Raw genomic sequence first — 72,089 nt, 5'->3', positions numbered from 1 at the left:
TTATTAGGCTGAGGGTCACAGTTATATGCCTAACCCTTCCCCCTTGGGGCTGCCCCCATTATGGGAATGGAGTGGATGGACTGCTACTCAGGGAGATAGACGAGTGCACCATAGCAGGGGCTGTGTCTAGGGGTGCCAGTATGCATGGCTTGACTCAGATGGGCCAAGCACAATGGTCCAACTCTGGCAGCTGTGCAAGTTTGCTTGAAGGCTTTGCTGTATCAGACTCAGGGCTATTCTAACCTGTGCAAAGCCAGGTCCATGTTCTACTTCTAAATTGAGAGCCATTAGAGCAAGTGGAATAGAGCAAAATGCTACTGCCCTAGCCGCTGGACTCTGGCGACATTTCAGCTTTGGCTGCTTCACTTGTGCTAGCATTAAATATGAGGAAAAATGAAAAACTTTAGAGCAGTAGACCGATGTCATATCTGACATGTATGATATATCTTGGAAGTCGAAGAGCCAGAGAACAAGTTACGCTTGCCACAGCTACTGCTGAAAACAGCATCCCTGTTGCAAGGGTAACATGTGCTCCATATCTAAATCAAACCCATGTAAAAGTCAGAAGCTTGATGCAATATGACTATTAGTGCCGATGTGCCAACTGAAGTTTTCTATCCAGAGGATGTTTTCTTCCTAAAACTGAATATTAATTGATGGATTTGATCCTCGCCAGATGGAAATAGAATGGTGTAGCTTTCACTGATTTCCACAGTGAAGGGTTAGGTTAGACTATTCAAGAACATCTGGATTTATTCATTCCATATTGGGTATGGGTATTTATTCATTCCATATTGGGTATTTATCTATGTACTATTTCTGGCATTGTGGAAAAGATTCTGCAAATAGTCCTACGTACTGGGGAATGTTCTCTCTGACTGTCAAGATCCCAATTTTTGCTGAAAATATTCAGTAGCAACCAGCCCTTGCCCCTAATCCCTCCAAACCACCTGTCTTAGATATTTGTTTGTTTGTTTGTTTATTTGTTTGTTTTTAATGAGTGCTTGCTTCAAGTTCCTGGGGCTGTTGAAATAGTCATGGATGGATTAGGAAAGGAAAAGTCAGATACGTTAGTTTTGTCTCACCATGATCCCTCTGCCCATTTTCTCCACAGAGGTTTGTCATCACCACTATTGCAGGACCAGTAAGACCTAGGATTCTCCAAGAGGAAGCAGTCTTGCTGTACCAGTGGCAGAAACTGCTGGATCTTTTCTCGACACAGGGGCCAGTATGCCCCCAGGATCCTTACTTAGAATGATCTCACAGTGAAGATGAAAGCTAGCTATATCTTAGTGCCTGCTGCTTTCCATAAAGTGGGTGAGCAGAATATGAAGGCACAAAGGAGAGAGGGGAATCAGAGAAAGCCAAGGCTACATGCCTGTCCAACAGGACGGGTTGAGGAAAGATGAGAAGTTTAGCATATTAATTTTGGGATGATAATGAAGCATCCAAGCAGATATATCTAGGGATGGCAGAGAATTCCGCCACGGATCTCGGTGAGGATCTCAGTGAGATTTCCCCCTGGAATCTGTGGCAGAACGGCCTGCCGCCCCCCTGCCCCCCTCCCATGGATCCCCCCCAGGACAAGACTTACCTGGGGCGGATCTTCCGGGCGGCGGCGGCTCCGGCGGTGGCTTCAGCCGCGGCAGCTGGTCTTCCGACCAGCTGCCGCCGCCTAGGTATGTACGAAAGTGACTTACCTTTCCGCAGATTATGTTGATGGTGAGGGAGAGGTGTTCCGTCCCTCCCCCCGGAATTGTGGCCAGAGGGGGAGGCGCTCCGTTCCTCCCCCCCCCCCCGCAATCCTGGCCGGCTGGCTGTGCTCCACAGCGATTCTGCAGAGCTGCCGGCCGGCTCCGCCAGCAGCCGGACATCCGGCCACTGGCTAGCAGGGACGCAAATGGCGGCGGCCATAGCCGCCGCCATTTGTGTCCCTGCAGTCAGCCATGATAGGCTACATAAATGTTTACGTAGCCTATCACAGCTGATTTTTTTTTTAAGTGCGTACGCAAATGGCGGCGCCCATGGCCGCCGCCATATGCGTTCTTTATTTTGGCATGCCTTAGTCTACGTAAACATTTACGTATACTAAGACGGTGAAAATAAGGGGAATGCAAATAGCGTAACGTCTGCGCTATTTGCATTCCCCTTATTTTCGCCGTCTTAGTCTATGTAAATGTTTACATAGACTAAGACGTGCCAAAATAAGGAACGCAAATGGCGGCGGCCATGGCCACCGCCATTTGCGTACACCCGTTTTTGTTTTGTTTTTTTTAAGTCAGCTGTGATAGGCTACGTAAAGATTTATGTAGCCTATCACGGTGTTTTTTTAAAATCTAGCCATGCCCCATGATAGGCTACGTAAATGTTTACGTAGCCTATCACGTTTTTTTGGTTTTGTTTTGTTTTTTAACCTGGAAATGGCAGCGGCGGCAGCCGGTCAGAAGACCCGCTGCCGCCGCCACCGAACCTCCGACGAACCTCCGCCGGAGCTGCCGCCGGAGGCACCGCTGCCAGGAAGATCCGCCCAAGGTAAGTCTCATCCCGGGGGGGGCAGGGGGGGCGGGCCGTTCTGCCACCAATTTCGGGGAGCCAAATGCACTGACATTCAGCTTCGCCGAGATCCATGGCGGAACTTTTGTACATCCCTACCGCCGCCGCCATTTGCAGTCTTGTCGGGGTTGTTTGTTTTTTTTTACAAGACGTGATAGGCTACATAAATACTTACGTAGCCCATCACGTCTGGCTTAAAAAAAAAAATGCGTACGCAAATGGTGGCGGCTATGGCCGCCGCCATTTGCATTCCTTATTTTTGGCTGTCTTAGTCTACGTAAATGTTTACGTAGACTAAGATGGCGAAAATAAGGGGAACGCAAATAACGTAGCGGACGCTATTTGCGTTCCCCCTTATTTTCGCCATCTTAGTCTACGTAAATATTTACATAGACTAAGACAGCCAAAAATAAGGAATGCAAATGGCAGCTGCTGTAGCCGCTGCCATTTGCATACGCGCATTTGTTGTTGTTTTTTTAAAGCTAGAGGCCATGTAAGTCTTTACATAGCCTATCACAGCTGACTACAGGGACGCAAACAGCGGCGGCTATGGCCGCTGCCATTTGCGTCCCTGCTAGCCAGCGGCTGGATGTCCGGCTGCTGGCGGAGCCAGCTGGCGGCTCCACGGAATCCCCGCAGAGGGAAGCCAGCCAGCGAGGATTCTGGGGGGAGGGACAGAGCGCCTCCCCCCCCCAGTGGAACCCAGCAGAGACAGGTAAGGGGAGTTTCATACATCCCTAGAGAGAGTCAGATGGAGATGTGGATCAGATCAGGAACAGAGAGTTAGAGCTGGGATCCCAGCTAACAGGGCTGGGAAAGTATGGCTGAGACCACATAGAGCTCCTCCAGTCAAGCTTGACAGTACTTGGCTAGACTGATACATGGTGTGGGTCACTATAAAGCAGCTTCATATGTTTGCATGAAGGAGAGACTGGGAGCTTTTCTATATGAGGCATTTATTGTGCACTGGTGATTCTTTACTCATGGTTATTTACAGGTTCTTTAGACAACACTGTGATCCTCAAGTTTTGCTTCTGCTTTTTAAGAGCGCTTTCCTGGGATGTTTTAGATTGGGGAAAATGGGGTATTATTTCTAATGGTGAAAGAAAAGGGATTTTCCTACTTGTGCATTTGCACTATTCCACTATAGCACAGCACCACCTGGAGATTATGTAGCAGAAAAGCAGGAAAGGAAAAGCTATTTGTGTAGAACTCAGACCTCAATTCTGCGATGAAACAAAAAGTAGATCCAGTGAGTAACAGCCTTGTGTAGAAAAGCTCTGCAATTTAGGGCCCAATCCTATGCATGTTTAGACAGAAACTAAGTCCTACAACTCCCACCATTCCCCAGCCAGCATGGGGAGTTGTAAGACTTTTTTCTCTCTAAACATGCATAGGATTCATTTCATTTCATTGATTACATTTGTATACCACCCAATATAGCCAAAGCTCTTAAGGATTGTGCCCTTACTGTAAATCCCCACTTGTGATAGGTTTATAATGCATTCACTGTAAGTTGCCTGTACACACATAAAGCTTTTTAAAGCTAAACATCATCCTGTGAAGTCAGAATTGTAGAAGTACAAGCAGCATGGAGAGGAAAGATATTTTTTCCTTCATTTTCAGCAATTGCCCATTTCAAACCCATGCTGAGAATTAAAATAAAAGAGTTGAGTACAAATTTAAATAAATTAGCACATTTGAGATTCAAACTAAAATGGAAGCTCAAGTGTCAGCAAACCACAAATGCTACTGGATAGATTCCAGGAAATAGAGCAGGGTGGGATTCCTACACCATTTTCAGCCAGGTTGCAAGAAAATCATGAAAGCAGCATTTTAATTGGCCCCATGAATAATGTGGCAATTCAATACCAAATCTCAAAATGGACCGAGAAATAGGAAATGCAACTCAATTTAGGCAGCTTTCTCTCTGAAGATAAACGCGCCTAATTAGTGGGTATGCCAGTATGACTCTGTGGCCCTTAAATAGGTCTAAACAGCGACATGCAATTGATTTCTAGATTTTACACAAGCCAGCAGACACTACAGTTGCCTTTAATTTGACAGGTAATAAATGACAATGCTGAGAAGCACACAAATGGAAGGGAAGGCAAGCGGGCAGATTCCATTTGCTGTTTGGGTGGGCTCTCTAGCTTCAAGCGCATTTCAGTTTGCTTTCTACTCTGCTCATGTCCCGTAGGAAGCGGCTTTATTTCAGGTCAGATTATTTGTCTGTTTCGTCTAGTGCTATGTACTCTGACTGGCAGTGGCTCTCTAGGTCAGGGGTGGGGAACTTCAGGCTCTCCACCCCCTTTCCCCCAACCATTGTTCATTCGGTGGCTTCCCGGCTTTTGTGCAGTTTTTCCTCCATTCTAGAAGGTTGAGATGCTTCTCTTAAGGCTTCATTACTGTCAGGAAGAGCTTTGATCTAAAATATGATGGCTTTTTTTTCTTTCTTTTTTTTTTTTGTATTTTGGCCCCACCATATGCATACAGCGTGGTATCCTACGCCATGGTTAGTTCCTACTTCGCCACTACCTTGGAGCTGGATGGCTGTCAGAGGCAGAGTGGTGGACCTAAGACCCAGATTTGGCTGTTTGCTGGAACAGACACATGCAGTCTCTGCAACTGAAGCTACCATTCCACGTTACCTAAGACCCAGATTCCTAAGACCCAGATTCATTCCTGAAGAAAAGATTCATTCCCAGATTGAATAAAGATTCATAAAGATTCATTCCCAGATTCATTCATTCATAAAGATTCACCCCCAGATTCCTAAGACCCAGATTCATTCCATGCTACCTAAGACCCAGATTCATTCCATGCTACCTAAGACCCAGATTCATTCCATGCTACCTAAGACCCAGATTTGTCTGTTTGCTGGAATGGAATGGACACATGGAGTCTCTGCAACTGAAGCTACCATTCTACATTACAATACCCAACTGGCAAGCAATACCATTCACATAGAATGATGGAATTGGAACGGACCTTGAGGGTCATCTAGTCCAACCCCCTGCCACAGGTAAAGTATTTTAAAGTATCTTTTCTTTTAGTCAAGGCTGCAATACTATACCCACATGCCTAAGCATAAACCATATTAAACTGAATGTGTCTCACTTCTGAGTAGATATGTATAGAGTTGCACTATCAGTGAGAGAATGGACAGGACTACTGCCATCACAGCATCATGCACGGAGGAAGTGTGATGTTGTGCATCATTGTGCACTCTAGATTTGGAGCAGTGTTGGAGCAATCAGTTTCTGTGCCAGGGCCCAGCTCTGTAATATGCAAAGACCTAAAAAAATAAACAGACAATTAACCTTTCTTAGTCCCCTCCCTAGACCATAATGAAGCTAAAGGATGTCTAAGGGGATTTCCATATATTCATCCCATAACCCCTGCTTCTCCCTTTCCTCCTTTCCTTTCCCTCTCTCTGTTATCTCTTTCACAGTCATGATTTAGACTGCAAGTTCCTTGGGGCAGGGACCCATCTCTTCTGCCCATGTTACTGTGTACATTGGTAATACTATGGAAATAATAACATTAAAATCATCATCAACAATAACAACCACACAAGCTGTCATGTTACTAAGGTAGGTATGTGTGCTACATGCATTGCCATTATATGTCCCAATGCATCTGTTCACGCCACTGGGCAAACAACTCCCAGTCTAGTGCTTCCCCAATGGAGAGGGTGATAAAGAAATTCACCACCAACCAGTCCCTCACTTCTCACAGGAGCAGAAAATCTACTGAACGCTCGACTAATTTGGCTGGGGGTGGGGGAGGATTCTGGCACCCAAAAGTGCTACAAAGGGACATTCTTACATCTCCAAGATGATGTTTACATAAAACTTCTTCTTCTTCTCATCTTGATATTTCTGCACCAGAGTTGTGCAGCAGTAGCCATGCTTATTCCTGACAAGGAGCCACCAGGAGTTAACTAACACTTTATTGCCCTAAACATAATGAACCAGGGCAGGGGTGGGAAACGTGTGGCCCTCCCGATGTTCTTGGACTGCAACTCCCATCAACTCTAGCTAGCATAGCAAATAGTGAGGGATGGTGGGAGTTGCAGTCCAAGAACATCTGGAGAGCCCCAAGTTGTCCACCCATGATTGGGGGTCTTTCGCACATAGTAGCTTGGAGCCTTCTGTTCCCTTTGGGTGATAACTGCTGTTTATGCTGCGGGTCAAGAGGAGTTCTTTGAGGCCTCTCATGTTTAATTGTAAGAGTGGTCTGAGGCAAGACTGAAGAAAGGAAGGTTCACATCACCCCTAAAAGAGCATTTGAGATAAAAAAATCTCAAATGCTCTTGCATGCTCATTTCCTACCTCTGTGATTTCTCATGGGGTGGGGCTTATTAAGCACACAAGCCAAAGTCCATAACAAAAGGAATATATAAAAATAGAAATAACTGGAAAATTAAAAAAAACAGAAGAAAAGCATACATACATACAATGTGGACCCTAAGCTTCAGGTTCCTCCAGCATACTAATAAAATTTCTCTGATTTTATTTGCTGATAGCACAAACATCTATACCGTATGCATAGTTGCCACATCTGACAGAAATAAGAGACCATTTCTACATCTGAAGCAAACTCATGAGATCCTAGGATACCAAATCCTGTATAAATTTAACCACTTAATGGGGGAAATTCAAAAGGTGGGGCCTATTGGAGAAAGGGCAGGGCCAGCCCTACCATTAAGCAGAATAAGGTGGCTGCCTCACGCAGCAAATTTTGAGGGTTATGAAAAGGCAGTAAATTATTTATTATTGGGGGGGTAATCATGGTGTTTTTACAAGCAGGCAGGGAGAGAGGTACTTCTGAGATTTTCTGCCTCAGATGCCCAAATAACTTGGCTGGCCTTGGTACCTTGTGGGTTGGGCCGGCCCTGACAAAGGGGGAAGAGCTGAATGAGCAGGTTGTCTCTCACTAGCAGAGTCAGCTTTGTGGAAAATGCAGCCTTACTGAAGAATCCAGTGAAGAGTCAACTATATTAATAGGGATATATATAGGAAGAACAGAAATCAAAGGTTTTAACCTTATTTCACTTGGCATGTAAAACTGAGGCATTTAGTAACGTTCATAATTTCCTACCAAGGAGCTGCTGTCTCATCCTTTCCACTTCTGGTAGAGGAGTAACTCATACAGCTAGAAAACGCCCTCTCTGGGCTGACTGATCAGTTTCCTGGGGTCACTAATGCAACCAGGCAGCTGTGCAACATGGTGTGCCCCACAAGCAGGGGTTCCCAGTAGTTCTTGTGGGAAGGACAACAAGAGGGATCTTAATATACCTGACTCTGTCAGGTCCTCCCTGTCTTTCATGGGTGTCTCTCTTATGCAAATCCATGGGTAGGCAATCCCTCCTCAGGAACTCTAAATCACTTTCTCCATTCCCAAAGTGAATTGTCCTAAGTTGGATACCTCTGAGGGAATATACCCTTCAGTCTTCCTATGACAGGATGAATGTAGCAGGCCTTCAAGTTTTATGTATGTATGTATGTATTACACTGTCAGAACAGCAAGTCCCTCACAGTGCAAACTGAAAGAGGAAACTCTGGACTGGAGTGCTTCTGCTATAAGGAATCCCAATACCCACCCTAGAGCAATTAGAAGTTGGCCACACTTCTCTTGGTTCTCTTACCTCCCACCTCAGATGTCCACATGCCCACAGCTAGGGATGGGCAGACTCACCTCTGTCCAGGTTCTCCAGGCACTCGCCAAGTTGCTGCCCCGCCGCACCTGCTCGTAAGCTCCTGCGCTCACCAGGACCCGGTCACCGAGCAGCCGCATGCCCAGCAAGCAGGTCCACCAGCAGTCCATTCCCTCAGTGAATCGCCATTTTATGGGGGGAAATGGCAACATGTTCTTTTCCATAAATCTAATCTTATGCAAATGGTGGCTGTAAGGGGGCCATCTATGCAACTTTACAGGCATAAATGGTCCATTTATGCTTGTCATGTTGCAAAAATGTCCCTTGTATGGCCGATGTTAGATTTATGGAAGAGAATGCATCACCATTTTTTTGTAAAATGGCGACTCACTAATGGAGTGGAATCCACTGGGCGCTCGCGGACAGGTCTGGTAAGTGCCAGGAGCTCGTGCGGCTTGGTGAGCAGGGCTGGCAGCTTGGCAGGCACAGTTCAGGAGGGTTGGGGGGGGTCCATCGGACTCCACCACCCCCCTTAAGCACCCGCAGCATCCCTATCCTCAGCCCTTTAGAGCCAAACCATATCAGCATGTGGCTACTTACATCAAAATCCAGCATCAGGACAGTCTAGAGTTGCAGGGAAGCACTGTTTTTGATGGCCTGGAATTCTCTCCATTATCTCCTTGGAATGTATCCAAAAACTGATCTGCTGTATGGGGAAGCAGCACCTCAGAAACATTGCGCTGGACTAACATATTGTACAGCCCTTTTGTCATGCTACTGGCAGTTGCGTGCCCCCAGATGAATGTGTTCCTCAGTCTACAGAGATATGTCTTAGTTGCTTATCCTCCCCCAAATCTAAACGAGCTCTGCTCTTGCTGAGGTACCGTTTGTGCCCTCATATCGCCCCATCAAGCTGAATATCCTGTCAGTCTGGTCCTGACCTCACTAAATCCTAGCATGTCTGCAAGGATAAAGACATGCTCTCTGTTCCTTGTCTTTAAAGGCTGGAACAACTCTGTGGGTTTTGCTCCCCACCTAGAACATGAGGTCCAATTTAAACACTTGGAAAAATCCATTTGAAAAATCCCATGATTGCACTCTTTCACCCTGCAGTTGGGGGGGCTGCGTGTGTGGATATATCCAAATGTGATGAGTGGTTTTATCTCCTCTTTTTTATTTGTGTTGACTTTTTTTTAAAAAAGGTTATTGTTACTGACTTCTAAAAATGTTTTATTCTATTGTTATTGTTGCTGTTAAATCACCATAGCTGCTATACACAGGGATATAAACTAAATAATTGCTCAATATATAAATGCATGCTCACATCAAGCACTTTTCAGGGTGATCAATGGGATGCTCAAACATCCATTTGCCAAAGAATTGAGTCATCACATTATCAATGTAGTGCTAGGATGGGGAACCCCCAAGCCTGTGGGCCACATCTGGCCTGCAGCATCAGCCCACTCTAGCCACCCTGCATTTCCATAGAACCATAGGGCTGGAAGGGGCCATTGAGTCCAACATCTTGCTCAATACACCAGCAAATGAGAACCACAAGGTGTGGGTCAACTCACAGGAGGATTCCTCTAGCCATACAGTAAGCCTCAGATGCTTCATAAGGTGATACAGAGCCAGAACCAGTGCTTTCACAGCCTTCCCAAACTGGTGCCCTCCAGATGTTTTGGAATACAACTCCCAGGATTCCTGACCATTGGCCATGCTGGCTGGGGCTGATGGAAATTGAAGTCCAAAACACCTGGAATGTACCAGGTTGGGGAAAGCAGGGGTCTGGTGTCTTCTTTGCCTGGATCACTTTCCTGTTTCTTCCCACAGCCGTTGGGGGACAGTTGGCAGTTGGGGGCAATAGATCTAGAAGTGGTATAGTAGCATAATAACCCTGTGCTTTTATAGTCTACTGCTGGTAAGGGTTTTTAACAAGCAAATGGAGAACAGCAGAGTAAACAATGGGGACAGGTAAGACATTAATTCAATTGAAGTTTTTGTTTACGGATTTACCCACTCTGCACTAGGGATGTCAGAGAATTCCGCCACGGATCTCAGTGAGGCTGAATGCCAGTGCATTCAGCCCCCTGAACTCCGTGGCAGAACAGCCTGCCCCCCCGGCCCCCCCCCACGGATCCCCCCTGGGACGAGACTTACTTGGGGCCGATCTTCCGGGTGGCGGCAGTTGCGGCGGTGGCGGCAGCTGGTCTTTCGACCGGCTGCCACCGCTGCCATTTGCAGTCTTGTGTAAAAAAAAAAATAACACGACATGATAGGCTACGTAAAGATTTACATAGCCTATCATGGCTGGGTTTTAAAAAAAACCCACACACGACGTGATAGGCTACGTAAAGATTTATGTAGCCTATCATGACTGGGTTTTAAAAAAAAAACACCCGCATACGCAAATGGCGGCGGCTACAGCTGCTGCCATTTGCATTCCTTATTTTTGGTCATCTTAGTCTACGTAAATATTTACGTAGACTAAAACGGTGCATCAAAAAGGGACACAAATAGCGCCCACTACGCTATTTGTGTTCCCCTTTATTTTCGCCGTCATAGTCTACGTAAATATTTGCTAGATTAAGATGGCCAAAAATAAGGAATGCAAATGGCGGCAGCCGTAGCCACCACCATTTGCGTACGCGGGTTTTTTGTGTTTTTTTCCCAGAGCCCTCCATGGCCGGAAATCTGGCTGTGGATGGCTCTGGCCTGGCTGGGCCTGGCCGGCTGCTCCGCGGAGCTGCCACGGAGCACAGCCAGCCATGGAGTATTCCGGGGGGGAGGAACGGATCGCCTCCCCCCCCCCACCATCAACATAATCTGTGGAAAAGTAAGTGACTTTCGTACATCCCTACTCTGCACCTCCTGGAACTGAACGCAGAAATGAATGCAATTTGTGGTCAGAAATCTGTACATTTCTGGGATTGTAATGTGTTCCATAAAAGAAAATACAACTGTGTTCAACAGCATGCACACATTTGAAGAATGGACAAAAAATACTGTGTACATTTCCAAAAAGTTCACAAACACGCTTTAGTCAATGGGTGGAATGCATTAATTAATCCATTTGAAAAATGTGCACAAAAATACTTATGGAGGTTTTCTGTAAAAAAAAAAAAAAAAACATAAAATCCACATGGAACAGACTTCAAGTGGGAAAAGGAGGAAGTCTGTGAAAATGGACATCACAGATTCACCCATCCCTAGTAAACAACAGAATTCAATTTAGGAATGAATGCAGAAATATACAGTCATATATCACATGTATTATCATTTCATTAAGAATCCAGTTTTGAAAATAGATTTCTGTTTTCAATATGATTAAATCAGATTAAGATATAGACTTATAAGAGTCACGTACTTTTTATTTTTTTAGAAGACTAGGGGGAAAACGTTCCCTTTTCCTTCTAATATTTAAGCAATTAAAAAAAGTGTTCTTTTAAGACTGAAGGTGCTTGTGTTGTGTAAGGGGTGCATTTCATCTTAAGGATGGAGAGAACTGTTATCAACAAAAGCAATGCATTTCTTAAGCAGAAAGCAGACTTTTCTGAAGAACGCTGATCCAAAGAAGGACTTAATTGGTTTCATGGTAATTCCTCTTATCTTTGCCAGCCATTAAAGTAGTCTGGATTGCACACAAATTCATTTTGGATCCCCATCACCACCCTTATTTTTTTGGTAAAGCAACAGAGTAAAACAATTTTATAGCACCGAAAGAGACAAAACTGGTTAGCTGTCAGAAACCATGTGTATCTCATAGCAAAATACTTGTAAAGTTATTTTCAAAAATTTATACCCTATCTATGGAAGTTATTTTGATATTCTCTTAATCTCCTGGAAATAAGATAATGATGATGACAGGCATACACTTATGAATTTCCAGGTGCCACTATTAATAAGACTATGAACATAAGAACATAAGAAGATTCATGCTGGACATGACCAAGGGTCCATCTAGTTCAGCATTCCATTCACACAGTGGCCAACCAGCTGTCAACCAGGAGCACACAAGCACAGCATGAGTGCAACAGCACTCCCACCCATGTTCCCCACCAACTGGTGTACATAGGCTCACTGGTTCTGGTACTGGAGGTAGCACATAGCCATCAGGACTAGTAGCTATTGATAGCCTTTTCTTCCAGGAATTTGTCCAACCCCCTTTTAAAGCTATCCAAATAGTGGCTATCAGTACATCCAGTGGTAGTGAATTCCATAGTTTCACTATGCACTGTGTGAAGCAGTCCTTCCTTTTATCTGTCCTGAATCCCCCACCCATCAGCTTCATAGGGTAACCGCAGGTTCTAGTATTTTGAGAGAGGGAGAAAAATGTCTCCCTATCCACATTCTCCACATCATGCATAATTTCGTAGACCTCTATCATGTCTCCCCTTACCCTCCTTCTTTCCAAGCTAAACAATCCCAGCTGTTGTCACCTTCTCTCATAGGGAAGATTCTCCAGCCGCTTGATCATTTTAGTTGCCCTTTTCTGCACTTTTTCCACCTCTACAATATCTTTTTTTAGGTATGGTGACCAGAACAGTACATAGTATTCCAAGTGTGGCTGCACTGTAGATTTTTAAAGGAGCAGTCAGGGATGTTGGAGAATTCTGCCACGGACACCCCTGGAGTCCGTGGCAGAATGGAGCAATCCCCACCACCACCCTGCGGAATCCCCCTGGGATGGAGCCTACCTGGCAGCAGCAGCAGCTCCGGCAGCAGCAGCAGCTCTGGCAGCAGCTCTGGGTCATCTTCTGGCCACTGCCGGGCTGCAGCCACAAATGGCAGCTGCTGTGCCGGCCACCATTTGCATCCCTGCCAAGCTGTGATAGGCTATGTATGGATCTACGTAGCCTATCATGGCAAAAGGCAGGGACGCAAATGGCGTAGCGGTACTTACGTAGCCTATCACGGCTTGGCAGGGATGCAAATGGCATAGCAGCCACCATTTGAGTCCCTGCGGAGGCCGTGTTAAGCTACTTATATATTTACATAGCCTATCATGGCCGCCATTTGCATCCCTGCCTTTTGCCGTGATAGGGTACATAAATGTATACGTAGCCTATCATGGCATCCACAGGGATGCAAATGGCGGCCGCTACGGTGATTTTTTTTTTCTAATTCAGGCATGATCTTCAAAGATTCGGAAATTCAAAGATTTGAAGCTTCAAATCTTCAAAGATTCGGAGATTCGAAGATTTGAAGATCATGTCGGAATTTGAGGGAAAAAATCATGGAAAAGGCACAATTCTTCAAAGATAATGCCTTAATTTAAAAAAAAAAAAAAAGCCAAAGGGGGTAAAACTTAGTCTCATTTGAAGGGATAGAACAACCCCCTCCTCAATGCAGGAAGCCTGATTCCCAGGCAGTCGCCCATCCCGCTAGTGACCGGGGCCGACCCTGCTTAGCTTCTGAGATCAGACAAGTGCGTGCACATCCAGCCCTTTGCTTGTTGCTAAGGAAACATTGAGTGCTGAGGAAGCTATGCGATCAGTAGCCGGAAGACAACATGGGGCCATCGAGAGCTGTGAGCATGGTGGGCATGGAATCAGAAGAAACAGGAAGAGTTTCTGATCCTCCAATGAGAGCCTCTGTCTTTAAGAGCAGGAAAACAGCACAGTGCTCGAGTGTGAACTGAGCTCGCACATTCGATGAAGCACTGCAATGGGGAAAATGGGTGAGTGTGGATAATCATGTTTTAATGCGAGAGCGTTTAACCCGACAGGACAATGAATTCATTGCGATGATGGGTGCAATGTAGATCGGCCCTCAGTTGTTTTCAGCCCAGCACTTCAGCCTATCAAGATCACTCTGAATTTTGTTTCTGTCTTCCAGGGCATTAGCTATTCCACCCAATGTTGTGTCATCTGCAAATTTGATAAGCATTCCCTGCACTTCCTCATCCAAGACAATAATAAAAATGTTCAAGAACACTGGGAACATGACTGAGCCCTGCAGTACCCCATTCATTACCTCTCCCCCATTTGAGAAGGTACCATTGATAATCATTCTTTGAGTCTGATTTTGTAGCCAACTGTGGATCCACCTGATAGTTGTGTTATCTAGCCCATTTTTTAGCTAGTTAGATGCCCATTATCCCAGTCTGGAGAGATCCTTTTGGAGCTCTTCACAATCCCTTTTTGTTTTAACCACCCGAAATAATTTGGTGTCATCCGCAAACATGGCCACTTCACTGCTAATTCACTCCTAATTCCAGATCACTTATGAACAGGTTGAAAAGCATTGGTCCTAATACAGATCCCTGTGGGACCCCACTATTTACTTCCCTCCATTGGGAGAATTTACCATTTATTCCTGTTGTTGTTCAGTCATTCAGTCGTGTCCGACTCTTTGTGACCCCATGGACCATAGCATGCCAGGCCTTCCTGTCCTCCGCTGTCTCCCGGAGTGTGCTCAAGTTCATATTCATTGCATCGGTGATGCTGTCTAGCCATCTCATCCTCTGCCATCCCCTTCTCCTTTTGCCTTCAATCTTTGCCAGCATCAGGGTCTTTTCCAGGGAGTTTTCTCTTTGCATTAGGTGGCCAAAATATTTGAGCTTCAGCTTCAGTATCTGTCCTTCCAATGAGCAGTCAGGGTTGATTTCCTTTAGGATTGACTGATTTGACCTCCTTGCAGTCCAGGGGACTCTCAAGAGTCTTCTCCAGCACCACAGTTCGAAAGCATCAATTCTTCGGCGCTCACCTTCCTTATAGTCCAGCTCTCACAGCCATACATTACTACTGGGAAAACCATAGCTTTGATTAGACGGACCTTTGTCGGCAAGGTGATGTCTCTGCTTCTTACTATGCTGTCTAGGTTTGCCATAGCTTTCCTCCCAAGGAGCAAGCGTCTTTTAATTTCATGGCTACAGTCACCATCTGTGGTGATCTTGGAGCCCAAGAAAATAAAATCTGTCACTGCTTCCATTTCTTCCCCTTCTATATGCCAGGAAGTGATGGGGCCAGATGCCATGATCTTCATTTTTTTAATGTTGAGTTTCAAACCAACTTTTGCACTCTCCACTTTCACCCTCAACAAGAGGCTCTTTAGATCCTCTTTGCTTTCTGCCATTAGGGTGGTATCGTCTGCGTATCTGAGGTTGTTGATAATTCTCCTGGCAATCTTAATTCTGACCTGTGATTCATCCAACCCAGCATTTCTCATGATGTACTCTGCATATAAATTAAATAAGCAGGGTGACAATATGCAGCCTTGTCGTACTCCTTTCCCAATTTTGAACCAATCGGTTGTTCCATGTCTGGTTCTTACTGTTGCTTCTTGACCCTCATACAGGTTTCTCAGGAGACCGGTAAGGTGGTCTGGTACCCCCATCTCTTTAAGAATTTGCCACAGTTTGTTGTGACCCACACAATCAAAGGCTTTAGCGTAGTCAATGAAGCAGAAATAGATGTTTTTCTGGAATTCTCTTGCTTTCTCCATGATCCAACGAAAGTTGGCGATTTGATCTCTGGTTCCTCTGCCTCTTCAAAACCCAGCTTGTACTTCCGGTAGTTCTCAGTTCACATACTGCTGAAGCCTAGCTTGTAGGATTTTGAGCATCACCTTGCTGGCATGTGAAATTAGCACATTTGTACAGTAGTTTGAACACTCTTTGGCGTTGCCCTTCTTTGGAATTGGAATGTAAACTGACCTTTTCCAGTCTTGTGGCCACTGTTGAGTGTTCCAGATTTGTTGGCATATTGAGTGCAGCACTTTCACAGCATCATCTTTTAGGATCTTAAATAGCTCAGCTGGAATACTGTCATCTCCACTAGCTTTGTTGTTAGTAATGCTTCCTAAGGCCCGCTTGACTTCACTCTCGAGGATGTCTGGCTCAAGTTCAGTGACTGCACCATCATGGCTATCAGGAACATTAAGATCTTTCCTGTATAGTTCTTCTGTGTATTCTTTCCGCCTCTACTTAGTGGAAATCTCTAGTCTTTCCCATCCTATTGTTTTCTTCAATTTCTTTGCATTGTTCATTTAAGAAGGCCTTCTTGTCTCTCCTTGATATTCTCTGGAAATCTGCATTCAGTTGGGTATATCTTCCCCTTTCTCCCTTGCCTTTCACTTCCCTTCTTACTCAGCTACTTGTGAAGCCTCATCAGACAGTAAGTATTTACGTAGCCTATCATGGCAAGGTAAAAAAAAAAAAAGTATGCAAATGGCGGCGGCTACAGTGGCCACCATTTGCGTTCCTTTTTTTCACCGTTTTAGCCTACGTAAATACTTACGTAAGCTATTACGGCGAAAAAAGGGGGAACACAATAGCATCCACTATGCTATTTGTGTTCCCCTTTTTTTTTTTTGCCATAGCCACCACCATTTGCATACGCATTTTCTTTTTTACTTTGCCATGATAGGCTACATAAATATTTACATAGTTAAATACAAGGACGCAAATGGTGGTGGCTACAGCAGCCGCCATTTGCATCCCTGCTGCCCAGCAGCCAGATGTCCGGCTGTGGGTGGAGCTGGCCAGTGGCTCTGCAGAATCCCCATGGGGTGGAGCCGGCCAGGCAGGACTCCAGGGAGAGGGATGGAGCACCTCCCCCCCTGTCGAGGATTCTGGGGGGAGGGACGGAGCGCCTCCCCCCCACACCATGAAGCAGATCCGCGAAATGGTAAGTGACTTTTGTACATCCTTAGCTCTTCCCCAGTAGTATATTGGACACCTTCCAACCTGAGGGGTTCATCTTCCGGCGTCATCTTTTAGCCTTGTGATATGTTCCATTGGGTTTTCTTGGCTGGTATTGGAGTGGGTTGCCATTTCCTTCTCCAGTAACCACATTTTGTCAGAACTCTCCGCCATGACCTGTCCGTCTTGGGTGGCCCTGTACGGCATAGCTTATGGCTTCACTGAGTTATGCAAGCCCCTTCGCCACAACATGGCACTCTCTGCTTTCTGTTCTTAACCAGTTACTGATCCACAAGAGGACCTGTCCTCTTATTCCATGACTGCGAAGTTTGCTGAGGAGTCTTTGGTGAGGGACTTTGTCAAAAGCTTTTTGGAAAACCAAGTAAACAATGTCTACCAGATCACCCATCTGCATATTCATTGACATTCTCTCCTTTTTTAAAAAAAATACTTGTTATTTTATTTTTGTCTTTATAAATGAAACAGTACCAGCAACTTAAGTGGTAACTACAGTTTCCCAGCAATACAATATTCTTAGGAGGACACAGCAATAATGAAAATTAGAAGAAAAGAAAAGAAAAGAAAAGAAAAGAGAAGGGGGGGTTAAGAGATTAAATTTAAACTCCAATACACTCAGGCTTCAAATCCCATTCTACTTAAAAATTATACCTATAACATTGGCAATAAGCAATATTACAATTCAATACAGCATAAATAATCAACCTTACATTTCAATATGATATCCTCAGTCTTATAGCAAGGAAGCAGGCCTACCATCCATTTCCTGTAACCATATATTGCCTTTAAGTTAGAATATAATAGTAAAGCTTAACAAATCTTACTAACCAGTCTTATAGTAGTAGTAATAATAATAATAATAATAAAGAAGGAGATTTAAAAGGATTAATAATAATAATAACAATAACAAATCACTAATAAATTTTATAATGTTATATAATAATAAGCTTAGAAGCAACCTTACAACAATCAATAATATATTTTATACTAGATATATAAATGAGTGTGCACATTTCTATACACCCTCAAACAATATATTTAAGTACAATATATCATATCCATTTTAAAGAGAAAGGATTTAAAGAAAAAGAAAAAAGAGAAGAATGAAAGAAAGCAAATGGATATATGTATAAGCAATTATCTCTGGCCTAGCCTGAATCATACAGCCTAACATAGCCACTTAACAAAACATGTTTGTAGATTCCAGTTCTTGGGGCTGGAACAGAAATCTCACGCATTTTTGCATTTAGCCACACCTCCACCATTTCATGATTTAGAAACTTCTTCATCTGACCTTCAGAAACAATGAAAAATGTAGCAGGATATTTTAAGTGATATTGTAAGTTCATTTGTTTTGCCAGATTTTTTGCCTTGATGAATTGCCTTCTTTTATCAGCCACTTTTTTTATGTAATCTGGAAATAACATAACTTTATCTTGTTTCCAAAAAAGATTTCCGCCCCCTCTTGCCAAACGCAGAATATAATGTTTTGTGGAGATCCTTGCAAATTGGACTATAATCATATAACCAGTCCCTTTGGCATTTGGCACACGGAATGCCTGCTTGATATCAAGTAATAAATTAGATGGCACAGGGAGTATTTCATGCAAAAGCTTATCTACAAAAGTAGACAAATTTACATAACTTGGCAAATCTTTAATACCAATGATACGTACATTTATTCTGCATGTAAAAGCCTCCAGTTTGGAAATTCTGACAGAGAAATTTTTGAAACAAACTTGTGATGAAGTTTCTTTCTCTGCCACCCTATCTTGCAGCTCATTAACCTTTGCCTCCATTTTTTGCCAACAAGTGTTAATTAAATCCACAGCCCCTTGCAGGGCAGTGATGGAATTTTGAATTGTATCCAACCTCTTAGCCTGCTCAGCAAATTGCGAAGACAAAGTTTTTATCAAAGTAACTCCCCTGTATCTTCGGTTCTTGGAGCCTTTGCTAAAGGAGGTACGGGAGGGGGCGAAGATTCAGTTCCTTTTTTTCTCCTTGCTGTAGCCATGTTTCTCTTCAAACAGATCTTGCAAGTCCTCAAATATCCTCAAATATTGTTAATATTCCTTAAACCATCCCTCAGGTGTTGTTGGTTTCTTAATCCATATATTACAATGGAGCAAGTCAGCCCTGACTTCTCCTAATTAGATAGGAGTTTCAAAACAACTTTTTGCGATTATTAAACTCTGGGAGGCTAGTCTCGGAATCCAGCCCCCCTTCTGCTTCACTGAGAGGACTTTTCTTCCAAGACTTCATCCAGATACTGCCTTGACTCCACTTTTAATTCCAGGGGAGAGATGAAAAGGTTTTTCAACCTTTTAAAAAGCTGTTTGAGACAGCGTCCCGCAGAGACTCCGCGGAATGCTGCCAGGGCGACATTTGTTCCTACCAGAAGTCCCATATTCATTGACATTCTCAAAGAACTCTAAAAGGTTAGAGAGACAGGACTTATGTTTGCAGAAGCCGTGTTGATTCTTTTTCAGCAGGGCTTGTCCTTCTATATGCTTACTAATTGTATCTTTTATAATGCCTTCAACCAATTTACTTGGAACAGACATTAAGCTAATGGGCCTGTAATTTCCCAGATCCCCCCTGGATCCCTTTTTGAAAATTGGAGTTACATTGGCCATCCTCCAGTCCTCTGGTATAGAGGCTGATCTTAGGGACATGTTGCATATTTTGGTTAGAAGATCAACAATTTCATATTTGAGTTCTTTGAGATGGATACCACCTGGGCCCAGAGATTTGTTTGCTTTCAATTTATCAATAAGGTTGAGAATTTCATCTTTGGTCACCACTAATTGTCTCAGTTCCTCAGACTTGGTTCCTGAAAACCTCAGTTCAGGTACAGGTATGTACCTATGTCTTCTGCAGTGAAGACAGATGAAAATAATTCAGTCAGCTTCTCAGCAATCTCCTTGTCCTCCTTCAGTACTCTTTTAACTCCACTGTCATCCAATGGTCCTGCTGCCTCCCTAGCTGGTTTTCTGTTTCTGATATTTTTTTTTAAATTATTGTTGGTCTTGATGTCGTTAACTATATGTTCTTCAAAATGCTTTTTGGCAGCTCTTATTGTCTGCTTGCATCGCCTTTGTACAAGCTTGCACAGAACAGAGATAGCTTCTTTGTCCCCATCTTGATAATCATTTTCACTGTACAAAATAAGACATCTGATCAAAAGTGTGATTAAACTGAACAGCGGGAGTGGGCAGCTTGTGACCCTCCAGATGTTTTGGACTACAACTCCAATCATCCCTTCCCATTGACTATGCTGGATAGGGCTGATGGGAGCTGTAGTCCAAAACCTCCTGGAGGACTGCAAGTTGCCCACCCCTGCTGTACAGAGAGATATAAAAGCCAATGGTAACTACTATGACATCTAGAGAGGGAGAGAAATGTGATCAAACCCAGCCCATTTTCTATGGTGTATATATTTGGCAGATGAAGAGCAATCCTCCCACAGAGTCATTTACACTTTACATTAACATTGTTGCTCTCACACTGAGTTAAGATGATGTCCAGTAGCAACAATTGATCCAATTGGCTGACTATTGGACTGCAGTCATACTGTGGATAATAATAGTACTCACATTTAGAATCTCTCAACGCCAAGAACAACATGTTGTGGTCATGGGCAGCTTTGCAGACATTGGCCCACCATAGTCTTTGTAGACTGGGATTCAGTAGGGTTGCAGATATCAAAGCTGATGGCTGGGCTCAGACCAAGAGGCAACTCTCACCATGATATTAGAAGAACAGGAGATGGTTGTGAGGACCCGTCAGGGATCTCTGCCACTTGCCACAACCTGATGGGCCCTGCTGCAGCCATTCTGATGCTCACTGGTCTCATCTGGGATGTAGGAAGATAAAGGAGGCAAGAGTAGGGCAACAGGGTGGCAACAGCTCTGAAGGGTGAAACAAATGGCCACAGTCCAGCAGGTGATGCTGCTCAGGGTAGAGCCACCAGAAGAGGGGGGGGCATGAAGGGAGGCAGGGACAGCTAGAAGGAAAGGGCTGGAAAGAAAAAGTGGAGAGTTTAGTAAGAGAGGGGTGGAGAAGAAATGGAGCAAGAGAGAGAACAGGAGAAAGAAACAGACTGGCAGGAGGAAGGGGAAGACAAAGAGACAAAGTTGGAAGAAGGTTGTGGAGGGGGAGGAGGAGGAGGAGGAGGAGGAGGAGGAGGAGGAGGAGAGGGGGGTGAATTGCAGTGGGAAAGGACAGCACCAACACAGGATAAAGGAGACCTATGCAGGAGGAAGCTGAGTCAGCTGCAGTTGGACAGCCTTTGGGGAGAGAATTAGAGAGGTATAATATCCAGAGGAAAAGGAAGGAAGAGGAGAGGGGAAAGGGTGAACTTACTTGGGGTGAAGTGTAGAATTTCTCTACACTTAAGGTCAATCACTCCTTTCACAAAATCACCTGGGATTCTATGGAAGGATAAATATAGTCTCCTGAGGCAGGGGGAGGAGGAGGAGGTCTTGACAGAGGGGCTTGGCTGTCCTCAGAAGGCTTAAGCACCCCAGGGCCAGGACTAAGTCCCGCCAGTAAGAAACCCGAGGCAAACAATTATTTCGACCCCAGTTAGAGATGCTGGAGGCTCACCCAGGACACTCTCTTAGATGAGAAACATCAAGGTGAACCACAAGAGAAAGAATTGCTTGCCTACAGCCTAATTTCCCCAACTTGTGGAAAAGAGAGGATACTTGTAGATACTTACCCAGAAAGGCAGAGGGGGTCCCTCCTGTGACCAGCGGTCAGTTGCCCTTGATCTCTTCAAGAAGATTGGGGGGATTTCTCCCACTCCTTAGTTAGTACTACCTTTATATATTGATCAATGATACAAACTTGATCTAAGGGAATAATAAATAGTTCTTTTCTTGCAGGATTATGTTTGGATGTTTCTGGAACCTGTGGAACAGAGGGGCTTCGGTGCACTCCTCCCCACAGACCTGGCAACACTGACCTAGGTGAAAACCACTGCCAAGTGCAGTGGGGTAGATTTGAGAAGTAAACTCTGAAAGACTGGCATTGAGTTGAAAGACGTGATGGCTCATTCATAACTTCGTAAGTCAAGATACAGCAGGCCACGTAACTCCATATGAAAGAATATACGGACAGCTTCTGAAATTAAATAAAACATGATGTTGCTTTGGTGTCACAGGAAAATACAATATAATCATGTTAATATTTAGGACTGGAGATCCGGAGACTACATCATAGCTGCCTCTTTCTACATTAGCCCATTTTTTACTCTCAAAGCAAGTGTTAGGAGCATTTCTACTGGTGCGTGCGTGCGTGCGTGCGTGCGTGTGATTGTTTGTATTAGAAATCTAAATAACAAATCTGCTTATAAATCTTTATAAGCCAAATTGCTTACCTCCCTGCAGAGAAACTCAAAGCACGACTTCAGACAACCAATCTATTTTCTTACCATCACCAATGCTGGGTTAGATCCCAGCAGAACTAGAATGCCTGAAGCAGCTGAATACATAATTGAAACTGTGACCTCTACACTTGGGATGAGCCACAAGCATCAGGCAAGTTGGAATTCTTTGGTGTTGCACAGAGCATCCAATGACAGCAGGAATCACAAAAGTAGCTGCACTGTGGTGAGGGGCAGTGGATCATTCGCTGTCAGAGTCCACAATCCAAGGAGAACACATATTCCGGAATCAATTGCTGAAGCAAGGCTTGCGGGGGTGGGTGAGCTCCCCCAGCATTTTTAACTTCACAGATTGCTTTATTTTATTTAGCAGTGTGGACATTTTTAAAAAAATCAGAGCCAACAGGCTAACTGATGCTCCAGTCCTTTCACGCCCGTAATTTTGAAAAATGAAATTTCCTATTGCAGATGGTGTCTCTTAGCCTTCTGCTGGGAATTTGAGTTGTAAGGTGATGACATCTGTTATGATGGGAGTGTTGCATGTTATCTTAGAATCAAGGCAATTAGTTCAGCTAATCCTCTGCCAGTTCAGAGTTATTTTCCACAGCGCATTTAGCAAGGCAATATACAGGCAGTATTTTACACGTCCCAGTATTTTACCATGAAAAGCAGCATCAGATTCTGATGGGCTCAGCTGAGAACTTTTCTTAACTTTCAAGCTGTATTTTCTTTTTTCTTGATGTCTTTGTGTTTCTTCTGTTGGAAGCTCATTTTGTTATTGTCATAACGGGCGCCCCCTCTGCCAAGGGGAACATGTCCCTCTGTCCTCTTTCCATCCCAAATGGCTATGGGGACCATGTAAATGCAGCAAATATAGGCTTTATTAATTCCTGTTACAGCACAGGATCAGCCAAATCAGTAGCTGCAGGATCAGGATCTCCTCTTGGTACCTGTAGTAAGTAGTTCTAGGATAAGGCATAGAGTCTCTTGATCAATACCAGTCAGTATCTGCAGGGTCCTGGATAGGAGGTCACAGTATGAGGTACATAGCTGCAGGACTGGGATGGACACTCTCAGGGCAGTACTGGTAAGTATCTGCTGGAGGAAGCTGAAGGTTCACAGTGCAGGTAGCTGTGGATTGGGGTGTATAACCCTAGAGCAGTAGCATCAGAGTGACTACTTACATACTGCTGCTTGAGGGTGATGAGTAGTTGCAGAGTCAGGATGACCCATTCCTGAGCTGGCTGGGAAATTAAGCCAGTCTTTTCTCATCCACCAGTTCCTATAGGCCTCTGACTGCTGCTGACTGCACAGGTAAGTCTCTTTTGGGTTTACTAGCAGACCCTGCTCTGCTTTAGGTCCCTGGCCTTCAAGGAAGACCAGCTGCTCTTCTCCCCTTCTTTACCTTCCTGCCTCTGTTTCTTCTACGTGATCCTTTCAGCCACTCTTCCTGAGCCTCTTTGCTCCAGCTCCCTCTTTTCTCTCCCCTTGAGCATCTGACCTTCAGGCTTCTATCCAGTGTTCTGTCCCACCTCGTCCTCCTCCCTCAGAGTCCTGGACCCATTGAAAGAGCCCCTGTTCTGATTTTCTTCTGTTTAACCAGCCCTGGCTGGTGACAATAGTGCAGTGACAATAAAGTGTACATGCCTCCTCACAGTTCTTTTCCCATTGTAGTTGGCCTCCTCATGCCATAGTCTCACTCATCAGTTGCCACTTGCATCTTTTTTTGAAACTAACAAAATGTGATTTCAGTTGAACGTTCTAACAATTTATACAAGAAATAATTTCAGTACATTTTTTTTTTAATCCCAGTAGATGGGAATTTAGGGCAGTATCCAATAGGGTCCATGTGTGCATGGCCAGCCTCACCAGGCCCCAGTACACATGTATCCAGCCCAAGTCCATGCACGGCCACAATGTAGCGTTTCCAGGGAGAAGCCCCAACACAAGTGCAAACACTTCTTTCTGGAAGGGGCACAGCCTGCCCCTTCCTGAAACCAGTGTTTTCACTCACGGCAGGGCTTCCCCCTGGAAATGCTATATTGCAGCCATTCACAGACCAGGCCCAGCAGGGCTGGCCATGCATGCACAGCCCCTATAGGATACTACTACCCAATTTCTCCAACAACACTCTCCAACCCACCCTGTGCCAAACTTTGTGTACAATAACTGGAAAGCATAATATTAGTGATGACAAAAGAAAAGGGAAATACCTAATATACAAGTGATGATGCCTTGAGATCATGATTGCCGGTCCTTGTCCAGGTGCCACCACCATCTGAAGTGAGGAAGGTGGCATCTGGGAAGAAGGTCTTCTCAGCTGAAGTGCTTACAGAAGTCTCTCCCCAAGCAGGCTGTCTGGCAGAAAGGACGCAATCCTATGCATGTTTAGACAGAACAAAGTCCTATCACTCCCACCATACCCATCCTGGGACTTGCAGGATTATTTTTTTCTGTCTAAAATAGGAATGTGCGAACCCACCCCCATCCAGGTTCTCTGGGTGCCCGCCCAACCGCTGCCCTGCTCACCAGTCCCTGGACTGTGCTTGAGCCTCTCCCATGCTCAGTGAGCAGCCCACACTCACCCTGGGGGCCTTGTCAAGCTCCGCAGTTACCATTTGGGGGGGGGATGGCAATCGCAAAAATGTGCACATTTGCGTATGCGCAATATGCACATTTCTACAATCACCATTTTATTTTTTAAAATATGTTGACCGGAGAGCTCAACAAGGCCACCAGGGTGAGTGTGGGCTGCTCGCCAAGCACGGGAAGGGGGTGAGCAGGTACAGGGGCTAGGCAAGTGGGGCTCAAGGGTGTGGGCGGGGGGGGGAATGTCCTGCCAGATTCCCAGATGGAATCGGGCACCCACGCCATCCCTAGTCTAACCAGGTATAGGATTGTGCCCTTAATTTACTAGCTTTTTACTCACTTCTGGTGTACTGCTGTTTCATTCTCATACCTTGTCATGGAATGTGTTCCCTTCCGAACTCTATAGCCATTCCTCAAATTCCTCATGTTGTATTTTATAGTTTTCATTTTTGTTAACCACTGAGAGACCTTTGGCTCTTTGCAGAATAGAGATGAGGATGAGGATGATAACAAGAGCAACAAAAGCAGCAGATTTTCAGTACTAGGTGAAGATACTTTTATTTTTTCCAGGCTTTTACTTATTAAGCTGCTACGATTTTTGCTGATGCTGTTCTTATTTACTGAATACATGTTAGTTTGCTATATATGCCTCCACCCCAACAACAAGACTACACTCATCTTCATGATGTGTTAAGTATTACATTTTGTCTCATTAAATGTTGTCTCATTTGTCTCACCTATGAAGCAAGATACACACACACACACATTACCCTTTGATAATGGATCTTTGTCCCATCTTTGTCCCATATATTTTTCAGTGCTACCCTTATGAAGTTAAAATGGAGACATATTTTGGGGGAGAAATGTGTCTCTTCTATTAAGGAAAGCTCAGAGCAGCTGCTTAGCTTTAACAGTGCTAGAGTAGCAGGTGATTTCAAGACTATTCACAGCCTTAAAAGAAAGGTATGGTGTCTTTTTATGCTTGCAGTTTGAATGTATGGGCTCATTAGGGATGGTGGAGAAATTCATTTGGCCCTCATTTTAATATGAACCAACCTAATTCATATTTTCCAAACTAATACATGAACTAAATGCAATTACCCTTGCCTTCGGTTTTCACTTTTCTCCAAATTTTCTGATACAGCTCTCTGATTATAAAAACAAGCATACAAAATGCATATGATGGGCTTGTTTAACATCAGTTCTTTTATCAGGACCTAGTATTGTATTTTTATCTGTTTATATTCTTGCCAAAAATGCCTATATTAGGAAAAATTGTGTACAAAAACACATATCATTCATTCATTCAGTCAATTTCTGTACTGCCCAATAGCCAAAGCTCTCTGGGCAGTTTACAAAGATTAAAAATCTTTAAAATACAATATTGTACGTAATATAAAAACCATTTACATACAAACATAAAACTGGCAGCACACACACACACACACACACACCCCTAACATTTTACCAACTGACAATAAGAAATCCAGGACCCGAATTAAAAACCTTATCATATGCTGCCAAATGCCTGAGAGTAGAGGAGGGTCTTAACCTGGTGCTGAAAAGATAACAGTGTTGGTGCCAGGCAGGCCTCACTTTACATTTGCTTACACTGAACTGCATTTGCCATTTAGAATCATAGAATAGTAGGGTTGGAAGGGGCCTATAAGACTAGTTCCCCTCTACTCAGCACTGGTTAGGCCTCATCTGGAGTACTGTGTCCAGTTCTGGGCACCACACTTTAAGAAGGATGCAGACAAACTGGAGAGGGTTCAGAGGAGGGCAACAAAGATGATCAGGGGACTGGAAACAAAGCCCTATGAAGAGAGACTGAAAGAACTGGGCATGTTTAGCCTTGAGAAGAGAAGACTGAGGGGAGATATGATAGCGCTCTTCAAGTACTTGAAAGGTTGTCACAGAGAGGAAGGCCAGGATCTCTTCTCGGTCATCCCAGAGTGCAGGACACGGAAGAATGGGCTCAAGTGACAGGAAGCCAGATTCCGGCTGAACATCAGGAAAAACTTCCTGACTGTTAGAGCAATACGACAATGGAACCAATGACCTAGGGAGGTGGTGGGCTCTCCCACACTGGAAGTGTTCAAGATGAGGCTGGACAGCCATCTGTCAGGGATGCTCTGACATGGATTCCTGCACTGAGCGGGGAGTTGGACTCGATGGCCTTGTAGGCCCCTTCCAGCCCTACTATTCTATGATTCTATGACCATCGAGTCCAATGCCCTGCTCAATGAAGGAATCCAACCCTACTATTCTATGATTCTATGACAGCCTTAGATGATGAGCGTAGTACACACATATGTTCATACCAGGAGAGGTGTGCCATCAGGTATTTTGGTCCCAAGCCATGTAAAGCTTTATAGATCAAATCCAGCACCTTGAATTGGGCTTGGAAACATACAGGCAGGCAGTGCAAGCAGGCCAGAATCAGTGTTATATGTTCGGATCTTCTTGTCCCTGTTATCCACATGACCACTGCATTTTGCACAAGCTGCAGCTTCTCAACCATCTTCAAAGGCAGCCCCACATAGAACAGATTGCAGCAATCTAGCTTGGATGTTACCAGAGCATAGATGACTGAAGCCATGTTATTCCTATCTAGATAGGGGCATAGCTGGACCACCAGCTGAAGTTGGTAGAAGGCGCCCTGTGCCACTGAGGCCAGTTCAGCCTCAAGTGATGAAGATAGCTCCAGGAAAACCTCTAAGCTACAAATCTGGTCCTTCAGGGGGAGTGCAACCCCATCCAGACCAGACCGGGCACCTTCAATCCAGTCAGAAAAACCACCCACTAAGGCATCCATCTTTTCTGGATTGAGCTTCAGTTTATTAGCCATCATCTGGTCCATTGCCACAGCCAGGCACTGATCTAGCACATCTACAGCCTCACCTGATGAAGATGAAAAGGAGAATAAAGCTGCGTGTCATCAGCATACCGATAACACCACAGTCCCAACCTCTGGACAATCACACTCGAAAACCAACCTTGTGGAATCCCATATGGGAGAAACCACAGGGCCAAGCAATATTCCCAAAGCACCACTTTCTGGAGCCAACCATAGGAGCGAAACCACTGCAATGCAGTGCCTCCCACTCCCAACTCAGACAGTCGTCCCAGAAGGATACCATGGTTGATGGTATTGAAAGCTGATGAGAGATCAAGGATAATCAACAAAGTCACACTCTTCCTGTCTCTGTCTTGACATAGGCTATCATACATGGTGACCAAGGCTTTTTCCATGTCAAAACCCAGCCTAAACCCCAGCTAAAGTGGATCCAGATAATCGGTCTCATCCAAGGGAGTCTGGAGCTAGTTGGCAACCACACACTCAAGGATCTTGTCCAGGAAAGGAACATTTGCCACTGGCCTAAACTTATTAATACTTTCTGGGTCCTGAGGAGGGTTTCTTCAGGAGTGGTCCCACCACCACCTCTTTTAGGCAGCCCGGGACCTCCTCTCACAAGAAGGCATTGATCACCTTCCTGGCTCAGCCAGCTGTTCCCTCCCTGCCAATTTTTATAAGCCAAGAGGGGCAAGGATACAATACAGAAGTGGTTGCATGAACCTGTCCAAGCACTTTTTCAATGTCCTCAAGTTGTCCCAACTGAACTCACCCAAGAAAACTGGACAAGGCTGTGCTCTGGATACCTCATCTGATTCACTTTCCATAACACTGGAGTCTAAGTCCCAGTAGATGCAAGAGATTTTATCTTGAAAGTGCCTAGCAAATGTATTACAGTGGGCCTCAAACAGATCCACAGCGTCCTTAAGGCCAGCATGTGATAAGCCTTGGATGAGCCTGAAAAGCTCTGCTGGGAGGCAGATAGAGGATTCAATAAAGGCAGTGAAATATTGGTTCTTTGCCACCCTCACTGCTCCTAAATATACGTGACCATAGGAATACCCAGTGTTCGATTGCATTCACTAGTTTTTCTGCACTCAAGCAGTCTCGTATTTTGCTTCATCGCTCTCAGCTCTGAAGTAAACCAAGCAGCAGTTCAAGTTCTACTCCGGAGAAGGCGCTTAGGAGCGATCATGTCAACTGCCTGGGTCATTTCGGCATTCCACAGATGAAGATTTACAGGAGAGCCAGCCATATCAGCCAGAAAATCCCAGTGCCCTCTGGAAACCATCTGGGTCCATTAGCATATGAATCTTCATGTGGACCTCTAAAAACAAAATCACAAATGGATACAAAAATGTGATAGAATGAAGGTGTGCTAGATAAAATGCAAATGTTATGGAAAGCGAAACAAATTCATTCTTTCCTAGGGCTCGCATGCCATAATGTTGTGTAAATAGTGCTCTTCTATGTATTCTAGTATGACACTAAGGCTGCAGTTCTAAGCACATTTATTTAGGAGTAAGTCCCATTGAACTAAAGGAGCTTCCTTCCAAATAAGCATGCTTAGGACTGGATCATAAGGAACCAGAAGAGTTTATATTGCTGGATTTTATATTTGAAAAAGAGTTCAAATTCATTATCTTACCCAGAAAGTCTGGCAAATGTCCTTCCGGATGTCATTGTATTTAATGCCTTTATTGTGTTGTATTAGTTACCCACTCCTCTTAATGCTTCTGAAATGGTTCTAAGCCAATTTGTTCTTCACTTGTCCTTTGAGATTTTTACTCTGATATCTCTTGCAAGTGTGTTCTCCAGGGATAATATGGAATATCTCAACATTTAACATATTGGAATGAGCAGCACAGATGTAAAGTTGCTCTCATATGCCTTTAGTGCATCTCTGCCATGCTCAGTTCAAAGTGGAAACGAGACTGAATATAGCTGAGCATTCTGGGTGTGGTGGCTCCTGTTCGAAGTGTCCTGAGTCGCTTTGACGTCTTCATTCATGAATACTGTTTTGTGCTTCTAGGCATGCCATTTAAGGAGGGGCAATTTCCCTCAGCCCCCAGTCTCCCATGTTTCAGCCACATTTTGATTCCTCTTGAGCACATTCAGGTAGCTCTCATATTCTACAACAGGCTTCCCCAACCTGGTGCCCTGCCAATATGCTGGACTGCAAGTACCATAATTCCCAACCATAATCCCATGCTTTCTGGGAATTATGAGAGTTGCAGTCCAACACATCTGCAGAGCACCAGGTTGGGAAAGCAGTCCTACAGAGTGGCTGTTGTCACAAGCAGTCCAATGGATCTGTGTACTTGCTATGCCAAAAGCATAAACAAAATGCTTGACTTTGAAAAAGTGTGATTGCCCTGTACTGATGTTGTTCTGGCAATTGTATGTCTGTTATAATGCACTGCTTTTTTGTAAGTTTAGCCTTGAATGCATTCAATAGTGGATCCTTCACTTCCTCACTCCTCATATGCTAAAATACCCCCTCCTCCTTCCAGTCCAAAATGGTGTCCCATCCCTGCCCAGCTGCTTTCTGCCCCACATCCTATGCCTGCAGAAGGGAGAGGGAGGGGGTAGCTGGGAAGATTTTGCTAAGTTGCCACACACAGTATTGTTAAAGGCTCTTGATTCACTGTGCCTAAGAATTTCAGGGCAGTCTCGTGCGTGAGATGACAGCAGGCAATGGTCAGTTGCCCTCCATAACCAAAAATCATAGTCAATACTGGCTCCCAGACAGATGTGACTATTATGATACACATATTTTAAAAACACATATTTGTTGCACTCGCACTTTGCATTTTAGGGCCTTTGGGGTAGTGGCACCCACTCAGTGGAAGGTTTGCCAGGCCCTGAACATTTATTCTTTCAGGCATCTAGCCAAAACATGGCTGCTCCAGAAGGGGTTTAGCTAAGAAAATTTCCACATTTGCAGTGCAGTCCTAACCCCATAATGATTACAGGGCTGGCCTTAGGGGTGAGCGAGTTGGGCAGTCGCCTGGGGCATTGAGCGGAGGGGGACACCAAGCTAAGCTGGGGGGGACACCAAGCTAAGCTGGGGGGGCACCAAGCTGAAATCAATGGCTGTGGGGGTTTTTCTTAATGTACCATCTACAGTGAGCTAGGGTGGCAAAAAGCAAGTGTCTGTAAACTTTCTTTCAAGGTTCTACAGGTTGTTTGAGTATTAACTACAAAAATTATCTTCCTTCACTTATTTTTAAAGTATGTTTCTTTTTCATTTTCCACTTTGATGTTATTCACGCTAGGTGAAAATCAGTGGGACACAGCTTCACTTCAAGGCAACGCTGCCTAGCGCTTAGCACTTCAGATACTGTAAACGCTATAAGCACTGCATAAATAATAATAAAATAAAGCCATAAGCTGTAGGAGGTCAGCTGGATATCTTTTTTATTTACAACTTTTCTTTATTATTTTTAAAGATAAAAATAATGGATTTTCTAAAATAAGGAATGCTTACCAGGAGATAGGAACTGCTACACAACAAAAAATATTATAAGTAAAACCTGTGATAGTTCTGCTGTGTTGCATAGGGGATAGGGCACTGCCGCTGCTCCGAATGTGGCTTTTCGAACTTTGGCTTGCGCAAACTGTAGCACAGTGGCTATGAGATCAAGGTTTTGAGCAATGTCATTCTCGATGGACATCACACTGGCACCACGCCCCATAAATCCTCTGGGTGGTCCTGCAAAACTGACTGGGGGAGGGGGTGCACCAAAGGCACTCCTCGCCCAGGGCGCTATTTATCCTAGGGTCGGCCCTGAATGCTCAGGACATGGTGGACATACTCCTTCCCTGGCAGGGGGCTTCCTCCACCACAGAGGCTCCCACTGGAGCCACAGAAAGCTCTATGTGCAGAAAGCTACCATCAACAATGTTCCACCACCAATACAAATGTAGGGTTCTGAAACAGGCCAATCCAGGGGCAGGATAGAACCAAAGCAGTTCATCTCTCGCAAAATGGGTCCACTCTGGACCCCTCAGCTATATCATGCTAGAGGGGGGAATTTAAAGCAAAAAAAGCCAGGCTGAAAAGTCTGGCAAAACTACTCTCACACACACAAACACACATGCTAAGATGGCAGGGCTTGGAATGCAGCGTTATATATGTGCCATTCCACTTCTCCACGCCTCCCCAGTCCCACTTATGCTTGTTCTACCCATTTATGTTATGCAGGGATGGGCAGAAGGTAGATTTCCAGATGTTTTGGACTTCAACTCACAGAAATCCCTGCCAGCATGGCCAATGGTCAGTACTGGGAGTCCAAGTCCAAAACATCTGGAGATCTACTTTCTGCCCACTGCTGATGTAACATATATAATTAAATTACCTTAAATTTAAATTATATCGGACTTGTTTTATGTATTGGTTGATATTCTGTTATGTGAGCTGCTTTGCATTTACTTTGTAAAAGGAAGGCAGGATCTGAGCTACTAAAGAGATATTTATATGAACAGAAATAAATGTAGGTGTATACCTAGAAAATCTGATATGAGAAGCAACCCTCCAAGAAGAAACAATGCTAAATGCTAAATGTCACCACAGTGATGTACTTGCCAACATCCTCTCTTTCATAAAAGCCATCAGGGTCCATAGATTGTCTCCTTATTCCCACCCCCACCAACACTCTCTGGAAGCCAGACGTGATTGGTGCAGTCCCTCCCTTGCCCTTTTGTCGTCCAGAGAAGTTATGGTAAGCACTTCACTTGCATGCCTGAGCAACAGCTGAAGATGATTAAATCCCAGATGTTGATTCCAGCCGAGCAAATTAGAGGAAAGTAGATTGATTTCAGTGGAATGATACCATTGTTTAGTGGGTGTAAGTGACAGGAAAGCTAACAAGAAAAATGGGGAATTGGGTCACTGTGTTAAAAATGTAGCAAACATATTACTATCCTTGATATTATACTAGCACTGCAGTGATCCCTGTAGGCTGTGTCCTTGGGATATTCTGTGTTATAGCTTCATCGTTTCTTGGTCATCTGATGCTCGCAAGAGACAGAAAATGTATTCACAAAATGAAAAGAAAATACTAAAGACAATTTTTGCAGCACACTGATTATTTCTTCCTCCAGTGCATAATTGGGTGGAAACAATTGACACAGCAACTGTTCAGGAAAAGGACATCGCTGGCTGAAGTCTACATCATTCAAAGATCTGGGGGTGTTAAGCACCAACTCTTTGCTATGATGTCAGATAAAATGTGTAATGTGAATGTTCCAGTTTCCTACCATCAATGCTGAAACAAGAAATATTTTATGGAGATCATAATAGGGATCTTTTGGGGAAACTGAGTTTTTTTTAGTATCTGAAGTTTCACTTAAAAGGAGTTAGAAGCAGCTATTCTTTTGGAATAGGATTTTTCTTAAATAAACATTCCTGCCAACTCTAATGCTTTCATGGGGCTGACATAAATAGGAAGATGTGATTGGAAAATCAAATTGATATGATATTGGTTCCAGGTCGAGTCCACCAGATTCAGAACCAAGATTGGATCAGTCACTCCAATTTGCTCATCCAAGCTCAGTTTGAGGTTTAGAACCAGCATCAGATCAACTTGATCTGACTAACTGTAGCTTCCGCTTCCTGCTTCAGTCAATTAGATTTGCTGATCACATTATTCCACTTCCCAAAGATCAGTCCTGCTGCTTACCAGGAAAAATGCAGAGTTTTCAGATGTAGCAAGAACATACATTTATTTATTTAGAAAGTATTAGTGAGAAGCATTCCTTAGAAGAGATTTTAAAAATCTTGAGGTTTCTGAAGTATGTGAATCATGGTTGGGAAGTAGGAAATTCCTTGAATGTAACACTGGGCTGGGTTAGAGATGACATATTGTACCATTAGGAAATAAGACCCCAAATATGTCTCCTACCCCTCTATCAGACTGCTGCATCCATCACGTTTGGCTATTTCCCCCAGATGTAGGCAGAGCACCTACAGTGGACTAGATCAGAGGTGGGGAACCTCAGGCCATGGGGACAAATCTAGCCCTCTTGGGTCCCAATCTGGCCCTCGAGGCTTCCCCGGATAGCCATATCCCCTTCCCCTGGCCCCAACACTTTTCCTCTAACCACCAATGAGTTGGTGATTTCCCAACTTCTGTGCAGTTTTTCCCCATTAAAAGGTTGAGATGCCTCTCTTGAGTCTTCATTGTTGACAGTAACAGCTTTAAGCTACTATATGCTGGGATTCTTTTTAATTTTGGCTCTTCCCCTTTTCCCTTTGGCCACACCCCCTGGCCTTTGTCCCCACCCACCCCTGGAATGCAGCCCCCAAGAGTTTATCTGAAATTGAATTCAACCCTTGGGCTGAAAGAGGTTCCCCACCCCTGGATTAGATCATGCCCGTGAACATTTCATTGAAGCAGCCTTAATTAGGTTTAGCACCTCAATCCAAAACAGATGTACTGGGAATCAAGGCTCATTTATTTGTGTGAAACTTAGTTTCTTTTTTTCTTTTCTTTTCTTTTCTTTTCTTTTTTAAAGTGTGCTGAGAATTGCAGCCTTGGTTTCAGTTATAATGATATATTTTCTTCATATTCATGAATATAGCTTTCTCGCATAATTGTGCCTATATCGCATGCAAACAAATCCTTTACTGGTTCTTATCATATCCTCAAGTTAAATTCCCTAAAGAAGCAGCCACAGGTCAGTTAATAATCTGTTTCACACAGTGGCCAATCCAGCATTTTGTTTTTGTTCATATCTGTCATATTCCGTTCTTCAGCATTGAAACAGATAGACCTTGGCTCTGAGGTACACTGTGAACAAAAGTGTTATAGTGTCTGGAGGAGGAAGGGGGACTTGAGTTTTCAACAGACTCTGAAATCCAGGATCGTTTACTGTTCTTCCATGCAGAGGGTGAAGCTTCTAATTTAAACGTGGCTCAATGATCCATGCCATACTTTCTGAAAAGTGAAGGGGTGCCACAGTTTACTTGCTTGTGCCTAGAAGTTTAGTAACGACAATAATAATGCAGATCACTTGGCCTGGTCTGAAACCCTTAAACAAGTCCGGCCTACCATAGAAACTATATCATCTCATTTTAAATGCCTGTTCATAGGTGATAATGTCACTCAAAAGGTTAACAAAGACTGTGACCTTGCTCGTGTCTTTTATTGCTTCTTCAGTAGCCAATTTATTTGCACCAGATGCCAACTTAACTTTCAAAGCTTGCACTAACAGTATCAGCATAACAACAAATTGTTTATAAAAGAACCCTCATGAGACAAAAAGCTCAACTTAGAGTTTAGTACTATCTAGAAAAGAGATCAAAAAACTTTGAGAGAGAGAGAGAGAGAGAGAGAGAGATTTCATCAGTTGAACAGGCTAAAATGCAAATTCAGTAGAATTTAAAACCCAAATTTTGTTAAAAATTATAAATATAATGTAGGCTAATGTGCACAAAGATATTAAAACTGCAAAATGTCAGTGCTTACAAATGTTTTGGACAGTGATTTATTATCTCTTCTTGGCTCAGAGTTTATGTAAATACTTCAGAATTTGCTTTGTATTTATTAGCTTTCTCGGGGGGGGGGGGGAACCCTCTTCTGTTTTTCCAAGAGTTCTCCCCTGTCTCATAAGGTCGACACGTGTATTGATAGTACTGTGCGTATGCACATTATTTGATTGCCTCATGGATGGTTTTACCAGCACAGCATTCATCTCATAGAACTATTCATGCTGGAGAGCCACATGGAATTTCAGCCAAATCCCTCCCCACACCCACCCAAAACAAGAACACTCAGTAGCAAGAGGATGGGAGATTGTAGATCTGGATGGGAGACAACAGCTACATAAAACATTTGCAGTCATCAATAGAATGGACCCAAATAGAGAGAGAAAAACATAGACTGCTGGTCTGGTCATTATGTAGTTTACACAATAAGGGAATAACTTTAAAGGATTCTTGTGCACTTGCCTACAGAGCAGCTGGTCTTGCATACTACCATTCTGTGGTTATGCAACATGTAGCAATTCATGATCATGTATATCACTTCATATAGTCTCACTGCAATATAAGCAAGACTTTATTTTCAGAACATTCTAACGACAGGACTGTCTTTGCCCCTAGTATGTACGTTCTTTTGCCCTATCATTGTCTGTTTCTAAAAATCCTGATTCACCAAAGATACAACTGGGGGGGGGGGAGGAGGAGGAGGAGGAAGAGATACAGTGGACCACAAGCAGCAATGACTTTATCATGTTGTTGTTCAGTCGTTAAGTCGTGTCCGACTCTTCGTGACCCCATGGACCATAGCACGCCAGGCCTTCCTGTCCTCCACTCTCTCCCGGAGTGTGCTCAAGTTCATATTCATTGCATCGGTGATGCTATCTAGCCATCTCATCCTCTGCCGTCCCCTTCCCCTTTTGCCTTCAATCTTTGCCAGCATCAGGGTCTTTTCCAGAGAGTTTTCTCTTCGCATTAGGTGGCCAAAATATTTGAGCTTCAGCTTCAGTATCTGTCCTTCCAATGAGCAGTCAGGGTTGATTTCCTTTAGGATTGACTGATTTGACCTCCTTGCAGTCCAGGGGACTCGTAAGAGTCTTCTCCAGCACCACAGTTCGAAAGCATCGATTCTTCGGTGCTCAGCCTTCCCTATAGACCAGCTCTCACAGCCATACATTACTACTGGGAAAACCATAGCTTTGATTATACGAACCTTTGTCGGCAAGGTGATGTCTCTGCTTCTTACTATGCTGTCTAGCTTTGCCATAGCTTTCCTCCCAAGGAGCAAGCGTCTTTTAATTTCATGGCTACAGTCACCATCTGTGGTGATCTTGGAGCCCAAGAAAATAAAATCTGTCACCGCTTCCATTTCTTCCCCTTCTATACACCAGGAAGTGACGGGGCCAGATGCCATGATCTTCGTTTTTTTAATGTTGAGTTTCAAACCAACTTTTGCACACTCCACTTTCACCCTCAACAAGAGGCTCTTGAGATCCTCTTCGCTTTCTGCCATTAGGGTGGTATCGTCTGCGTATCTGAGGTTGTTGATAATTCTCCCGGCAATCTTAATTCCGACCTGTGATTCATCCAACCCAGCATTTCTCATGATGTACTCTGCATATAAGTTAAATAAGCAGGGCGACAATATGCAGCCTTGTCGTACTCCTTTCCCAATTTTGAACCAATCGGTTGTTCCATGTCCGGTTCTTACTGTTGCTTCTTGACCCTTGTACAGGTTTCTCAGGAGACAAGTAAGGTGGTCTGGTACCCCCATCCCTTTAAGAATTTGCCACAGTTTGTTGTGATCCACACAATCAAAGGCTTTAGCATAGTCAGTGAAGCAGAAATAGAAGTTTTTCTGGAATTCTCTTGCTTTCTCCATGATCCATGATTTGGTGATTTGATCTCTCGTTCCTCTGCCTCTTCGAAACCTAGCTTGTACTTCCGGTAGTTCTCGGTTCACATACTGCTGAAGCCTAGCTTGTAGGATTTTGAGCATAACCTTGCTGGCATGTGAAATGAGCACATTTGTACAGTACTTTGAACACTCTTTGGCATTGCCCTTCTTTGGAATTGGAATGTAAACTGACCTTTTCCAGTCTTGTGGCCACTGTTGAGTGTTCCAAATGTCTTGGCATATTGAGTGCAGCACTTTCACAGCATCATCTTTTAGGATTTTAAATAGTTCAGCTGGAATACTGTAATCTCCGCTAGCTTTGTTGTTAGGAATGCTTCCTAAAGCCCACTTGACTTCATTTTCTAGGATATAGGGATGTCAGAGAATTTCACCACGAATCTCGGGTAGGCCGAATGCCAGCGCATTCGGCCCCCCCAAAATTGGTGGTGAAATGATCTGCCACCCCCCCGCCACCCCCAGGACGGGACTTACCTTGGGCGAATATTCCTGGCGGCGGTGGCTCCGGCAGCGGCGGGGCGGTGGCGGCGGCGGCCGGTCTTCCGACTGGCTGCCGCCGCTGCCATTTCCAGTTAAAAAAAAAAAAAAGTGATAGGCTACATAAAGATTTACGTAGCCTATCGCAGCTAGATTTTAAAAAAATACAGTGATAGGCTACGTAAATGTTTACGTAGCCTATCAAGGCTGAGTAAAAAAAAAAAAAAGCGCGTACGCAAATGGCGGCGCCCATGGGCGCCACCATTTGCATTCCTTATTTTGGCACGTCTAGTCTATGTAAACATTTACGTAGACTATGGCAAAAATAAGGGGAATGCAAATAGCATAGTGTCTAAATGTACGCCATTTGCATACGCGCATTTTGTTTTGTTTTGTTTTTACTCAGCCGTGATAGGCTACGTAAACTTTTATGTAGCCTATCACGGCTGATTGCAGGGACCCGGCTACGGCCGCCGCCATTTGTGGACCCGGCTGGCCAGGATTCAGGAGGGGAGGGACGGAGTGCATCCCCCCCAGCCAGAATTTCGGGGGGAGGGACGGAGCGCCTCCCCCCCCAGCCAGAATTTTGGGGGGAGGGACGGAGCGCCTCCCCCCACCTCGAATCACATTTCGTTAACAGGTAAGTGACTTTCGTACATCCCTACGTAGGATGTCCGGCTCAAGTTCAGTGACCGCACTATCATGGCTATCAGGGACATTAAGATCTTTCCTGTATAGTTCTTCTGTGTATTCTTTCCACCTCTTCTTAATCTCATCTGCTTCTGTTAGATCTCTGCCTTCTTTGTCCTTTATCATGCCCATCTTTGCACAAAACGTTCCCTTGAGATCTCCGATTTTCTTGAAAAGAACTCTAGTCTTTCCCATTCTGTTGTTTTCCTCGATTTCTTTGCATTGTTCATTTAAGAAAGCCTTCTTGTCTCTCCTTGCTATTCTCTGGAAATCTGCATTCAGTTGGATATATCTTCCCCTTTCTCCCTTGCTTTTCACTTCCCTTCTTTCCTCAGCTACTTGTAAAGCCTCGTCAGACAGCCACTTTGCTTTCTTGCATTTCTTTTTCTTTGGGATGGATTGAGTTGCTGCCACCTGAACAATGTTATGGATAGGGATGGCCGTGAATTTCTCCACGAATCTCGGGGAGGCCGAATGCCAGCGCATTCAGCCCCCCGAAATTGTTGGTGAAATTCTCCGGCCCCCCCAGGATGGGATTTACCTCCCTCGAATGTCCCTCTCGGTGGCAGGTCCTGGTGGCGTTTCGGCAGCGTTTCGGCGGGGGCGGGGGGGGCAGCCAGTCTTCCGACCACCTGCCGCCGCCGCCATTACAGAGTGAATGAAAAAAAAAAAACCACACACGTGATAGGCTACGTAACGATTAACGTAGCCTATCACGGCTAGATTTCCAAAGTCAGCCATGATAGGCTACGTTAATCGTTATGCAGCCTATCATGAGTGACTTTGAAAAAAAAAAGCATGTATGCAAATGGCGGCGTCCATTTGCGTTGCCCTTATTTTCGCCGTAGTCTATGTAAATCTTTACATAGACTACCCGGGCCCAAATAAGGAACGCAAATGGCGGTGCCCATGGGCGCCGCCATTTGCGTACGCACTTTTTTTTTTTTCCAAAGTCACTCGTGATAGGCTACGTAATGATTAACGTAGCCTATCACGGCTGACTGTGGAAATCTAGCTGTGATAGGCTACGTTAATCGTTACGTAGCCTATCACGTGTGTGTGTTTTGTTTTGTTTTATTCACTTTTTTATATCGCGGCCGGGGAGACGGGGTGCTTCTCCCCCTGGCCTGAATTTCAGCCGGGTGAGGCGGGGTGCCTCACCCCCAGCCTGAACTTCGGGGGGAGAACCGAAGTGCCTCCCCCCCACCGCGAAGCAAGCTGCAGGACCAGGTAAGTGACTTTCGTACATCACTAGTTATGGACCTCCATCCTTAGTTCCTCAGGCACTCTGTCTATCAGGTCTAATCTCTTAAATCTATTCATCACCTCCACTGTATATTCATAAGGGATATGATTTAGGTCATACCTGAATGGTTTAGTGGTTTTCCTGACGTTCTTCAATTTAAGCCGAAATTTTGCAATAAGAAGCTCATGATCTGAGCCACAGTCAGCTCCAGGTCTTGTTTTGACTGACTGTATAGAGCTTCTCCATCTTTGGCTGCAAAGGACATAATCAATCTGATTTCGATATTGACCATCTGGTGATGTCCATGTGTAGAGTCACCGCTTGTGCTGTTAGAAAAGAGTGTTTGCTATGATCAGCGTGTTCTCTTGGCAAAACTCTATTAGCCTTTGTCCTGCTTCATTTTGTACACCAAGGCCATGCTTGCCTGTTATCCTGGTGATTTCTTGACTTCCTACTTTAGCATTCCAATCCCCTATGATGAAAACGACATCTTTTTTTGTTGTTAGTTCTAGAAGGTGTTGTAGGTCTTCATAGAACTGATCAACCTCAGCTTCTTCAGCATCAGTGGTTGGGGCACAGACCTGAATTACTGTGATGGTGAACGGTTTGCCTTGGATTCATACTGAGATCATTCTATCATTTTTGAGATTGTACCTCAGTGCTGCTTTCCCCCCCCTTTTGTTGACTATGAGTGCTACTCCATTTCTTCTAAGGGATTCTTGCCCACAGTAGTAGATATAATGGTCACCTGCATTAAATTCACCCATGCTTGTCCATTTTAGTTCGCTGATTCCCATGATGTCGATGTTCAACCTTGCCATCTCATGTTTGACCACCTCCAGCTTACCTTGATTCATTGATCTTACATTCCAGGTTCCTAAACAATATTGTTCTTTACAGCATCAGCCTTCCTTTTCACCACCAGACACATCCACAGCTGAGTGTCCTTTCGGCTTTGGCCCAGCTGCTTCACTCTTTCTGGCTCTACTAAGAAATTCCCTCTGCTCTTCTCCAGTAGTATATTGGACACCTTCCGACCTGAGGGTCTCATCTTCCGGCGTCATATCTTTTAGCCTTGTGATATGTTCCATGGGGTTTTCTTGGCAAGAATACTGGAGTGGGTTGTAGGGGTGCACGAAAGCCACTTACCTGGTCTCGCAGCTTGCTTCGCGGTGGGGGAGAGGCGCTTCGCTGCTCCCCCCAAAGTTCAGGCCGGGGGTGGAGGCTTCCCTCCTCGCCCGGCCGAAATTCAGGCCGGGGGGGAGGCTTCCCGCCTCGCCCGGCCGCGAAATAAAAAGTTTAAAAAAAAACCACCCCCGTGATAGGCTACATGACAATTAACGTAGCCTATCATAGCTAGATCTGCAAAGTCAGCCGTGATAGGCTACGTTAATCGTCACATAGCCTATCACGGGTGACTTTAAAAAAAAAAAGCGCGTACGCAAATGGCGGCCCCCATAGGGAGCCGCCATTCGCTTTCCTTATTTGGTCAGTGTAGTCTACGTAAAGATTACGTTGACTACGGCGAAAATAAGGGCAACGCTATTTGCGTTGCCCTTATTTTCGCCGTAGTCTACGTAAATCTTTACGTAGACTACAGCGACCAAATAAGGAACGCGAATGGTGGCTCCCTATGGGGGCTGCCATTAGCCGTACGCACTTTTTTTTTTTTTTAAGTCACCTGTGATAGGCTACGTGACGATTTACGTAGCCTATCACGGCCGACTTTGCAAATCTAGCCGTGATAGGCTACGTTAATCATCACGTAGCCTATCACGGGGGCGTTTGTTTTTTTTTACTTTTATTGGAATGGCAGCGGCGGCAGCCGGTCGAAAGACCAGCTGCCGCCTCTGCCCATGTTGAAGACCTGCCGAACCGCCGCCGGGACCCGCCGCCGGGAGGGACATTCGGGAAAGGTAAGTCCCATCCCGGGGGGGTGGGGGGGCAGAGAATTTCTCCCCGAAACTACTTCGGGGGGCCGAATACGTTGGCACTCGGCCCCCCGAAGTTTCGGGGAGAAATTCTTCCCCATCCCTAGTGGGTTGCCATTTCCTTCTCCAGTGGACCACATTTTGTCAGAACTCTCCGCCACGACCTGTCTGTCTTGGATGGCCCTGCACAGAATAGCATATGGCTTCACTGAGTTACGCAAGCCCCTTTGCCACAACAAGGCAGTGATCCATGAAGGGGGACTTTATCATACCTGCCCATAAAACTGAGGTCACGTGCTGATGCTCTCCTCCAAGTGCCCCCATGGTCAGCAGCTGGAGAGAGGACACTGTCCATTGTGGTATCCTGTTTGTAGACCTCCCTCCCCAAGGAGGCTTACCTGGTGCTTCCAGTGCTATCTTTCCAGCAGCAGATGGAGACCTTTTTATTCTCACCAGGCCCCTTCAGTGTTTTAAGTAGTGCTATGCCAAAAATGTCTTCCACATTTTTTGACCATTCTCATTTAATTTGATAGAAAAGAAATAGCTTTCAAAAAATGTTAAAAGGAGAAGAAAATGTTGGTGAAATTCTCAAAGATGGGGTGTGGGTTTTCATGTGCTTACCTTAGCTATGAGATGGTGGAAGAGCATGTGTAAATGCCCTGCATTTCATTGTTCAATCATCTCTGTGGTGATGTGCAGCCTCCCCAGCTTCCTACACATCAGTTAAAACCTACAAGAAGTTAACTCCTCCCCCCATGAAGCTTTTCAGATCAGGAAGCCCAGGCAGTTGGGGAGGCTGCAGAGTGATGGAGAGATGTGTAATAGAAAGACAAAAAATACACACAGCACCCTTGCAATGGGAACGGAAACCAAAAAAAATCCACCAAAAAAAATTTCAAAGGAAATTTCGAAGTGCCCTGAAAATGAGGCAGAAAAGCAGCATCCTCATTCATGTGGGAGGAAACTGGAAGACAGATTCTGGCACAGCACTAGTTTTAAGTTTAAAACATTTTAATCCATTGCTCAGGTTTTCTTGCTTTTAAAATTTAAAAACACTGCTGTTCTCAATTTATTTTAACTGAATTCTATTGTTTTTTGTTTTAATTGAATACCACAGATGGTGCTACAATTCGTAAATAAATAAATAAATAAATACCATCTTCAATACTCCTGGGAGATAACAAATCTCTGTCTGTAGCCATTGTTGAAAAACCAGAGTACAGAACAGATGAAATTTTGTACTGGTGATAGGACCATAGCTGTAAATATTTTCTTTCCTGTCCTAGTAAGACATTTCTGTGCTGTGTTCATTACCAGGATTCACATTATTAGTTCACATAATTTATCAGTTTAGTAGAAATGAATGAAGCAGACAGTGCACTGGTGATGCACCTATGCTTTTCTCTTGGATTTAGCTTTTTCTTCCTCTTCCTACGCATATTTAGAAACTCCAGGCTTTTACAGCACTTGCTAATTGTAAACAATTTTGTTCTCTTGCCTTTAAGACTGTGATCTTATTTATTTATTTATTTATTTATTTATTTATTTATTTATTTCTATGCCGCCCAATAGCCGAAGCTCTCTGTCCCACTTACCTGGGAATAAACCCCATTGAAGACTTACTTACTGAGTAGACATGTATAGGATTGTGCTATAAATACTGTGCGTGCTTTTTAAAAGCTGCATCTTTTCAATACATTGCTAATAGTGAATTTGATACACTATTAATACACGAGAACAAATCCATTTGTGAAGGATATCACTATTTAAAATCAGGGAACAAGGGCACTAGCTTGCCCCCAGTCCAGGCTTTATGATGGTGAGCTCCACATTCGCAAGTACCTTCTTTGCATCACCAACAACTCAGGCTACCTTCACACACACAAACAGAGAAAGAGAAGAGCCGCTTCTTGAGGGTCCTGTATCCCAGCCTTCCCCAACCTGGTGCCTTCTAGATGTTCTGAACTACAATTCCCAGAAATCCACACCATTAGCCATGCTGGCGGAGCCTGATGGAAGTCCAAAATATCTGGAGGACACCAGGCTGGGAAAGGCTGTCATATCCCATACGTTGGGAATGCCACAACCACATCAGCAGGCCAGTTGAATGCACCTTTCCCACAAGATCTGATGTGTGATTCTTTCCTCTCCCTCTCCCTCTCCCTCTCTCTGCACAGTTCTTTTGATGGGGTATCACCACATCAATGGTGATTATATACATACATACATATATACATACATATACATACATACAATCTTCAGGGTGCTTTGTTTTCCTGTTTCCACCAGGCTGGCAACCTGCTGAGAGTGAGGATACCAGTCAGGTGGGAAAGACCCATGCAATTAGCCCAGCCCACATGCTTTTTTATTCCCATGCTTTCCCCACTGGCATGGGATACCACCATGGGCAGGGGCTCCCATGAGACTTGTGGGTGAAGGGGGCCTCTGGACAATACAAGGGAATGGTGTTTGGCAAAATGCTCTGGTACATGGTCACTGGAGTACAGCTACAGACATTCCATTTATAAGTTATTGTTACTTGCTCCCACCTTCACTGACCACTACTTTGAGGAGAAGTACATTTGCCCAGAAAACTATAAATGTGGGGATAAGAATTCCAATCCATTCATATTGCCCATGGCTGACATTTATCAAAGCTTTTGGCAAGTCACCTGAGGTAGGATTTGTAAAGAGAGACTGATAGCAAAAGGTCCTTTGCATTTTTGGAAGGCAAGTCACTACATCTTGAAGGGCTTGGTGTGGTACGTACATCCTGTTCTGATACTTCTGGGCTTGGAAGAGTGAGTGTATTGATTGCTCCTTTCTGGCTCATGTTTTAAGTTGAAATGGTCCACGAGGTTTTCCTTCATGTGCCATCCCTAGTAATCAAAGAAAATGAAGTAATGAATAAAACTCCAATTAGAGCTATTCCTATTTCATAATTTAGGATCCATCTAACTAGAGTTTGTTTTCTCTTTTTTATTTTCAACCACATAAATGTTCTTAAGCAACACTTGTTTTGCAGGGTATTCGGTATATAAAAATAAATAACTTCATGATTTATGACCAACAGCACCATTGCCAACCTCTGTTGGTCCTGTGGGGCAAAGACTGGAATTACCACAATTGCTCTCTTTAGACTTTGGAGAACATCTTACTCAATTGGCCATGTTGGAACAAAAAAAAAACATTTTTAAAAACACACTCAACAGTTTCGGAAGCTAAAAATACCAATTTTGCATAATAAAATGAGATGGAATGATATATCAGCAACCTGAGCTAGTTAAGTGTATTTGAAGAGAAAACACTTTTTAAAAAAAAATAAAGCTTGTTTTCTAGAGTTGTATCTAATTGTGTCACCTCTACTGATGGAAGGCTTCCATGAGCAGGAAGGGACAGGCTATTTTCCCTGGTTCCCCCTTCTCATCCCCCTTTGCCCCTCCATCTGCTCCAGTAGTAGGGAGACCCTATGGAACAACATGGGAGGTGTTATTGAGGGCGGAGACATGCCAAAGTTAGGGGAAATTTGCAAAAATCCCTTCCCCAATTTCCACTCATGGAAGCCTACATTGGATCAGGTAGCCTTCCATCAGTGGAAGAACATAATTGGATACAACCTGAAGTTGTCTTGGAGTTTCTTTCCTCTTTTCTCTGTCATTTTCTATTTCCTTTTTCCCCATCACTCTCATGATAAGAGATCGTCTAACTGTAGAACAAGATTTATCACTGATGTCAAAACTAAGAAAAGGGGTCATAATTTCTGATGCTTCCTTTCCCAGTCTTTACTCATTGTCTCACATAAAATTTCTGGACAAGTTTGGTAATGACTTCCTCGATACTGAGGAAATGGCTCCAGATATCATATTATGGAGCCAGGATCTAACCCTACAGTATTCTGACAGCTTTTAGCTTAGACTGCTTATGTGTTGTTTATGTGATCTTGTAACCATAAAAATTAAGTGTGCCACATATGGGTGCTATTCTGTTTGGGGGGATAAAAATGGTACTATACTATATATCATCCATGCAAAAACCTAATTATGTTTTCAGCCTAGCAACTAATACTTAATGTACATTATTCTTTGTAGGTGCCTAGGACGTCTCTTAAAATCATAAACATCAAGTTCCCTAGATCAAAAACTGTTAGGCTGTGTGGATCCAAAAGGAAAAAAAGAAAATTCCAGAGGGTCAGTTAAATAAGAACTTGTATTCGCATTAACCAGTGTTCACACTGAATAGTTTCTGATCTACTAGGTTACATACAACTCTTCCTTAGGCCAGATGTTCCAAAACAGGGGAAGAACAGATGTTTTTGAATGAATGCATGGTCTTAAGCCCCACTTCCATCTGTTTGCAGACTGAATCAGTCAAGATGGAAATAAAGGTCTTGCAGATACAATTACATTAAAAACCTTCCATTGTGCCAGGGTTGCACGTTGCAAAAAAAAGGTCATGCTGTGACTAACAAGCAACTGAATAGCAGGTGCTGAAAATAAATCATTTACAGTTGCATTTAACTTAATGGCTGGTAATGTCTGAAAATCATAAATAAATAGTTCAGAAAATATAACTAGCGGTTAGCCATGTCACTATCCAGCTCATTTTAGAACTCATGGGCCTTTGGTAAGCTAGAGAACAGAAATAAAGAAAAACACTGTTGTCCTTATATTAGCAAAGGGGGAGATTACTTTTAGAAGGCATGCTAGGTTTAAAAAAATGGATAGAATCCAAATTTGGCAGTATATTCCAGGAGTTAGAAATAGGAACATTGTGCTGCCCCCTGCCCTTTTACAAAATCCTAGCTCTTTGGGTGGTGGATGGTCTGGACACCGTATATTTGACACTCTCTTTTGACCAGTTTCCTTTTTGATAGCTAAATTTCATGTTTTCCAGACGTCAAAGAGGTTGATGCATTGGTCCATTAGAAAATTGCAGAGGAAAACTTTAAAATGTGGTTAAATTGTAGGGTTGACAAAAGCCCTGTGCCTTTTATATCTGCATGACTTGCAGAAATTCAATGCACAGCTCCATGACAAGAAAAGCAGCACCTGTTGAATTTCTCACTATCGTGCAACTCTTAAAGACACAGGAAAGTCTGTTAGGAATGGAGATGGAAACACTATTGAATGGTGTGCACTAAGCAATGTTTTGTTCTGTTTTCAAATAAGCCATCACAAATGCCTGTGACATCCAAGGTTCCACCTTTTAACCAAACACACATTGCTTCAAGAACCAAGAGTTTTTCAGCAACTGCTGGGTCCCAACTTATACTTAGAATAGGCCCATTGAAATCAATGGGAATTAAGTTAATCATGATTAACCTCAGTCCCATTGATTTCAACGGACCTACTCTAAGTCTAGATCCAACCCTAGCAAACTTATTATCATATAAACTTTCAAGGAACAGGAAGGCACCATGTTTAGCCATAAATACAAATTCCTCCCAACTGAGGATAACAATGTGTCTCATGAAGGGCACTGACTCTATCCATAACAGTTGGTGCCACAGCTTGTTGGTCTTTAAGGTGCAACCAGACTCTTTGATGTTGCTGCTGCAACAGACTTAATGCTGCTGTCCATCTGGAATGTCATACAGACTGCTAAGCAAGCCCGGGTTTCTTAGTGCAGGAAAGATGCACATGGCCAGATGTAAATCCAGTTGAAGTTACTCCATCCCAGTAGAGACTGTTTCTAAAATTCATCAGAGTTTATCCACTGAAGGGCATTTGCTATTAGTTAAGCCTTTTTCCTAAGGGAAAGAATCCTGTTTCTACCAGAACCTTAAATTAAGCCTTTAGGGTTCAGCGTGGCTCACTTTACTCATGTACACAGTCTCTTTGCTTCCTCCAACTATTCTTGTTCAATACCCAAGGCAATAAATTAAGGGGATATAGAGGATCTTTAAGACCAGGGTTCACATTACAAAACTGCACATATAGCTAGTCAACCAAAACAGAACTTTTTTTAAGTGGTGGCATCTGGTTCCTATAGCCCTAACAAAATAGCAATGTTAGGGTCAGAGAGGCAGAGTTTCAAAAGCAAATCTGAGCTTTCCAATTATGTTTCATTTATTTATTCAGGCTTAATGCCTTATTTTTCTTCCAAATGCGCAGATGATCACAGAACAGCATGTTTGGTATTCCTGCCTCAAACCACATTACCCGGCAATGTGTCCTCTTGATCTCCAAGGGATGCACTTCCTTTATAAGGAGCCCAGGGAAGAGCAGGGGTTAAGAGAACCTCAGAGCCAGGACATCTGTAATTCAGATCACCTCTCCTATACACTCACTGGGTGACCTTAGGAAACCCATGGTCATGTTTCTGCTCCCCCACCCCCTCTGCAGCAGAAGCACACTTCAATCTTGCTTAGCTTCACTTTATTCCACTCATCATTATCATGGATGCCACTGTGGTCTGACAGTGAAGGAGCACTGAGGCTACAGAATCATTCTTGAGCCTGATTAAATGGGATGTGCAACGTGACAGCCTACCACAGCTTGCGGGGACTCTCATGTCATGTCATGTTGGATTCCTATGGGTGTCATTTTTGCATGACATCCACAGGCACCCAGCTTGCCATGGTTTGTCATGTCATGTGAACCTAGGTGGCAGGGATGATTTGATGCTTTGACCTTGAATTAAGCCTTTAAAGTTCAGCATGGTTCGCGTGACAACCCTCACATAACCCATGGCTTGTTTCCGGGTTATTTGAGGGTAGGGATGTCGCGGACGCCCAATTTGGTACGCAAATTTGCCAGACTGCTGGCGCCCTCGCTTTCCGAGCTGCACCCTCCAAACTCCCCCAGCTTGCTGGGCCCCAGTCCGCCCACATCCTGTGCTCGGCGACCAGCTCGAGGCTTTCCCAGACCCGTTCGCCTCCATGCCAATTGCCATGTTTTTTAAACATTCCCATTCCAGGCTAGCTATGCGGGGGCAGCAGCTTGACAAGAGGAAAAAGGCAAGAGGTGTTTCCCTCTTGCCTTCCTCCACTTGTCAAGCCCCTGCCTGCATGTAGCTGGCCCAGGATGCCAGGGCGGGGGTGGGGGGAGACTGGAATGATCCACTCTCTTCCTCTTGTCCCAGCTACGTGAAAGCAGCAGCTTGACAGGAGGTGGCAGGTGAGAGGAAAGCGCCTCTTGCCTTCCTCCTCCTGTCAAGCTGCTGCTTTCAAGTAGCTGGCCTGGGATAGGGTGGGGGGAGAGACTGGAACGATCTATGGACACATAGACTTATACACAAGATTCATATGCTCTATTTTGCATATAAGTCTATGGGCACATACTGCCGATCGCCACGTTTTTAAAAAACATGGTGATCAGCGCAGAGGCAAACAGGTCCGGGAAAGCCTCAAGCCAGTCGCGAAGCGCAGGAGGGCTCGACTTGGAGTGCGGGGGCTGGTGAGCAGGGGCAGGGGCTGGGTGGGCGCTCAGAGAACCCGAAGGTCAGGCGTGCCCGCACATCCCTATTTGAGGGTTGTCTAACCCTCCAACAATGCTTGCCACATAGGATCACATGACATGGATGGCAAGCCATGGCGAAATGACACCCACGAGTGCTCAGCACAATGCAACAGCCCCCGTGAATAAATTGAGCCATGTTGGGCTGCTGTGATGTGGAAACAGGCCCAGAATGTTCTTGGCCAACTATTGGTGTGATGTGTCATACAAACCCAGGTGGCAGGCGTTATTTGAGTGTTAAACAACCCTCAAATAATCCCTGCTGCCCAGGTTCAGATGAAACAACCAGCCATGGCAACCCCCAGGCAGGGCTTGCATATTCATAATGGTGGACAGCGCACACACTGTGGCGTTCCAAGGGTTAATAAACCCACAGGTGGGCTGTCACATTGGCTGAACCAGGTCAGCGTGTAGAGTCCTACAAGTTGAACCTATGCACATCTACTCAGAAGTAAGCACCATTGAGTCTGTGGAGCTTACATCCAGGTAAGTATGCATAGGATTACAGTCTTAGAATCAAAATATGTAGTTAGGAGCACATGGAATTTAGGCAGTGTTTTATTATTCAAATGCAGCAGATTTCTCCCATCAACCCTTTTTTGAACAGAGGCCTTTACATACTTGTTCTCTCTCTCACTCTCTTGAAATGCATATTTTGGGTTTATGTAAGTATTAACAAAGGGTGTTTCCAGGTGATGCTTTTATCATGCAATCATCCTCCCTCATTCATGGAATTTGAGGGAGTGGGGGTCCAGACAATGTCATCTTCCATTTGTAATTCTTTTGTGTCTTCCTACCACTTCTTCCTTTTGTTTTCTTTCTTACCAGCAAAAATCCATTAATGAAGGAACAGAAGAATCTTCTAGCAATGCCTTTTGATTGATAGCCCTAGGAGCTTTCTGTCTGGAGGACCCAGATTCTGACTATCAGGATAAATAAGTCTTGCCATTTAGGTTTTCTTACCAGACATGAGTGGGATCTTCTGCTGCAAACCATGTGCTCTGCCACTGAGCCACAGCCCCTCCATTTGAGTTTGCATATGCATAGCCCCAGACTCCCATGATCAACAGGGTAAAGGTCCTGAGATATAGTGGATCACTAGAACTAGAATGAACTAAGTAAACTATTAGATCAGAAGTGAGCAATTTGGCTCTCCAGATGTTTTGGTCTACATTTCCCATCAGCCCTAGCCAACATAGCCAATGGTGAGAGATCATGGGAGTTGCAGACCAAAACATATGGTGGGCCACAAATTGCCCAGCCCCATATTAGATGAACGTTATTGCTCCTTCCTGTTCCCCAGGCTGCTAAACACACAAGGATGACTCCCAACATTGTCAAAGAGTGGACTGCCGCCTCCCTGCTCCTCACCAGCTTACTCACAAAGCCCTTATTCTGAAGCTTTCACAGCCACCAGAAGTAATGTGAAGCTTACTTCCGATATGGGTCGTCCTTTATCTAGTACAGCCCTCCCCAACATGGCACACTCCAGAGGTTGGTTGTTGTAGTTTCTTTACTGTAACTCCCATCAGCCTCAACCAGCATGGCCAATGGACAGGAATAATAGGTGTTGTAGTAGTCCAAAACATCTGGAGGACACCACATTGGGAAAGGCTAATCTAGCAGACCTCTAAGCCTGTACAGCCCCTCGGATTCTCAGTCCTTATATTGGTCTGCTTGACGGAACTGTGGGTAGACGAGGAATGGAAGCAAAGACGAAAAGACTGCAGCCACATGTTTTGCCCATTGCTTCCAGTTTTGCATGGTGACTTTCAAACAATGGACTCCCTATGCGTGAGAAGGGTAGATTGTTCATGTGGGGAAAATGGCTTCTCTCTCCAGGTTGGAACATTTGGAGTTATTTCCATCAACACATATGGGGTGTTTGGGGTCTTGCCAATGATCTGAAGCAACTTTCTTGGTTTGGGCTGAATCATAGTATAGCTTCAAGTTAGGGAAGCCCAGCTCTCCCTTTCTGATCTCTCTGTATATTGTACAGTGTACAATGTAGATATATTAACTCTAGCTTTTTCTTTCCCCTGTGTGTGCAAAAGCATCAAGAAGCCTTTGCTGTTTTTCAACACAATCACATGGAATCCAAATTGGGGCTGGGGGGAGAGATGGGGAACAGAAACTTAGTAAGAAAGCTTATGTTTTTACTCAGCAACAGATACCCCCTTTAAACAATAGGGCCAGAATTCGCCTTCAAACCAAATACACACACACACACACACACACACACACACGAGGGATCTAATTCTGATTATGTTTCAAAGCTGATTTGAAGTGATTAACCAACATCCATGAATGTGTGAAATGCAGGATTTTGACCCTCTTGTTATAAATACAGGCCAAAACAGATCAACCTTGCTATTTCAGTGGGATTGAGTGCTATGTAATTTCGTATGGAATGCAAGTAGGAGTGGCAGAACTAGGGGCCTCTATTAATAGATAACTAGCTGTCACTGCTGACAAACTAATGGCATACCATCAAACTGGCCTATTGGATTTTCAAGCCAATAGCTATGGGGGTAGGCCCACTGCAAGTAATGGAACTACTCCAGCCTAACTGGTGTGAGGCTTGCAATAGCTCCAAAGGAAAGATAATCAGGGAAGGTATCAGATGTTGACACAACAGTTCCGATTATAAAGCCAAGGATCTGTTTTCGAAAACACGACTTCTTAAAATTCACAAAATATACTGCTATTGTGGCTTAAGAGCACTTTTGCCTCTCAACTTGAATTTCATATATAAAAACTGAATCTTTGCCTTGATTGTGATCTTCCTGTAAATAAAGTAGAAATGGGAGCAAAGCATAATTCAGTATTAGAATCATTGCACACCAAATGATTCTGCCATCTTTCATAAATGGACCTGAATGGGGCAAGATGGAGAAACGTGGCTGCTCCCAATGGTAGCAGCTCCCAGGCTAGGGAACTCCTTGTTGAGGGTGGCTAAGGATGCAATCCCCTTGAGATAGATAGACATCAGCCTCTGAACTCGGAGGCTGACACCTATCCTATCCAGGGCAGATGGATCATGGAGGCGATCCTCGCCTCCGTGCTCTGGCCACCATGCATTTGTGGCCAAATGTGCATTTTCATGTGTCTAGCTGTGGCTTCAGGAAGATGGAGGGAAGGGGCCCAGAGACCAGATAGAAAGCTGTCTAAAGTGGCTTCCATGGTCTCTTCCCCATCCTGCTCCTGGGAACTCCCCTTTTCCACCCTCCCCGCCCTCCATTTATGAGCATGGAGATGGTGGCAGCACCGAAAGAACTGTGCTGGCTATGAGGGAGGGGGGAGCACAGTTTCTGGGACCAAGGTTGAATTACATCAGTTTCCAGAAACTGAAAAAGCCTATGGCTGTCTAGACAGTGTCTAGTTTTCTGCCCTCTAAGTTGGCTCCCTTTCTGCTGTCCTTCCACTGGCAGCAAAAAATGTTTTTATTCAAGCAGTCCTTTGGCACGTAAGCTAGTCTGTTGAGTTGGGTGCTGTTCTTATTCTTTTGTTGTTGTGTTTTTAACTGGGTTTTTAACTGGGTTTTTAATGTATTTGTTTATTATTTTAACGAAGTTTTTATTGCACTTTCCCCCCTGCTTCTTATGACTGTTAGCTGCCTTGAGTGCCATTGTCTTGGTGGAAAGGCAGAATATAAATCAAATAAATAAATAAATAAATAAAATTATGTACTGAATTAAATCAGAAGCAATTCCAAGGCAATTCTCAGAGCTGGTGCTCTGGATGTGAGCAAGTGATCAGGTAGGCCACGGGTGGGCAACTTGTGGCCTTCCAGATGTTTTGCCTACACACCCATCATCCCTAGCTAAGCTGGCTAGGGCTCACGTAGGCCAAAACATCTGGAGGGCCATATGTTGCCCATCCCTAAAGTAGGCAGGCAAGCAGACACATTGGGATGGGTATCCACAAGCAGCTCAGTTCATGCCTAGGCAACAAGTTGTCCAGCCTGAGAAGCCAGGCCACAGTGAGTCACTCTATGGAAGCAGATATAGCTCTGTTGGCCCCTGGTCTCTGTTGGATGAAGAGCTGCTATTAAACTCCCTGGATATCAGCAATGTTAGGCCCGCAAAAGAGCAGAGAGCAAAACAGCCCCTCTCTCCTCTCCTAAGCTACCATCGAGGTGCCGTGAGAAAGCCATGAGGGTTCTGCTGCCAGTATTCTTAGTTTGCACTTTGCAGATACATACCAGATACTGGAACAAACAAGGGACGCCCACAACCACCTTCATGCACAACCTGTGAACTTCTCATTGGAAACTAAATATTGGACTAGATTCAGGATGAGGGACAAATTCGTTCAGTTCACATTTGCACCTAATTTCACTTTCAAATCAATACGCAAACTGAAACTTAGTTATCCTTTGAAAATCACACTTTTCTGAATTTTGCAATGGAGTTCTCCAATCAAACAGTGCATATATTAGGGCAAATCACATTTAAAAATGCATTATATTATGAAGATTGCTTGCAAAACTGTCTATACCAGGCAAAATGCATATAAAATGCATGCATCAGAAGAAATATTCACAAAAAATGCTTATTAATTTTCATTAAAACTTTTTTAAAAATCCTCAATATTCAGAATGAGCCGAATTTCCACTAATTGTGAACTTCTCAGAGGCACCATTGGAAACAAAATATTGGGCTAGATTCGGGATGGGGGACAAATTCATTCATTTTAATGTGAACTTGCCTAATTTTGCACTTTTGAACCAATATGCGAACTGAAACTCGGTTATCCTTCGAAAGTCACACTTTTCCAGCAATTGAGTTCTCCAATCAAAAAATGCATGTGTTCGGGAAAATTACATTAAAAATGCATTATATTACAAAAACTGTTTGCAAAAATGTGTATATGAGGCAAAAATGCATAAAATGCATGTATTAGGAAAAATGTGCACAAAAATGCTTATTAATTTTCAAACCAACTTCAAAAAAACATTCGCAAAGTTTGGATGCAGTGAATTTAAGACTGGAAAAATGAGGAACTGAGAAAAAATGAAACAGACAAATTCATTAATCCCTAGACTAGATAGTTCTGTGGTCTGATCTAGGCACTTTTTTATCTTGGTATATATACCAACAGCAACTGCATTATCTGAGTGTGGATCCTTATGTAGCAAAAATAGCACCATCCATGCACAAGATGTACGGGTAGGGATGTACGAAATTGGCCTTACCTGGCTCCGCCGCGTTCCGCTGCGGGGGGGGGAGGCGCTCCGTCCCTCCCCCCGGAATCCTCGCCGGCCAGCTCTGCTCCACGGGAATTCCGCAGAGCCGCCAGCCGGCTCCGCCAGCAGCTGGACATCCGGCCGCTGGCTAGCAGGGATGCAAATGGCAGCAGCTGTAGCCACCGCCGTTTGCGTCCCTGTAGTCAGCTGTGATAGGCTACGTAAATCTTTACGTAGCCTATCATGTCTGACTTTTTTAAAAAAACAAGAACACGCGTACGCAAATGGCGGTGGCTAAGGCCGCCGCCATTTGCGTTCCTTATTTTGGCCCGTCTTAGTCTACGTAAAGATTTACATTGACTAAGACAGCGAAAATAAGGGGAATACAAATAGCGTAGTGGACGCTATTTGCGTTCCCCCCTTATTTTCGCCGTCTTAGTCTATGTAAATATTTATGTAGACTAAGACGGGCCAAAATAAGGGGAATGCAAATAGCGTAGCGGACGCTATTTGCGTTCCCCCCTTATTTTCGGCCAAAATAAGGAACGCAAATAGCGGCGGCCATAGCCGCCGCCATTTGCATACGCGCGTTTTTGTTTTGTTTTTTAAGTCAGACGTGATAGGCTACACAAAGATTTACGTAGCCTATCACGTCGTTTTTTTGTTTTTTTAACCTAGCCATGATAGGGTACGTAAATCTTTACATAGCCTATCACGTCTTTTTTTTTTTAACACTGGAAATGGCGGTGGCAGCAGCCAGTCAGAAGACCGGCCACCCGAGCCGCCGCTGCCTCTGGAGCCGCCGCCACCCGGAAGATCCGCCCCAGGTAAGTCTCGTCCCGGGGGGAATCCACGGGGGGGCAGGGGGGCAGGCCGTTCTGCCATGGAGTTTGGGGGGGCCGAATGCACTGGCATTCGGCCTCACCGAGATCCGTGGTGGAATTCTCTGCCATCCCTATGTACGGGATGTACAGACTATGTAAAATCCGCCCCATCTGTGTTTCCCGGATTTTCAGGTGCCTTTTGTTCCACTGTCAGCCCACAGATGGATGCAAATATTTTTGTCATCATGTGGAAAATATGTGAATAATTACGTAAGTATTTGCATAAGTATTTACTGAAGTATTTACATAATTTACCTTAGTACATAATATTTAACATATTGTCCCCCATTCCATTCAACATTTCCTCAGCAGAAACTTACATATTTTCCTACAAATTTATATGCATAAATCTTGGGAAAATTAAAAAATCATCCGAAAGTCCATGGACTCCATGCGGCCTGAGGGGATCGCTCCGCAACAGATTCCACAGGTCGGATTCTTAGAAATCCGAGCTCCTTTTAGTCCATCTCGAATTTCTCCAGCATCTAGGGTTGGCAGAGAATTTCTCCCCGAAACTTGTTCGGGGGGCCGAGCGCCAACGTGTTCGGCCCCCCAAACAAGTTTCGGGGAGAAATTCTCCGCACCCCCCCACCCCCCTCACCGCCCCCCCGGACGGGACTTACCTTTGGCGAATGTCCCTCCTGGCGGCGGTTCCGGCCGGCGGTTCGGCGGGTCTTCGTCCGGGGCGGGAGCGGCAGCCGGTCTTTCGACCGGCTGCCGCCGCCGCCATTCCAATAAAAGAAAAAAAAAACGCCCCCGTGATAGGCTAAGTGACGATTAACGTAGCCTATCATGCCTAGATTTGCAAAGTCAGCCGTGATAGGCTACGTAAATCATCACGTAGCCTATCACGGGTGACTTTAAAAAAAAAAAAAAGCGCGTACGGATAATGGCGGCCCCCATAGGGAGCCGCCATTCCCGTTCCTTATTTGGTCGCAGTAGTCTACATAAATCTTTATGTAGACTACGGCGAAAATAAGGGCAACGCTATTTGCGTTGCCCTTATTTTTGCCGTAGTCTACGTAAAGATTTACGTAGACTACAGCGACCAAATAAGGAACGGGAATGGCGGCTCCCTATGGGGGCCGCCATTTGCATACATGCTTTTTTTTTTTTTAAGTCACCCGTGATAGGCTACGTAACGATTTACGTAGCCTATCATGGCTGACTTTGCAGATTTAGCCATGATAGGCTACGTTAATCGTCACGTAGCCTATCACAGGGGCGTTTGTTTTTTTTTACTTTTTAGTTTGCGGTCGGGCGAGGCGAGGCGCCTCCTCCCCGGCCTGAATTTCGGCCGGGCGAGGCGGGAAGCCTCCCCCCCAGCCTGAATTTCGGCCGGGCGAGGCGGGAAGCCTCCCCCCCGGCCTGAACTTCGCGGGGGGAGCAGCGAAGCGCCTCCCCCCCACTGCGAAATGCTTCAAGGACAGGTAAGGGACTTTTGTGCACCTCTACCAGCATCCCTACTTGGGAGAATCTCAAGGCTTGCAGGAGAACAAAAATTCTTCAGAAAAAACCTCCAAAGGTGGGGAGACCCCATAAACAGCCCAATGAGGAGTAGACATACTGACTGGCTGTTGTAGGGTGCGGGGAAACATGAGCAGAAGGAGTGGAATGGAGCATCCTGGGAGGAGGAACAGCCAGTTGCCCAGAACCCTGATCATTTTGTTGCAGGTCCCCCTTATTTTCTTCTACGTGATACACAGTGGAAACTTCCAAGGGCAGACAAGAGAGAGAGAGACAAGGGGGAGGAGAGAGACTGAGCTCCACTCTGAAGCCTTTCTGCTGCCTCATTTAGTCCAACACTGATCAATGGGCTCTGGGAAGCTGCCCTAATTCCCTGCAGTCATTATTTTACAGGTGAGTAATTTATGGCTTTGTAAAGGGCTCTGGGATGTTTGATTATGTCAAAGGTGTTATTGAAGTTCAGCCTGTAGTTGTATCCTAAATAGGACGAGATTACCATGGGGGATTTGCATCATTGGTTTTCCTAATTACTTTGCTGTAGGCACATTTGTAGGGAATGAGGGAGGGGGGAGGGTAAAAAAATATTCTGCCTGGGTGAACACAAGCCACAGTTTAACTGAATCAATCCATGGCAATGACCTTCCTGGGAAATTAAAGTCTCTGAAGTCAAGGCAAGAAAAACAAGTTTCAAGAGACGTTGGGCTCCTGAGAACCATGTTGATGTCCATGTTGAGGGACTCTCTTTGAAAGCTACTCAAGAGCCCATCTGTATTTAAACATATGTGCCATACTTCCTTGGTTGCTGTGGATGGGTTATGCTCGTATCTGTTTTTCTAATTGCATGTATTAAATGTATAAACTTCACTCTTGGCAACACAAGGCTCCCAAGGGGAATTATAATAACAATGACAAAATACAATAATGCAAAACCATGGTCATAAAACTTTTTTTTTTAAAAGCAGAATAAAGCAGAAAGCATTTTCTTAGAAGACAGCAATAAAATAACCACAGTAGCTCACAAAATCTAAAGACATAAGGGCAAGGGAATTAGCCTAATGTTTTTAAGAGCTGGTTCAAATGTTCATTTTGCTTAACAGTGACCTTAAAAATCATCTGCTGTGCGTGCACATGAATAGCAACAAGCGTATCAGCACTGCCACAGGGACAAAGATCAGGAACTACCATGTGCATTGGCTCCTTCTCCATGGATTCCTGGGGGAAAAGAGACTTGCACCACCATTCAAATGTCAGTACCAGTGCAATCTTATACATGAGTTCAATGCGCTTTACTCCCAGGTAAGACTTTGTGGCCTAAAGTATACACTTTTTTTTTGGTAGGGTGGCCACTTGTGAATCACCGAAACAAGAGGAAATGCATCACCCAAAAAAGAGACCAAAAGAGGACACTGTTTTTCATAAAATAGGCATATGCTATTTATATGTCTAGATGCAAATTTAGAAATTAATGTTATAATTTCAATAGAAATACAGTTCAAGCCAGCTTTTTTTTTCTCTCCCCACCCACACAACTTTGCTTAACATGATCTAGCCTATTAAAGAGCTCTGCAAAACTTGAAAGCTTGCTCACTATTTTGTAACATTTTGGTTGGTCCTAAGAAAGGTATTTCCCAACTGGGGATTTTTAATTTTTATTTTTTTCTTAAGGATCAACATAGCTTCTTCTGCTGCTTTTCTTTTCGTTAAAGCTTTTTAGAGTAAAATATCACCGCATTTTTTTTATGTCTCTGAAGAGTTTAAAGCAGGGGTGCAGAACCTTAGGTGCTCTGGCCAAATTCCATCTTCCTGGGGCCCCAATTTGGCCCTCTCAGGTTCGCAGATGGCCATACACCCTTCCCCAATTATTTGGGAGTTTCCTGGCATTTGCACACTCCCCCACACCCTTGAGAAGGTTGAAATGCCTCTCCAAAGATTTAGTGTGCAATCCTACGGATGTTTAGACCAAAAAAAAAAGTCCTAGGACTTTTTTCTGTCTAAACATCCATAGGATTGCACCCTTAATTACTTGCAGTAAGAGGTTTAAGTTAATTATGCCAGTATTTCCTGTATTCCCGTATGAACCGCCCAGAGAGATTTAACTATTGGGCAGTATAGAAAATAAATAAATAAATTTTGGGGCCACCCTCTTTGCCCTGCCCCATTGTCCATTGGCCCCGCCCACCAATGGAATGCAGTCCCAAGGAGCTGCTCCTAAACTGAATTTAGCCCTAGGGCTGAAAGAATTTTGACACCCCTGTTCAAAGAAACCACACAATAAGCCATTTCTCAGGGCTGCACATGTCTTTTTTTTGGGCCCACCCCCTTCAAAGAACTAGGCATGAAAAGTATTGTTTCCTTGCCAATTACAGAAGCAGACAAGTGATGCCTAAACTATCAAAGGAGGGTCCATTGTCAGCATTTTAATTGCAGTGTTTCTTAGCAACTATATTTTATCTACAAGTAATGAAACAATAGACTGCCGCACTTAATAATAAAAAGTCAGGGATGTTGACGGTAATAATGAGGAAGAGAGAGAGAGATGTACAGGTGCCTGACATCTTTGATACTTAGCAGTCTGTGAATATATTGCAGGTACATATGATACCTCTGTCCATGAGACTTTTATGAGTAGAGTAGAACCATTCTAGTTGGCTTGCTCTAACTGATTCCAAATGCAAGCCATAGAACAGTAACAGTTTATCTCAGAATAGAAAATTCTGAAAGAGAGCCACGTGAGTCTCTTAAAGAATCCTGTGGCACCTTAGATGCTAACACATTTGTTATGACAAAAGCCAGCAGTCTCCAACCCTTTGGAACCCATGGGCACATTTGGAAATTTGAGAAACTGCTGGGGGCACCATCACAAAATGGCTCCCACAGAGTATGTGGATAGTCACATAATGGCTGCCCTGGCTAGTCAAAAGTGAGCTAAAGAGATGGGTGAAGAGAAAGAGCAAGGCTAGAGTGTGGGAAGGTTTGGGAAACAGGAAGGCAAAGGGGTAGAGAAAGAGTAAGGCTAATGGAGAGAAAAAAGAAGGCTAGGGATGGGGGCAGGACAGAAATAGTGAGGCTAGGGACTGGGAGTGGAGGGAGAGAGAGAGAACAAAAGAGAAAAGTCTGTGTGGGTGGAAGACTGGGCTGGTCCAGGAAGGAACTCTTTCCTTCTCTGCCTGCCCACCAACAGCTGATAAGCAGCAGGTGCAGGAACAAGAAGGAGACCCTGGTGCCCTAATGTTTTTCAAGGTTTATACTAAAAATAAATTTTTGAAGGGGGTAGGAAGTGGAGAGCTTTATGGGTGCCACTAGAGGTCCCCGCAGGCACCATGTTGCTCGCGGGTGCTGCTGTGTTGGCGACCCCTGACATAAGCTTGCATGGACTAGAGCCATGCTCCACAGCAGTGTGTGCTAGGGGTGAACGAAAGTCACTTACCTTTTCTCGCAGCTTTTTCGCGGTGGGGGGGAGCGCTTCGCTGCTCCCCCCGTGAAGTTCAGGCCGGGGGGGGAGGCTTCCCGCCTCGCCCGGCCGAAATTCAGGCCGGGGAGGAGGCTTCCCGCCTCGCCCGGCCGCGAACACGAAAGTTAAAAAAAAAAAAGTCCCTTGATAGGCTACGTGACGATTCACGTAGCCTATCACGGCTAGATCTGCAAAGTCAGCCGTGATAGGCTACGTGAATCGTCATGTAGCCTATCACGGGTGACATTAAAAAAAAAAAGCGCGTACGCGAATGGCGGCCCCCATAGGGAGCCGCCATTCCCATTCCTTATTTAGTTGCTGTAGTCTACGTCAATGTTTACGTAGACTACGGCGAAAATAAGGGCAACGCAAATAGCGTTGCCCTTATTTTCGCCGTAGTCTATGTAAACATTGACGTAGACTACAGCAACTAAATAAGGAACGCGAATGGTGGCTCCCTATGGGGGCCGCCATTCGCGTACGCGCTTTTTTTTTTTTTAAAGTCACCCGTGATAGGCTACGTGACGATTCACGTAGCCTATCACGGCTGACTTTGCAAATCTTGCCGTGATAGGCTACGTGAATCGTCACGTAGCCTATCAGGGGACTTTTTTTTTTTTTCTTTCATTGCAATGGCGGGGGCGGCAGCCGGTCGAAAGACCGGCTGCCGCTCCCGCCCCGCTCGAACACCGGACGAACCGCCAGCTGGACCCGCCGCCGGGAGGGACATTCAGGGAAGGTAAGTCCCGTCCCGGGGGGGGGCGGGGGCGGGGGGGCAGAGGATTTCTCCCCGAAACTTGTTCGGGGGGCCGAACACGTTGGCGCTCGGCCCCCTGAAGTTTCGGGGAGAAATTCTCCGCCATCCCTAGTGTGTGCATGGGACAGCGAGAGTGAATTTGCGTATTAGTATATCAGTTGAGAGACAGCGCGAAAGGGAAAGATCTGTAAGGGTGGAAGAGCCAGAAAGCAACTGTTTCCTTAATTTCTAATTGAGTGAACCTCATAACTCATTTCAGGAAAATAAGGGAAAATGCCCCATCCACAGGAAAAATGGAATGCCTATCCTGTTTTGCTTTGCTCTGCTCTTTTTTTTTAAAGTAATTGCTTATTTTTTATAAATTTCATAAAATATCCTCAACAATAAAGGCTTCCACATCCTTCACCTCCAAATGTGTTAGACTACAACTCTTATAATCCCCATCCAGCAGGGATGTCTGTTTTGGGGATATCCCCATCATTTTGGGGATGATGGGGATAGTAATCCAACACATCTGAAGGGCGCCCAGCTGGTTTACAACTATCAAAATACATGTCAAAAATAATTATCCAATAATTAAAATGCTTGAAAATCCAACTAAAACATTGGTAATAGCAGCATCATAAAAAGGCACGTATAACAACAGCATCCCATTCTAATCATAGAAGCATCATACAAGCATCATACAAGCATCCCATTCTAATCATAAAAGCATACACGGTGGAACAGAACTTTTTTTACCTTCTCTTATAAATCTCAGTGGACTGAATCTGTTGAGCCTCCTTTAAAAGAGGGTTCCAGAGAGTTGGTCCCACAACAGAGAAGGCAGTGCTTCTTTTATGCCAGCTATTCCACAGATTTCCACAGTCCCTTTCATAGCTCAGGGCTATGCAGTACACTAGATTATATCCCAGGGCAAGATCTGAGGGCACACGATGCATCTACATTGCTGATGCTAAGCAGGCCTGGGTCTGGATATTCCCTAGATGGGAGATCACCTGGAAACCCCATGAGAGCCTAGGGATGGCAGAGAATTCCGCCACGGATCTCGGCCCCCCGAAATCTGTGGCAGAACGGCCTGCCACCCCCTCGCCCCCGCGGATCCCCCCTGGGATGAGACTTACCTGGGGTGGATCTTCCGGGCAGCGGCGGCTCCAGCAACAGCGGCGGCAGCAGCAGCTGCGGCAGCTGGTCTTCCATTTGCAGTTTTTTTTTTGTTTTTTTTCTACGTAAGTTTTTACATAGCCTAAAACGACTGGGTAAAAAAAAAGACGTACGCAAATGGCGGTGGCTACAGCCGCCGCCATTTGCATTCCTTATTTTTGCCGTCTTAGTCTATGTAAATATTTACATAGACTAAGATGGCGAAAATAAGGGGAATGCAAATAGCGGTTTGGGGGGGGTTCCCAGAGCCCTCCGCGGCCGGAAATCCAGCTGCAGACGGCTCTGGCCTAGCTGGGCCTGGCCGGTTGCTCCGCGGAGCACAGCCGGCCACTGAGGATTCCGGGGGGAAGGAATGGAGCGCCTCCCCCCCGTCGAGGATTCCGCAGGGAGGGATGGAACGCCTCCCCCCCACCATCAACATAATCCACGAAAGGTAAGTGACTTTCGTACATCCCTATGAGAGCCACCTTGAGTGCCATGAAGGAAGGAAGGTGGGATATATCTGTACTAAATAAATAAATAATTCTGCCTTATCTATTTTTTTCCTTTACCAAGTGATGAGAATAAACTCATTGGGGCTGATCCAGACTTAGTCATACTTAGAGTAGACCCATGGACATCAATGGGACTTAAGTTAGCTATATGACTAACTTCAGTCTCACTGATTTCAATGGGTCTATTGTAAGTATGACTAAATCTGGATCCCATCCAGTGTCTCAAACCTTGTTAGATTCCATCACTAGCATCTTGGAAAGTTTTTCCTAGAGGAATCATCCTCCCTGGGACAGTCAAAAGGTCTCGCTTGTAAAAACTAATCCAGCTGCACTTTGTGACATCCCTATTGTGAAGCAACCAAATGAAAAAGAAATGAATCACCATTTCAAAGCACTGACAGTGTCATTGTCAATGGCATTAAACAAAGCACATGAAGCAGACGTCAGTGTCGCATCTTTGATAAACTTAAAAGCTATAGAAAGCTTTGAAGTCCCTTAAGCATACAGAGTAGTTATAGTAGCTTGCTGTTGTAGGATCCAAGAAGAAACACCAATATGACTAGCTTTTTTTAAACTATCCTTGAAACAAATATATGCCTTTTCATGATGTAATGGCAGGGGGTGGAGGAGGTTGTTTAGTTCAGTCAAAGGCAAGGAGAAGGTCTTCAAAGCAGTGAACAAATGTTAATGTTAATACCAACTGGCTTTGACCATAAAGTTCAGACAAATCCTGAACCAAGACTGGTCCCTTTTTAATCTGAGGATATTTGCATTAGTTAGAACACCATGAACCTGATGCATATGTGAGACTTAGTAAACATCTTTATCCTGTTCATGTAGGAAGTTGAGCATAGTCTTCAGAATTAGCTTCCTTTGCAGAAGATGCTGGAGACGTGTGGTATCTTTGCAATAATCTTTGCAGTATCTTTGCAATATCTTTGCAATCATCTGCTTATCTGCAGATGTGCAGTCTGCTTGGTAGGGGACATAACAAGAACAGGCAGTGTCAGGGTATCTTTGCCCACTACTGGGAGACACCGAAGGAACTTGAGCAACTTGTAGGGATGTCAGAGAATTTTGCCACGAATCTCGGGGCGGCCGAATGCCACCGCATTTGGCCCCCCGAAATCGGTGGCGAAACGGTCTGCCACCCCCCCGCCAACCCTGGGATGGGACTTACCTTGTGCGAATGTCCCTGGCGGCGGCGGCTCCAGCAGTGGTTCGGCGGTGGTGGCTGCGGCGGCCGGTCTTCTGACCAGCTGCCGCCGCTGCCATTTCCAGTAAAAAAAAAAAGTGATAGACTACGTAAAGATTTACGTAGCCTATCACAGCTAGATTTTCAAAAAATACCATGATAGGCTACGTAAATGTTTACGTAGCCTATCACGGCTGAGTGGGGGGGAAAAAACCCACACATACGCAAATGGCAGCGCCCATGGGCACCACCATTTGCGTTCCTTATTTTGGCACGTGTAGTCTACGTAAACATTGATGTACACTACACGTGCCAAAATAAGGAACACAAATAGCGTTCCCCTTATTTTTGCCATAGTCTACATCAATGTTTACATAGACTACACGTGCCAAAATAAGGAACGCAAATGGCGGCGCCCATGGGCGCCGCCATTTGTGTACGCACGGGTTTGGTTTTTTTTCCACTCAGCCGTGATAGGCTGCGTAAACATTTATGTAGCCTATAACAGCTGACTGCAGGGATACAAATGGCTACGGCCGCCGCCCTTTGCAGTCCCAGCAGAACAGGATTCGTGGTGGGAGGGACAGGCGCCTCCCCCCCAGCCAGAATTTCAGGGGGGAGGGACGGGGCGCCTCCCCCCCGGCCAGAATTTCAGGGGGGAGGGATGGGGCGCCTCCCCCCGGCCAGAATTTCGGGGGGAGGGACAGAGCACCTCCCTCCCACCGCAAATCAACTTTTGTCAAAGGTAAGGGACTTTTGTACATCCCTACGAGCAAGTGAAGCCTACATTTGGGATTTAACCTCCAAGGGGAGAGCTTGTGCCAGTTGTAGGGATGTACGAAAATTCTGCCATAGATCTCAGGGAGGCCGAATGCCAGCGCATTCAGCCCCCCACAATCGGTGGTGGAACAGCCTGCCCCCCCGCCCCCCCGGGATGAGACTTACCTTGGGCGGATCTTCCTGGCAGCGGCGGCTCCAGCAGCGGCTACGGCAGCGGTGCGGCGGCGGCGGCCGGTCTTCCGACTGGCTGCCACCACCGCCATTTTCAGTTAAAAAAAAAAAGTGATAGGCTACGTAAAGATTTATGTAGCCTATCACAGCTAGGTTTAAAAAAAAAAGTGATAGGCTACGTAAATGTTTACGTAGCCTATCACGGCTGACTTAAAAAAAAAAAAACATGCGTACACAAATGGCGGCGGCCACGGCCGCCACCATTTGCATTCCTTATGTTGGCACGTCTTAGTCTACGTAAACATTTACATAGACTAAGACGGCGAAAATAAGGGGAACACAAATAGCGTAGGATGTCCGGGTGCTGGCAGAGCCGGCTGGCGGCTCTGTAGAATCCCTGCGGAGCACAGCCGGCCGGCCAGGATTCCGGGGGGGGGAGGAACGGAGCGCCTCCCCCCCAGCGAGGATTCTGGGGGGAGGGACGGAGCGCCTCCCCCCCAACCATAAACATAATCCGCGAAAAGTAAGTGCCTTTCCTACATCCCTAGCCAGTTGTATTCCAAGTGTAGGGGCAGGTCACGCAACTCCAAAAGCCATCTGCCCAGGGAACTGAGGGAAGGAGAAACAGGTTTGTCAGAGTGAGCTGAAGGCAGAATATGTAAGGGTGTATGAGACAGAGAGAGGAAGAGAGAATGTATGCGTGAAAGGAAAAGTAGTAAGAAAGATACCCAAGGGCAAGACAAGAAAAACCATTGAAGGAAATAAAAACTAGAGGCAATGGAATGGCTCCCAGATTTATGTGTATAGGGGCTGTGATCCTATACACATTTACTTTGTGTCGGGGGGGGAGTCCAATTTAACTCAGTAAAGCTTCTGAGTAGACATGTATAGGATTGCACTCGTGATTTATTAGGCTGACAGTGCAATCCCACAGATGTCTACTCAGAAGTATGGCCCACTGAGTTCAGTGGGGCATACTGCCAGGTAAGCGTGTGTAGGATGTTAGCCTTAGGAACTTGCTAAATCCCCCCGTTAAAAAGTTAATGGCAGAAAAGGCCATTGTATGCTTGAACTCCAGAATAACAAAAGGGAGATAGCCAGAAAAAGGTGTCTCGCTTTAGGATATGAATTTAACATTCTCTCTAACAGCCTGTCTAGCAACATATTTATCAGTACTGTAAGAAATAATTACCAATAACTTATTCTTTCATCTAAATTGTGTGGTTTTTAATCTGTATTTAGGCATATTTATTATTTTCTAAAGAACACAGCATTTTAGCACTGCCTGAGCAGAAACAATGAGGGAGCGTTGCGAATTCTCTAATTAATCACTGCATGCTTGTCATAGTGACAGCTAGAGAACAGAAAAGTTACAAAGTACCCAGGTGAAATCAGCATTAATCAATCATACAATGATGGTAAATAAATTATTCAAAATTGGGTGGCAACAAGGTTGTGGGACAGAGCAATTAAATACCAGGTGCATCTGAGAGTTCATCTACAATTGCCTCTGTTTATAAGAGAATTCTATAACATTAGCAACCTGCATCCACTTCCTTTCTTTGTCTCTACCATTTAAAAGAGCCAAATGCCACATTTAATTATTTTAGGAGTTGAAGATCACAGCTATATTTAAAGTTCAGTCAAACACGTTCACTGTGGCCATTGTTGTAGTTTTACAGCCCACTCTGTAAATTGATCTGATCAATAGTAAAGAGGCGTGTCCAGTTTATCATTCAGTTAACAAAACAAAACTTTTGATTTTGCATATTGTGTTAAGGGTTTCCATGTTCACTCAAGCTCCAAAGGGCCAGGAAATTACAGCTGTTAAGGGCCACACCATTAACAGACATGTTATTTAGCCAATATGCATATGGTATGGTCCCTTATGCCAGAGTTAGTTCCTGCTTCACCACTACCTTGGAGCTGGATGGCTGTCAGCAGCAGGGTGGTGGGCGTAAGACTAGTCCCAGATTTGTCTGTTTGCTGGAATAGACACATCGAATCTATGCCACTGAAGCTATCATGTAACTGAAGCTACCATTCCACATTAAAAGTACCCAGCTGGCAAGCAATACCATCCACACAGAATTCCGACCAAATATAGTTGCCGATATTTTTTCTGATTAATACACACATACCCATAAAATAGCATACACTCACACACACTCCTTTTATATGCTGTATACATTGTATTTTTATTCTTTCATTAGGTATCCTACTGAGGCCATGTTATGGTAGATGTTCCATAAGCATATCAGTTATAGACTAGGAATTATACTTAGTGAATTCCATTGTTTCTTTAGCGATTCATTTATTACTATGAATGTTCTTCTTTTTGTTGCTGTTATTTTGTTAACTTTATTTTGAAAGAAAATAAAGTTTCATGGGGGAAAAAGAAAAGAAAAAAGGCCTACCACTCCCCACCCCACCTCCACCCCCCAAAAAGAATTACAGAATTTCCTTGAGGTCATTTAGTCCAACCCACTGCCCTGTGCTTCTTTTTAAACTTTTGCTAGTTTTTTGCTTCAATAGTACTTTCAACCTGATTTTCATGGAGGTAAACAGCAATAAGAATGAAAGCCCTCTCATCCATATTTCTCATGACCATGTTAAACACATAATTCTCCAGTAGGCTAGCTTTTCCACACTGGTTTCCAACTGCCCTCAGCCCTGGGTGGAGAGTGCTAAGGATGAAAAGTTATTGAGTTTCATCAACATCCCAATTCTGAGCCTTTCTGAAGTAAAGATATTTTCCCCACTGGTGCCGAGTTATGACAAATTACATGTGGGGAATATTCTGATGAAGTCATCTATCTCCCTGAGAATATTTAGACAGTAGGGATGCAGTGCATGATGGAACTAAAATATGGTGAAAGATACAGAACCATCCTAAGAAAAGATGACAGAAAAGAAAAGATTATTCTATTCTCTTCAATTCTCCAGGTCACACATACCTTTAAAATGGTGGTATGTCTGAAAAAGAGAGTCTGGTTTTACAAGGCCACAGTCATAGCCAGACATGGCATACTGCAGAGGTGGAGAGCCACCAAGTCCCCTGATGTGGATAATGGGTGGAAAGGACTTCTTAGATCTCATTGTTCATGAATAAACAATCTACATAATAAGAGGGAGGGAAAATATCTAGCAGACATTATTTAGAACTCTGTGGGCTGGAGGGAAGAAAACGAACTCCTATCACTTATGCTACCCACCCCTCTGCACTATCAACACCATGCTTTTTTATATAGCTTTCTTTCCTTTTTAAATAAAATCACCCTTTTTCTCCACCTGCCTGAACTTTTTTAAAAAAACACACACAGTATAGGCAAATTGGTATATGTGTAAGTGGTGACTATGAATTGTTTAATATGGAAGATGCAGGACTTTCACATCAGTGACAGGAGGGGTGGGGGACGGAACCATGGGAAATGGCAACGTATTGTTACATGTCCTGTATCACTAACTATATAATTGGGAAGGGGGAGGTGGTATTCTTTTATTGTAAAAATCTCCAAAAAAAATCTTTCAATAAACAATAAATAACAAAGAAAGAAAGAAAGAAAGAAAGAAAGAAAGAAAGAAAAGATGACAGGTCACAAAGACTCTCTTTCTGATTGATTGATTGATTGATTGATTGATAGATCCCTAATTTAATAGAATAATGAATGCATCTACAAGTTAAAATGCTCACCTCATTCACGAAAGAGTCCTTACAAATTACATCAACAATTACACTTTCCCTGCCTTTTTAAAAAGACAAACCTATCACTGTGAAGACAGAAGCCAAGTTCTACACTGCTTCTCATTATCAATTCATCTGATAGCATATAATATTTGTTATGATATTATATTATAATATTCATTATCTGTGCACATGCATTAACTGAATATCTTGTGAGGGACCTGAGAAGACAAAGAGTCAGTCACCTACTTAAAATATTATAAGCTCAGATCAGTTTATTATTCCAGTGTCCAAGCCACTGGATGAGAATTGTTTTAGGGGGGGGAAATCCTTCTCAAGTGGGCTGTTTAATTGTGTGAACTGGGTCATTGTTTTCACTGAACTCCACAGCAGAAGATTATCAGTCAGGCAGAGCAATCCTATAACTTGCATTATGCCAGGAGCAGAGATACAGTGCTGCTGTGGGTCCAATGTGGGTTCAGCCTGGGAAGGCAGAGGGAAAACACAGGCAGACATGCCCCCAGCATTCCTGGAAACATCACCGCAGCCCACCAATCAGGGGCTCTGCCAGATGCTCACATGATTTACACACACAGAGACAGTCAAGGAATTTACATGATTTTTGCATAAGTACTAAGAGCAACATAGCTCCTTAGTCTACTTTTAGACTGAAGAATAGGCTTACAAAGCTACAGAACTGACAAAACTAGGTCATAACTGGAGAAGGTTCTTGCTACAACATAAAGATCTGTATTTTTCATCCTTCCCAAGGGTTGGGGGCATTACTGCCCCACTGACAATCATATCCTCAGAGACAAATACGCCCGACTCTAGGGCTGTGGACTGAGTCTGGAGCTGTGGCAACTTATAAACTTCACTAACCACCACGGTATTTATTTATTTATTTATTTATTTATTGCATTTATACCCCACCTTTTTTCCTCTTGCAAGGAACCCAAGGCGGCTGACATTATCCTCCTCCTCTCCATTTTATCCTCACAACAACAACCCTGTGAGGTGGGTTGGGCTGAGAGTCTGTGACTGGCCCAAAGTCACCCAGTGAGCTTCCATGGCCGAGCGGGGACTAGAACCCGGATCTCCCAGCTCCTAGTCCAACACTCTTGCCACTACACCACACTGGCTCCACACGGTATCTCTGCCACCACTTTAATAGTAATACTAACATACTGTAAGCCCAAGAATCTTATATGTGAGGATTATCCCCAGTGAATTGCATAAAGCTGTTCTGGAGCGTATGGCTTGAGGACTACAGTCCCGGGACATATCGCTCCACTGACTTCAACTGGTTTTAAAACCACCCCTCTCTCCCCAGAAAGAGCTGGGAATTGTAGTTTTTGTGATAGGAACTAGAGGATTTCTAACAGATGATAAATATCCCCACCAAAATACAATTTCCAGGATTCTTTGGAGTTCTACTAGTGTAAAACCAATATAACTGTGTAGGTTAGATAAATATATCCTTTTTTTGTTAAGAGTGTGGTGGGATGTCTCCAAATAATATTCACTAGGTGATCTAAGTTATAAATTCACTAGGTGATCTGAGATAAGTCACTCTTCTCACAACCTTACCCCGTCTGCAACGTGAGGATAGGGATGTACGAAAGTCACTTACCTTTTCGAAGGGTGACATTCGCAGTGGGGGGGAGGCGCTCTGTCCCTCCCCCTGAAATTCTCCCTGGCCGGCTCCGCTCTGCAGCAACTGCAGAGCCGCCAGCTGGGGCCGCCAGCAGCCGGACATCCGGCCGCTGGGCTACACGGGGATGCAAATGGCAGCCGCCGTAGCCACCACCATTTGTGTCCCTCTTTTTTGCCGTGATAGGCTACGTATATATTTATGTAGCCTATCACAGCAAAAAAAAGAGGGGGGAACAGAAATGGCGGCGGCTACGGCGGCCGCCATTTGCGTTCCCTTTTTTTTGCCATGATGGGCTACGTAAATATTTATGTAGCCTATCTAGGAATGTACAAAAGTCACTTACCTTATGACGAAATTGATTCGCGGTGGGGGGGAGGCGCTCCATCCCTCCCCCCAAAATTCTGGCCAGGGGGAGGCACCCCATCCCTAACCCCCGAAATTCTGGCTGGGGGGGAGGCGCCCCATCCCTCCCCCCCGAAATTCTGGCCGGCCGGGTCTGCAAATGGCGGCAGCCGTAGCCTCCACTGTTTGCGTCCCTGCAGTCAGCCGTGATAGGCTACGTAAATGTTTACGTAGCCTATCACGGCTGAGTGAAAAAAAAAAACCGTACATACGCAAATGGTGGCGCCCATGGGCGCCGCCATTTGCGTTCCTTATTTTGGCACGTCTAGTCTATGTAAACATTTATGTAGACTACGGCAAAAATAAGGGGAACGCAAATAGTGTAGCGTCTACGCTATATGCGTTCCCCTTATTTTCGCCGTAGTCTACGTAAATGTTTACGTAGACTAGACATGCCAAAATAAGGAACGCAAATGGCGGCGCCCATGGGCGCCACCATTTGCATACGTGGGGGGGGTTTACTTAGCCGTGATAGGCTACATAAACCTTTACGTAGCCTATCACGGTATTTTTTAAAAATCTAGCCATGATAGGCTACGTAAACCTTTACGTAGCCTATCACATTTTTTTTGTTTTTGTTTTTACTGGAAATGGTGGTGGCGGCAGCCGGTCGGAAGACCAGCCGCCGCAGCCGAACAGCCGCCGAACCGCCGCCGGAGCAGCCGCTGCCGCCGCCAGGGAGATTCGCCCAAGGTAAGTCCCGTCCCGGGGGGGGCAGGGGGGGCAGACCATTTCGCCACCGATTTCAGGGGGCTGAATGCGCTGGCATTCAGCCTCCCCAAGATTTGTGGCAAAATTCTCTGACATCCCTAAGCCTATCGTGGCCTCTGCAGGGACGCAAATGGCATCCCTGCGTTAGCTGTGATAGGCTACGTAATTATTTACATAGCCTATCACGGCTATAATGAAGAAGCGAATGGCAGCTGCAGACACGGCCGCCATTCACAAAGCAGCATGAACAACACCAGGTAAGTGTCCCATTTCGTGCACCTTTTGCAGGGTGGGGGGGCCGGCGGCTTCGTTCTGCCACAGATTTTGGGGGGCCGAATGCAATGGCATTCGGCCTTACTGAGATCCGTGGCGGAATTCTCTGACATCCCTACATGAGGATAATAATGCTGACCTACCTTATGAGACTATTATAAACACTAATAAAATAGCTTCTATGAAGCAGTATGAACACTTGAAACATGATATATTGCCATCATCACCTGGGCCTTGAAGTTGCCCATCAACAGCACCTGTACAGGAGATGGTGCAAGGCCCACAGGTCACCCCGGCCAGATCTACACCTCGTGTCACGTCGATACGATCCCATCACATTGATGCTATATCCCTCTTGCGCACTTATACCTCGTAGCACACACATTGATATCCATTGCAGTATTTTGGATAATATGGAATAAAAAGTGGGAAATAATGCTAGGAACACGGTATATACAGTGTAATGTGCCCCAACAGGTATCAGTGCATTTCAGTATCGATAAAAAGCACTATTATAGATCTAGCCCTGGTCACAGTCTTCCCTACTATGGGGAGATTTACTGTATTTCTATTTAAATTGTAATAATTATTTCTAGATTTGCATCTATACATACAAATTAGCAAATACACATTTACGCAAATAGATGTCCTCTTTTTTGGTGTTTCCTAAGCAGCCACCCTATGCATCACCGCAGGGGAAGTACACAGGAATGCAAACGTATAACCTTGCGCATGTTCTTAACTTTGCAGAAAATCAAGTAAATCAGGATGTTGCACAGCTAATATGAGCTCTTCATTGACATACTTTTAATATAATCCCCCAAGTGGTTAAAAAAAAAAAAAATCTATGGACCAGGCTTTTACTAGAGAAGCATCCTTGTGAGAGGAAAAGCCTGGAG

The sequence above is a fragment of the Heloderma suspectum genome, chromosome 1 (genome assembly GCF_057233095.1).
Source record: "Heloderma suspectum isolate Gila_16-S chromosome 1, 16-S_ref, whole genome shotgun sequence".
Lineage (NCBI taxonomy): Eukaryota > Metazoa > Chordata > Lepidosauria > Squamata > Helodermatidae > Heloderma > Heloderma suspectum.
Note: the sequence above shows the minus strand (reverse complement) of the source record.